At 37.0% G+C, this 71,172-nt stretch overlaps 6 protein-coding genes and 1 pseudogene across 6 annotated transcripts in view; 3 read left to right on the forward strand and 4 right to left on the reverse strand.

Annotated features, from left to right (window-relative positions):
* Window positions 1-18,283: 18,283 nt before the first annotated feature.
* LOC137740783 (uncharacterized) lies at window positions 18,284-18,841 on the reverse strand. Its single transcript, XM_068480586.1, has 2 exons — window positions 18,704-18,841; window positions 18,284-18,601 (listed from the first exon to the last, which is right to left on the reverse strand). The coding sequence occupies exons 1-2, from the start codon at window positions 18,839-18,841 to the stop codon at window positions 18,284-18,286; spliced, it is 456 nt and encodes a 151-aa protein (XP_068336687.1).
* An 11,448-nt stretch (window positions 18,842-30,289) lies between these two features.
* LOC137740784 (uncharacterized) lies at window positions 30,290-30,825 on the forward strand. Its single transcript, XM_068480587.1, has 2 exons — window positions 30,290-30,493; window positions 30,661-30,825. The coding sequence occupies exons 1-2, from the start codon at window positions 30,290-30,292 to the stop codon at window positions 30,823-30,825; spliced, it is 369 nt and encodes a 122-aa protein (XP_068336688.1).
* Window positions 30,826-36,229: 5,404 nt separating this feature from the next.
* On the reverse strand, window positions 36,230-37,870 carry LOC137741166 (transcription factor MYB108-like). Its single transcript, XM_068480975.1, has 3 exons — window positions 37,584-37,870; window positions 37,164-37,293; window positions 36,230-37,084 (listed from the first exon to the last, which is right to left on the reverse strand). The coding sequence occupies exons 1-3, from the start codon at window positions 37,780-37,782 to the stop codon at window positions 36,538-36,540; spliced, it is 876 nt and encodes a 291-aa protein (XP_068337076.1). The 5' UTR covers window positions 37,783-37,870; the 3' UTR covers window positions 36,230-36,537.
* Window positions 37,871-49,343: 11,473 nt separating this feature from the next.
* On the forward strand, window positions 49,344-52,425 carry LOC137739976 (uncharacterized). The gene is made up of 7 exons (XM_068479746.1): window positions 49,344-49,689; window positions 50,173-50,272; window positions 50,599-50,694; window positions 50,822-50,874; window positions 51,512-51,560; window positions 51,896-51,943; window positions 52,113-52,425. Exons 1-7 carry the CDS (start codon window positions 49,460-49,462, stop codon window positions 52,203-52,205), a joined length of 669 nt encoding a protein of 222 aa, XP_068335847.1. The 5' UTR covers window positions 49,344-49,459; the 3' UTR covers window positions 52,206-52,425.
* A 150-nt stretch (window positions 52,426-52,575) lies between these two features.
* On the reverse strand, window positions 52,576-55,948 carry LOC137739975 (probable protein phosphatase 2C 49). Its single transcript, XM_068479745.1, has 4 exons — window positions 55,558-55,948; window positions 54,294-54,491; window positions 53,967-54,202; window positions 52,576-53,648 (listed from the first exon to the last, which is right to left on the reverse strand). Exons 1-4 carry the CDS (start codon window positions 55,747-55,749, stop codon window positions 53,078-53,080), a joined length of 1,197 nt encoding a protein of 398 aa, XP_068335846.1. The 5' UTR covers window positions 55,750-55,948; the 3' UTR covers window positions 52,576-53,077.
* A 6,869-nt stretch (window positions 55,949-62,817) lies between these two features.
* Window positions 62,818-64,624, reverse strand: LOC137738757 (cytochrome P450 CYP82D47-like; annotated as a pseudogene).
* Window positions 64,625-68,919: 4,295 nt separating this feature from the next.
* LOC137739084 (glycogen synthase kinase-3 homolog MsK-3) overlaps window positions 68,920-71,172 on the forward strand; it is a 3,886-nt gene continuing 1,633 nt past the window's right edge. The window contains exons 1-7 of the mRNA XM_068478568.1: window positions 68,920-69,341; window positions 69,784-69,975; window positions 70,082-70,174; window positions 70,277-70,336; window positions 70,475-70,747; window positions 70,942-71,016; window positions 71,099-71,155. Coding sequence (XP_068334669.1) covers window positions 69,862-69,975; window positions 70,082-70,174; window positions 70,277-70,336; window positions 70,475-70,747; window positions 70,942-71,016; window positions 71,099-71,155 — 672 coding nt within the window. The 5' untranslated portion in view covers window positions 68,920-69,341; window positions 69,784-69,861. The remainder of the gene's footprint in view (window positions 69,342-69,783; window positions 69,976-70,081; window positions 70,175-70,276; window positions 70,337-70,474; window positions 70,748-70,941; window positions 71,017-71,098; window positions 71,156-71,172) is intronic.

Raw genomic sequence — 71,172 nt, forward strand, 5'->3', positions numbered from 1 at the left:
CTGGTTGCGTTGAGGCAAATAGTAAAATAGCACTTAGAGCCTTCACGGTAGGCATACATGAATGCTTCTTCAAGTTCATGATAAATGTTAACACTTGGAAGACTTACTCTGAGGTGATGATACAAGCTTACAATCATGCCTTTGCCGATTGAAGGACACACCAAGGGAACCCTCCTATGATTTAACCCCTATCAACAAGTAAGGAATGGAAGTCAAGTTCAACCAAGTGAGAAGGTTTTGGCTATCCAGACACTCATTGCATCCTCTTCTGCCTCATTTAGCTACCCGCCAAGTCACCAAACGTATTTGTCTTTTGGCAAGAAAGAGGATTTTTACTCTCAATAAACTCATTAAACAAGAGGTCAAGCCTCATTCTTTCAAAATAGGGGACTAGGTGTCGAAGGAAATGCTTTTACAAGAAGGCATACTCATTACAAATGTTTTAACCTTCAACCATTTGAGATCCTTTGTAACATAAGCCATTAATCAAATATTTAATGAAGAGGGAATTCAGACAACTTCTTTTGAGTCTTTTACATTCTTAGCATTGGAACACTTGGTCTATGCTACCTACCTTTATACTTCAACTCAGAGCTTCAACATGCATATTTGACATAAAGTAAGTGAAACTAAGTGTTACAACCAACATGGTTCACATATCCAAACAATGGATTCCTTCATGCATAGCAAAACATTCATAAGCATCATTCATGTCAATCAACATAAACATCATACATTTCAACACATTCATACATAAGCCAATTGAGCTTCGAAGGGGTGTCAACATTTATTTTGCCATTCAGCACTTGCTACAATGTGCCTCAGCAACTTGCCCTTATTCTCACCAACCAAGTGATAAAGGAACTCACCTTCGTATCACCAACCAAGTGATGAAGAGTACAACCTATACTCTAATATCCTTCAACAACTTGCCACTCTTTCCACCAACTAGGTGATGAAGGCACTTATCTTTGTATCACCAACTAGGTGATGAAGAGTACAACCAGTACTCTAATAAAGAATTTTGAGTTTTGGCAACTTTCTACTTTTCTTATCAACCAGGTTATGAAGGAATTCACCTTTGTATCACCAACCAGGTGATGAAGAGCACAATTAGTACTCTAATAAATAATGTTGAGATTCGACAACTTGTCACTCTTCTTACTAGCTAGGTGATGAAGGAGCTCACATTCGTATTAGCAACCAGGTGGTGAAAGATACAACTAGTACTTTAATAAACATTTTTGCCTCGGCAACTCATCACTCTTCTTACCAACTAGGTGATGACGGAACTCACATTCGTATCACCAACTAGGTGGTGGAAGATACAACTAGTATTTTAATAAACATTTTTGCCTCGATAACTCACCACTCTTCTCACTAAACAGATGATGAAAGAACTTACCTTATTTTCACCAACTAAGGAAGAACAGTACATCCTGCACCTATGGATTCTTACATTCATAAGCAATCAAAAATTTTCAAGTCGAAAATTTTTAAGCCTTTCAACTTGGAAAAGGCATATACAAACTCAACAAAGCTTTCCACACTCTTGCTCAAGAGTGTCGAAGCAAAATCGTATTATATGGTTTAACAAACCTCCAACAACTACAACATGTAGAATGCCTTTTACACTCTTGCTCAAAAGTGTGGAAGCATAATGGTATTATATGGTTCAACAAACCTTTAACAGCTACAACAAGTAAATTGCCTTCCACATTCTTGCTCAAGAGTGTGGAAACAAAATCGTATTATATGGTTTGACAAACCTCCAACAACTACAACATATAGAATGTTTTCCACACTCTTGCTCAAGAGTGGGGAAACAAAATCTATTTATATGGTTCCTCCGAACTTTCAACTACTACGACATGTAATATCCTTCCGCACTCTTGCTCGAGAGTGTGGAAGCAAAATCTATCTATGTGGTCTCTCCCACATTTTCTTGTCTCTAGTTCATATAAATAAATAAATAACAAAACAAAACAAAACAAAGCAAAACAAAACAAAACAAAACAAAAAATCTGCCAAAAAAAAATCTGATTAATTAATTATTAATTATGACATGTGGAGAAGGCCAACAAAGCTTCAACACATAAGAGATAACTACAACATGTAGATTGCTTTCCACACTCTTGCTCAAGAGTGTCGATTTTATACTATATATTATTCCCTATTCTTGGTATATTTTGGTTATTATTTTGGTGAGATTTTGATGCTTTGCTATATATTTTTAATGTAGGACATGCGAACTTTTTTTGAGCATAAAGTATTCAAACGGTAGAATTTTTGAGTGATTCCATTGAAGCAGGTTCATGAGTCTGTCAAGAAGATTGTGTCAAAATTTCATAATTTTATCTTGAAGCATCTGATCGTGGTGATTTAATTTATGCCCAGCGCACAGTGCTGGCAGATTGGGCTGCAGAGCTTATTTGCTATTTTTGGGCTAGAAGATGATGGACTTTGGACTTGGGCTCTTCTTGGAACTTGAAGAAGAGGTCCTAATCTTTAATTTGAGTATTGTAGGCCTGTTTTGGAGCCCTGAAGAACCAGAAACATGGCTATTTTTGTGCTGGGCGGATTTCCTAGTCAAAATATGAATGTAATTCCTAGTTATCTTTTTATTATTTTATTTCCTAGTTTTTAGAAAACCTTTTAACAAGGGTTTTAATTTGGAGTAGTATAAAAAAGGTTTTTTTAGCCATTAGTGTTTTGGGGAAGGAGGGGAGGAAACACACAAGCCTTTGACAATTCAAGTTTATTTTCTAGGTGTTTTCTATCCTTGTTCTTAATAATATTTTATTATGATTGTTAGTAACTAGTTCTTTTGCTATGGTGAAGCCCTGACCCTTAGCATGAATACGTGATTTTATTAATTTGCTTATGAATTGATGCATGCATGACTTGAATTATTAATCATCGCGATTAAACTATCTAACTGTCTTAATGATTCGTGACCATTAGGATTTTTAGATAAGTAATTTGATGCAATTTCTGTTTGATAAGCTCATATTTATATATGTTTTACATCAAATTCACTTGTCTTTTCTTAGCTAGTTCCTTATATTTTTTAGCTATTTACTTTGCTTTTGTGTTTTGTAGGATTTGTCAAGCAAAGAAAACAAAAATAGCACAAGTGAGATTTTAAGTAACAAATTCATCTAAACTTCCTGTGTAGGTCAGCTGACTTTGGAAGCAAGTTACAAACAGCTCAGAATGAATTAGAGAATGAGCCTTATATGCTTCGAAAGTTACGGATGTCTATTTTCTGGAGCATTTCGCATATTGTTAATATCATTTTTCTAGAAGAAGTTGTGGTCGTTTTAACACTAAAAGATTCCTAAAAGGCTAAGCAGTTTGTAACTAAAAAGACTGCAATGAAAGCAAAAAACCTAATAAATCTAGTAGCCAAAGCTGATGCAGCCAAGAACAAGCTAGCTGACACCTATTCAAATATCAGAAGAAATGGAATTAAAGATGAGGATTAAGTGGGAGTAATTGGCATAAAGGCTACATAAAGAGTTACAATTGTTTTACCATTTCTTCTCACTTATTGTCATCACTAAATGGCTGTTAGTGGGGTGAGTTATGGAGAAGAAACTGGGGTAGAAAGCAAGAACAAAAGGCTGCAGGTTGCAGCGGCAAAGTGAAAAAAAAAAAAAAAAAAGGAAAAAAAAAAAGAAGAAGGCTGCAGGTTGTAGCAGAAAGGAAGGAAGAAAGGCAAGGTAGCAACGTTGGGGAAGGAAGGAAGGGAAGGAGGAAATTTTGGCATTCTCTTCTTTCGGTTTTACCTTCTCAAACTCATGTTTTTCTTTTGGTTTAATTTGAGAATTATGTGTAACTAAATTTGTAGTCAGGGGCTGTTTTGAAGCCCCGAATATGATTGCAAGTTTGTTATGACATTTCGTTTGAATTAATTTTATGAATGGATGAAAATTGGTTCATTATTTGTCTAATTGATGAATTCTTTATGTGTTTTCTACGAATGCATACTTAGTAAGCATATTTGGGATTCTAATGCTATGAATACTTAGTTAGCTGACTTTGGAAGCAAGTCATGAACATCTCATAATGAATTAGAGAATGAGTCTGATATGATTGGAAAGCTGCGGATGTCTATTTTCTGGAGCATTTCGCGGATTGTTAATATCATTTTTCTAGAATAAGTTATGATCGTTTTAACACTAAAAGATTCCCAAGAGGCTAAGCAGTTTGTAACTAAAAAGACTACGATGAAAGCAATAAACCCAATAAATTTAGCAGCCAAAACTGATGCAGCCAAGAATAAGCTAGCTGACACCTATTCAAATATCAGAAGAAATGGAATTAAAGATGAGGATTAAGTGGGAGTAATTGGCATAAAGGCTACCTAAAGAGTTACAATTGTTTTACCATTTCTTCTCACTTATTGTCATCACTAAATGGCTGTTAGTGGGGTGAGTTATGGAGAAGAAACTGGGGCAGAAAGCAAGAACAAAAAGGTTGCAGGTTGTAGTGGCAAAGTGAAAAAAAAAATAGAAAAGAAAGAAAAAAGAAGGCTGTAGGTTGCGGCGGAAATGAAGGAAAAAAGGCAAGGTAACAACGTTGGGGAAGGGAGGAAGGGAAGGAGGAAATCTTGGCATTCTCTTCTTTCGATTTTATCTTCTCAAACTCATGTCTTTCTTTTGGTTTAATTTGAGAATTATGTGTAACTAAATTTTTAGTAGTTAGGGGCTGTTTTGAAGCCCCGAATATAATTGCAAGTTTGTTATGACATTTTGTTTTAATTACTTTTATGAATGGATGAAAATTGGTTCACTACTTGTCTAATTGATGAATTCTTTATGTGTTTTCTACGGATGCATACTTAGTAAGCATGTCTGGGATTCTAATGCTATGAATATGTGTGTGCATGCCCTTGTCGAATGAGGACCTACATATGTTCTAGAGTAGTACTTGTTAATTATGATTAACATGTGAATCAATTTCTAGGATAACGCTAGTACTTATAATGCCTTGTGATGACTCGAACTCTTTTCATTCTTAATGATTTCTACTTGTTAAATCTATGAACATGCCATTCTAGATTGCATACTAGAGACTAAATTAAGTTGAAAACGCCATTCTCTTAACATACTATATAAGAAAGAGTAATAGGTTGAGTTCTAACATAGAGCCAACTTGAGCATCTTCATCTAGAAATAAGAGGCATTTGAATGAAACATAACATCTTTGTGTGATTATTTGGTGGTGGATAGCCATCCCCCTAACTCGTTTTTCTTAATTTGTGAACTACTTAAAATTTGTTTCTGTCCTGTTTTTGTTCAATTTAATTTAAATAGAAAATCAACTCCAAAAATCCCAAAAATTTGTATGAGTGTAGCTCTATGTGTCTAGTGTCTTCTTATAAAATTTTGTAGATTTTAGATAAGTTCAAGTCCGTCTAATAATTATTTTTCGGTGGCTGGTCAGTAAGGACAGCAACCCAATTTTTGTGACATTTTAAGTAATTAGATAAAACAATCTTCTGCAGGAAATACCCTTATTTTCATATGCTACAATTGACAAATCTTAATGTTAATAAGGAAAATTAATAGGACATTTCTGTGCAACATTGTGGTGTGCTTTCAATCCTATCAAAATTTTGGCATCATGTCGTCGGGGATTGTTATTTCTAATTACTTATTTCTCTATTGTTTCCTTTTATTGTCTAATTAGTGTTTTTGGTTTTATTTTTATTTCAGGTGCTCTTCATAGTATGTGCATACTTGAAGGTCCAAAAGCATTGATCTAGTTTCCTACGATCCTGAGCTTGAACGAACACTTCGAAAGCTTCAGAGAAAAATCAAGCAGAAGATTGCATCAGTGTCTTTACCACCATCTTCTCCACCACACTTGAGTTCGGAAGAGGATGATGAACTAAAAGAAGGCATGGCTAATAACCGTACTTTGAGGGAGTTGGCAACGCCAAATACGGATCAACAACCATTGTGCATCATATATCCAAATGCAGAAGGAAGATTTGAGCTTAAGTCCGACATGATTCACTACTTGCCTAAGTTCCATGGCTTTTCAATAGAGGATGCCAACAAGCATCTCATGGAGTTTCACATGGTATGCTTGAGAATAAGACCATCAAATGTGGATGAGGAAGTCAAGTTGAGGGCATTCCCATTTACATTAGGAGCTAAGGCAAATGAGTGGCTTTACAATTTACCTCCAGGATCAATGAACACATGGAACCAGGTGAAGCAAGCATTCTTGGAGCAATATTTTCCGGCCACTAAAGCTGTAAGCATAAGGAAAGACATATGTGCAATCCGACAACAACATGGAGAGCCCTTTGGAGATTACTATAAGCGATTCACACATTTGGTTGCATTTTGTCCTAATCATCAGATTTCAGAGCATCTTTTAATACAGTATTTTATGAGGGATTGTGTGGTACTGATTGTGTAATGCTTGATGCAGCAAATGGATGAGCATTCATGGACAAGACACCAACTAATGCTAAGGCATTGCTAAAGAACATTGCTGGCAACACACGACAATTTGGAGGGAGAGATAAGCTACCTCTTAAGAAAGTTAACGAGGTAAATGCTAATTCTAGTATTGAATTACAATTATCTAACTTGACTAATCCTGTGCAACAGGTTATGGTGGCTCCAAAACAGGTGTGTAGTGTATGTTCAATGATGGGACATGCCACGGACATGTACCCTTCGTTGATGGGTCAAGGTGGTCTTAAGCAAGTTAATGCGTTAGGAGGGTTTCAAGGGCAACAAAGGCAAAAGTATGATCCATACTCCAACAACTATAACATAGGGTGGCACGATCATCCATACTTAAAGTGGAAAAATCAAGACAATGGACAACAATCTGTTCCTAACAATTATAACCGTCCACCTGGCTTCTTTCAAGCAAGATCGCATGCACCATTTCAGCCTCAATAACAACAAGCTCCAAGTAAGTCTCTTGAGGATTTAATTGCTTCTTTAGCTAACTTTACTCAATCTCATCAATAAAAAATAGACAAAGCAATCGAAAACCTTAAGCACCAAATGAGTCAGTTAGCAAGTTTGATTGGGTAACAACACCAATTAGGAAGGTTGCCTAGCCAAACTGTGGTGAATCCAAATGCAAAGAAGATGAATGTTGTGACTTTAAGGAGTAGAAAAGAAGTTTTTGAGCAACCGAGGATGCAAATGAGGACTAGAAAAGATACAAATGAGCAAAGGGAGCTACAAACCAAAAATCTTAAGTAAGATGAGGCTTCAACGGAAACTGAAAAGTCTCATAAAGCTATAAAACAAGTGCCTAAGTATGCAAAGTTCCTTAAAGAGCTTTGTACAAACAAGAGGAGATTCAATGATCAAGAAACTGTGGCATTAAGTGAGGAAGTATCAGTTGTTTTGCAAAGAAAGCTGCCACTGAAGTTGAAAAATGTTGGTAGCTTTACAATTCCATGTGTAATGGAAGGGAAAGAGTTTGGGAGAGCATTGTATGATTTGGGGGCATCCATCAATCTGATGCCATATTCAATGTATGAATCATTGAACCTTGGAGAGTTTAAGGAAACAAAGGTAGTAATCCAGTTGGCAGATCGTTCAAATAGATATCCCAAAGGCTTATTGGAGGATGTACTTGTGCAAGTGAATGAACTCATTTTTCCCGCTGACTTTTTTGTTCTAGAGATGGAACATGACCCTATGCTTACTGCACTTCCTCTTATATTAGGAAGACCATTCTTTAGAACGGCGCGTATGAAGATTGATGTCTACAATAGTACCTTAAGCATGAAAATTGATGGAAAAAGCGTCAAGTTCATAATCTTCAATGCTATGAGGTACACTAGTGATTTTGAATCTTGTTTTTCTATTGATGTGTTTGACTATTTTGTGCAGGATTGTTTTAATAAAGGTGTGGGACAAGATAATTTAGAGAAGGCATTAGTGCATAGCATTACACGTGGAAAACTTAATTATTCCGAGCACATTGAAGAAGAATTAATCCGGACAATGGCATCCTTTGAGTCTCTTTCACCAATTTGTGGTAAGTTTTCTTCCTATTTTATTTCTCTTTCTACTTCTGACGAAAAACCTCTTCCTTCTGTGATTCAGGCACCCAAATTGGAGCTTAAACTGATTCCTGAACATTTGAAGTATGCATTTTTGGGAAAGGATGAAACATTACTGGTCATCATATCGTCACAACTCACAGCATAATAGGGGAAAAACTGATCTGGGTATTGAAGAATCACAAGACTGCCATAGCTTGGAGCATTGCAGATATCAAGGGTATAAATCCAGCTACATGTATACATAGGATTATGTTGGAGGAAGGTGCAAAACCAACAAGGGAAGCTCAATGCCGTTTGAACCCACTCATGATGGAAGTCGTCAAGAAAGAGATTATTAAACTTTTTGATGTTAGCATCATATATCCTATCTCAGACAGCAAATAGGTGATCTCTATTCAAGTAGTTCTGAAGCGATCCGGAGTCACAGTTGTTAAGAATGAAGCTAGTGACCTAGTGCCTACACGTGTGCAAAATAGTTGGAGAGTCTGTACAGACTATTGGAAGATAAACAGCACCACATGTAAGGATCACTTTCCAGTCCCATTCATTAATCAAATGTTAGAAAGGTTAGCTGGTCATTCTCATTATTGCTTTCTTGATGGCTATTCTAGATATAATCAGATTGTAGTAGCTCAAGAGGATTAAGAAAAGACGACTTTCATATGTCCATTTGACACATTTGCATATCAGAGGATGCCGTTTGGACTTTGCAATGCCCCCACCACATTTGAAATTGTATGGTAAGTATCTTTTCTGATATGATTGAGAAAATAATTGAAGTGTTAATGGATGATTTTTCTGTTTATGGTGATTCTTTTGATACATGTCTACATAATCTGTCCCTAGTTTTAAAGCGTTGCCAAGAAACTAATCTGTCTTAAATTGGGAAAAATGTCATTTCATGGTTTTGCATGGATTAGTTCTAGGGCATGTCATATCTGAAAATGGAATTGAAGTTGAAAATCTAAAGTAAAACTTGTTAGTTCTTTACCCATCCCTACTACTGTCAGGGAGGTTCATTCTTTTCTTGGACATGTAGGTTTTTACCATAGGTTTATGAAGGACTTTTCAATGATTTCTAGACCCTTGTGCCGTTTGCTTCAAAAAGATGTAACATTTGATATGAATGAAAAGTGTGTGGTAACATTCAATAACCTTAAGGAGTGTTATCCACGACTCCTGTGATCATGCCATTAGATTAAAGTTTACCTTTTGAGTTAATGTGTGATGTTTCAGACTATGTCGTCGGTGCAGTTCTAGGGTAACGTGTCAACAAAGTGTCAAAAGTCATCTATTATGCATCTCGAACACTTAATGATGCACAGTTGAATTATTCAACAACAAAGAATGAGCTTTTAGTTGTTGTATTTGCTTTAGAAAAAATTAGATCTTATTTGATTAGGACTAAAGTTATTGTGTTTTTTGACCATGCAACTTTGAAGTATCTACTCACAAAAAAAATGCAAACCTACGACTCATTCGATGGATACTTCTACTTCAAGAGTTTGATTTGGAGATCAAGGATAAGAAAGGGAGTGAGAATATTGTAGCAAATCATCTTAGCAAACTTGTGCATTCAAACACGAAGGAAGATCTCATCCCTTTCCGTGAAAGTTTTCCGGATGGGAAATTGTTTTCATTAAAGGCTACTGACCCTTGGAATGTAGATATTATCAATTACAAGGTCACCAAAAAGATTCCGGATGATTTTACACATGCTCAGAAAGATAAGCTTGCAAAAACCGCCAAATATTACAAGTGGCATGATCCTTATTTGTGAAAATATTGCCCTGATCAATTGATTAAAAGGTGTGTCCCTGAATCTGAGTTTAAATCTATTCTAACTTTTTGTCATTTTTGTGCATATGGTGGCCATTTTGGAGCAAAGAGGACAGCTCTTAAGGTGTTAGAGAGTGGTTTTTATTGGCCTAGTTTGTTTAAGGATGCGTATGAGTTTTGTGCAACCTGTGATCGTTGTTAACGAACAGGTAACTTGGGCCCAAGAGATCAAATGCCACAAACCCCTATTTTGATTGTTGAGATCTTTGATGTGTGGGGCATTGATTTTATGGGACCTTTTCCATCTTCTAATGGTTTTCCTTACATTTTATTGTTGTGGATTATGTTTCTAAATGGGTGGAAGTGAAAGCCACCAAAACTAATGATTCAAAAGTTGTTTCAGATTTTATTAAGACTAATATCTTTGCAAGATTTGGAACACCTAGAGCAATCATCAGTGATAGAGGGAGTCACTTTCGCAATAGAACATTTGAAGCATTGCTTAGGAAGTACAATGTCACACATAAGGTGTCTACACCTTATCATCCGCAAACTATTGGTCAAGTAGAAGTATCAAACCGTGAGGTGAAGCAAATTTTGGAAAAAACTGTGAGTCCTAGTAGGAAGGATTGGAGCATGCACTTGAACAAAGCATTTTGGGCTTGTATGACTGCTTATAAGACTTCTATTGGAATGTCCCCATTTCAGTTTGTTTATGGGAAACCATGCTGTCTTCCAGTAGAGTTAGAACACAAAGCTTATTGGGTGATCAAAGCCTACAACATGGACATGAGTGTTGCTGGACAGCAGAGAAAGCTTCAATTGAATGAGTTAGATGAAATCCAGAATGATGCATATGAGTCTAGTAGAATATACAAGGAGAAATCAAAGGCATTTCATGACAAAATGATATCAAGGAAGGGCTTTGACATTGGACAAAAAGTTCTTCTATTCAATTCTCACCTTCGGTTATTTCCAAGTAAGCTTCGTTCTCAATAGGTTGGTCCATTTGTTATAACTAATATTTTTCCTCGTGGTGCAGTGGAAATCCAAAGTGCAAAGACCGAAAACGTGTTCAAAGTGAATGGACTTAGACTCAAGCCATATTATGAGTCTTTTGCAGAGCATGATGTGGAGGTTGTACCCCTCCAAGAACCATCTCCCCTTGAATGATTATTCTTGGTACCGCTCGGCTGTCGGACGTAAAAGCAAGCACTTATTGGGAGGCAACCCAATATTTCTATTCACTGCCTTTTTCTGTCATTTTCAATTTTCCGTTTGTTTGTTTTTTCTAAATTTTTTTGCATGCTAAACTGAATTATTTCATTTCTTTGTAGGAACATTTGGTTATGTCCATCCTTGGAGTTGATTGCAGAATTGAAGTTTAGGGGTCATCGCTTGATTTTACTGCAAATTGGGGAAGTTTTCAATCCAAATGCTTTATTTTGTTTCTTACTATTTTATTTTATTTTATTTTTATGCATTATTGTGTTTTATTTTTTTTTATTTTATTTTTTATTTTTTGGGACATTGGGGACAATGTCCAGTTTTGGGGGTAAGGATTGAAAAAAAAAAAAGACCAATTTGAAAATTTGAACTGGTTTGATTTGTTTTCATGTTGTTTCTTTTTGTTTTCTTAATTAGTTTTGTTTACTCTAAAAAAAAAAAAAAAGAAACAAAAATCTGGAAGATTTGAAAATCCAAAAATATTGTCTTGTTTATTTATTGTTTTGAAGTAGAATTTTGTTAGTTTTCCCGACCCAATGATATAATTGGATTGAATTTGAACCACGGTGATCAAGAACTTAGTAAGCATATATTGTGTGAAATTCCTTATTCTCTTGTTAGCTTTGTACATGTTTAATCATCTTTGAAAAACCAAATGCACATAGCCTTATTGATGTGAAACTAAGACATGACTTAAACCTTCATATGTGAACATATTGACCATACACAGCCTATGTGAGTTTTTGAGCCTATTCAAAGTGTGTGCATTTTTCATACACTCATATTCTTTCATGTGTGATGAACTTATGTGGCTTACATCTCTAGAACTTGCATAACGATCTTTCGAAATGTTTGTCATTGATTGCATGAACTTGAAAAGGATAGAGGCATTAGGTTTACCACCATGGCCCAAATAAGCATGTTTCCTAAAGAAAAATAATATCATTAGATTGTCAATTTGAGCTGTATATGTTGAGCCTTTTATTTCTTATCACCAGATATGTCTACCTTTATACCTTAAACATTTTTCCTTACCCTTTCCAAGTTAGCTAGTGAGCAATGTGAGATTGTCTTATGAGAAATCCTTGCGAAGTACTTTGAAGGAGTTTGGCAAAAGAATAAGTGTGGGGGTATTTGATAAGCTCAGGTTTATATATATTTTACATCAAATTCACTTGTCTTTTGTTAGTTAGTTCTTTATATTTTTGAGCTATTTACTTTGCTTTTGTGTTTTGTAGGATTTGTCAACCAAAGAAAAGAAAAATACCGCAAGTGGGATTTTAAGTAACAAATTCATCTAAACTGCCTATGCAAGTTAGTAGATTTTGGAAGCAAGTTTCGAACAGCTCTGAATGAATTAGAGAATGAGCCTTATATTCTTGGAAAGCTACGGATGTCTATTTTCTGGAGCATTTCGTAGATTGTTAATATCATTTTTCTAGAAGAAGTTATGGTCGTTTTCACACTGAAATGTTCCCAAGAGGTTGAGCAGTTTGTAATTGACAAGACTGCAATGAAAGCAATAAACCCAATAAATCTAGCAACCAAAACTGATGCAACGAAGAACAAGCCAGCTGACACCTATTCAAATATCAGAAGAAATGGAATTAAAGATGAGGATTAAGTGGGAGTAATTGGCATAAAGGCTACCTAAAGAGTTACAATTGTTTTGTCATTTCCTCTCACTTATTGTCATCACTAAATGGTTGTTAATGGGGTGAGTTATGTAGAAGAAACTGGGGCAGCAAGCAAGAACAAAAAGATTGCAGGTTGCAGCGGAAAGGAAGGAAAAAAGGCAAGGCAGTAGTGTTGGGGAAGGAAGGAAAAGAAAGAGGAAATCTTGGCATTCTCTTCTTTCGGTTTTATGTTCTCAAACCCATGTCTTTCTTTTGGTTTAATTTGAGAATTATGTGTAACTAAATTTTTAGTAGTTAGGGGCTGTTTTGAAGCCTCGAATATGATTGCAATTTTGTTATGACATTTTGTTTGAATTACTTTTATGAATGGATGAAAATTGTTTCACTACTTGTCTCACTGATGAATTCTTTATGTGTTTTCTATGGATGCATACTTAGTAAGCATATCTATGATTCTAATGCTATGAATATTTATATGTCTACCCTTGTCGAATCAGGTCCTACATATTATTTATTCAAATTATTTATTCTAAATAATTAGCTAAGGATTAGTATAAATACAAATTATTTATTCAATCCCTATGGAAAACGACTTTGCTTAAGCTGTTATACTACAACAACTTTGTACTCTTGCAAGTATTTTTAAGTGTTTTTATCCCTACTTTTGTAGGTGGTAAAAATCCTATCAACCTACAAAGTTCAACCAAAAAGCTTCACCTACAAAGCTTCAACCACTCAAGCTATGTGCCAAAATGAAAAATCTTCACCTACAAAGGTTCAACCAAAAAGCTTCAACCACTCAAACTATGTGCCCAATAGAAAAAGTTTCAACTATTCAAGGTATGTACACAAAAGAAAAGGTTTCAACCATATTTTCTTTTCTAACCAAAAAGAAAGAAGGAATTGGACTTAGGAAAATATATATATACTTGGGCTACATTAAAAATTAAAAATAACTAAATAAATAAAAAAAGGAGGAGAGAATTTTTGAAGTCTTTTTTCAAATGACTCAAGAATATCAAGCCACCTCCTTCGGCTATCCTCTTCGCTTCAAAACTTGGGGGACTTCCACTATATGCTACTACACTTCAGTACTTAGAAGTTTTGTGATTACTTAGTGACCTGGATTTTTCAAGTCCTCAACCGAGAAGCTTTCCTCACTCGGGAACTTAGGGAAGCACTGTTTGTACCATACTTGACCAATCCCGAAACTACCAAGCACCATCCAACTTCATGCCTTCAAGGATCCACTAAGGGGTTCGTACTGAGGCATCCCTGCCGAAGCACATGAGTTTCCCTCCAACCAGGAGGCTAATCACAGCACAACACATGTCAACTTCAGAATAAAGAAGACCATTCTCCTACAATGGATCCCTAATGTCATTATTGTACTTAAACTAGTCATTATAACTCACTAATGATGATTATGCATGAACCTATGTATTAATGTAAACCCTTCAATATTAATGAGAACTCCTCTACTCCATGGACGTAGCCAAACTTAGGGTAAACCACGTACATCTTGTGTTTGCTTCCCTATCTCTATCTCTTTACATATTTATCCTCACTAGTGACCGGAGCAACTAAGCAAAAGTCACAAACTTGACACTTTACGTTGTTCCAAAGTCATCACTGATTTTGTGCATCAACAAAACAAAAAACTAGCTATTATAAATTTTTAGCTTTGTAATCAAGTGTCAAGTGTACAACCGTTATATAAACAAAACAAAACTCAAAATAAGTCTGCATGCAGCTCACTTTGCCTATGAACATGTGCCTTCTCCTTTTTTCACAAAAACTTTATATCTAAGAATCTCTGGCCGTCGGCCTTTTGGCTCCGGCTTAGGGTCAGCGGCAACCCAGTATCTAACCCACGTTAGCCCTCATCCCCCTTCTCTTTTCTTTCCCACCCTCTGATCTTCTTTCTCGCCCAGCACCCCCAACTTTTCCCTTCCTTGTTTTTGGTCTCCACCCCTCTCTCCGACCCTTACCCTTCTATTTTTTCTTTCTCCTTCATTCCCCATCTTTCCTGGGATTTGCTTCCTAGCTCCATCCTTCTTCTCTCTTTTGCCAAAGTCCTCCTCTTCTTTCCTTATTTTTTTTTCCCTTTTCACTTCTGCTTACCCTTTATTTCCCTACATTTCTTTCCTTGGGTTCTTTCCTTACTTTATTTTCTAGCTTCCTTGAGCCTTGTCTCAACCTCCTCGAGCTTGTCTCAGATTTGGGTTTTATGCCCTTTTACCCCCGATGTTTCTCCCAGTCGCCAATCTTTTACCGCCGACCTCCGCTACTCATCGCATCGTGTGTCTCCCTTCGACAGCGCACTTTGGTGTTGCGTGGTTGTTAAAGTGCATTTAGCACTATTTGGTAGGTTTATGAGAGCGTTTTTTGCGCAGGTGGCTTACTTACCCCCATTTTCTGTTCATCCAGTTTGTTCATGGGCTCTTTCTCATGGTGGTAGTGACAGATCGGCGATGGCGTAGCTGGAGTGGTGGAGTTTGCACTCTTTTAGATCTAGGGTTTTTGTTGTTGTAAGCTTGCTCTTTATGGGCTTTTCGGTTGTATTTACTTTTAGCTTATGCTTGTATTTGGATTATCTTTGGACCTTCTATTTCTTATATTAGTTTTTATTAATGAAAGTTATTCGTTTGACCAAAAAAAAAAAAAAAAAAACACTAGCCGTTATGCCTTAAAGGCAATTCTTCTTCCCGAGCCTGCAACTTCATTTGCTTCCACTTCAAACCTTCTTCCTGAGCTTTAAATTTTAAAAACCAGAATCAATTTAGATTCGAACAAATTATAGAAGGTTTTGTAATATTAGTATATGTGTAGCTTAGTGTATGAAAGCTTACTTGCACGTTTGTACGTTTATATTTTCTGCCTTTTCTTGTAAAAGTATATATACCACTGTATTTTTTGCAAGTATTCTTTGGTTAATTAAGTTGGCTGCCTGCTGGATAAAAATTAAGTTGATCAATTTAACTGGCTGGACAGAATAATTTGGCCAATTTTTGTTGTTGCAGCACGTTGGTTCATGGACATTGATTTAGTTGGGTGTACCTAGGAAAATTACATGGTACCAACGTCCGAGCTCAGGTGCATTAAAAATATCGCTGTCACGATTTGTCCATTTTTTGCTCATATTTTAGGTCCACTAGATGCAGACGTTTTGGCCGGGACATATGATTGCCTACGGCTAGCCATGATGAAACATGCAGCTTTACGGTACGGTCACATGTACACTTCTCATTCAACTATTTTATTTGTCCACAGCATATCTATAAAAATAATTAATTTAGAGAGACTATGATTCCCATAAACTTTACAATGATGAGACAAGGGATTCTTGATTTGAAGTTTGAACTTGAGAGAGGATGAAAAAGAAACACTTGTGAGTGTGATTTCTTCTTGACTATTTTTAGACTCACCAACTTTGACAAAAATAAAGTGATCGATCAGAGTTCTATCATCCACCCTGATTGGCACTTGCGAGGTAGCTTTTGGAATAGTAGGTATTGTTAGGTACTACGGGATTATGAAGATACTCAAAACAAGCGTTTGAAGTTCTAATCACAGGGACAACGCACCATTTACGATAATATTTGATTTAATTACTTAAAGTCTGTCATGGTAGGTTTAGGACATAAATCCATCAAAGTGCGGAATTTTATTTTGAAAAATCTTGGTGCAAAATAAATGCTCTTAATAAAGTAAATTGTGCAAGCCTTTAGTATGGACAATCGTTTTTTCGATGTGCAACAATAATATATTAGTGAATCACATTAGTACTCGTCCTATGTATGGTTGTCGATTATGTTGAGAATACATTCTACATTCATAAGGATGATGGATCTTACATGGACTTATAAATAAGTTGAGTTACTCTCTATATTGTCAATTAGTTTTGTGTTAGAACCTCAACTTCCTTCATGGTATCAAATTAGGTTGTCTCACGTGTGAAGCTCAAAGGTCACACGTTCTCCACATCATCCGTTTGTGTCATCCAAGTGTTAGGCTTAAAAATTTGCTACATATAGGCTTATAAGTAAGTTGACCTACTCCCGTATTGACAATTCATGTATGGTGAACCTCAACTTCCTTCATATTATACTTTGAAAATGTTGCCTCTCTAATATTATTGTAATTGACTACAATTTTACCCCATGAACACATTGTTGATGCCCACGCCATCTCTGTCTCTCTCTCTGTCTCTCTCTCTCTCTCTCTCTCTCTCTCTCTCTCTCTCTCTCTCTCTCACACACACACACACACAAATACACATAATACAAATAGCGCTAAGATTGTCCAACGCTTAGGCCATCTCTAATCGAAGGGTCCAGAGGGTCAGAGGGCCGAAAATAGCCCGAAAACCGTCTCCAACCGAGGGTTAGGCCAGAGGGCTCTGGAATCTGAGAGGGCCCCACAGAATCGGAGAGGGCTAGAGGGTTGGAGGGCTGGCTGCAAGCAGCCAGCCCGTGGCTGGCCAGAAAATTCAGTTTTCCTGTCAGTTATAACCGACAGGAATACGTTTATATTATTTAATATAAATGTATTCCTGTTGGTTATAACCGACAGGAATACATAAGAAAAAATTTCAAATGCAACGGCTAGCTGACGTCAGCTAGCCGTTGCATTTGAATTTTTTTTTTAATAATTATTTTATTTTTTTATTTACAAAATTTTTCCTATAGCTTCTATTTTTAATATTTTTTTAAATTCTATTTTTTCCTATAACTTTTATTTTACAAATTTTGTTTCATTTTTTTTTAAATTCCATTTTTTCCTATAACTTCTATTTCACATAGTGCTTTATTTTATTTTAAATTCTATTTTTATCCTATAACTTCTATTTCATTAAATTTATTTCATTTTTTTTTTAAATTATATTTTTTTTCCTATAACTTCCTAAGTCATTATACAACATTAAATTAAATTAAGTAACATGAAACAACATTAAACAATATGAAATAACATTAAATAACATTAACCAACATACAAATTATACTACCAGTTCTTGGATTGAAAGGCAAATTAGGCCCATCATTTATTTTTGCACGAGCCCTTCTTGACCTATTTGGATCTTCTTGGTCGTCATCAGACTCTCCATCAATATACTCATCTCGCTCATCTTCCACTATCATATTGTGTAATATGATGGAAGACATCATGATGGAGTCCAAATTTTCTCGACTCCACCCTCTTGCCGGTTCGCTAATAATCTTCCACCATGCTTGTAGAATACCGAAAGCTCTCTCAACATCTTTCCAGTATGCCTCTTGGTGTAAGGTAAACAAATTTTCTGCGTCATTCCTAGGGTTTGTAATTGCTTACATAAGTGTCGCCCACTTTGAGTAGATGCCATCTGCCAAGTAATACTCCATTTATATTGACGGTTGTTGATGTAGTAGTGAAGTTGAGGTGCTTTACCTTCCGTTAAGTTATTGAAGAGGGGTGAACGCCCAAGAACTGTAATGTCATTTTGGGATACAGGGACTCCAAAGAAAGCATGCCAAATCTATGTGTCATATGAGGCAATCGACTCTAACACAACAGTTGGCTTTCTTGACCTTTCGCTAAAGCCTCATTGCCATCTGGTGGGACAGTTCTTCCGATCCCAATGCATGCAGTCTAATGACCCTATCATGCCCGGAAACCCACGGTCTTCAGCTTTGTAAAGGAGTCGATTCAGATCTTCTTGATTTGGCTCACAGAGGTACTCGTCTTTGTGAACCTGAACGATTATGTCACAAAATTGTTGAAGAGTATCAAGGCATGTAGACTCAGACATACCATGGGTTTCATCCATCGAATCAGCTAGGGAGCCATAGGCCATCATTCGAAGTGCAACAATAACCTTCTGATGAGGTGAGAAACCAGGGCGGCCTGCTCTGTCCAGCTTCTGTCGAAAGTATGGATTGACTTGCTAGACATCACGAAGTAAACGCTCGAAGACATGACGCCTTATCCGGAAGTGACATCTAAAACCCTCTTTTGTGTACACCGAGTTGGGGTTGAAGTAGTTGTTCATCAGATTAGCATGCGACATCGCTCTGTTTCGTGGTTTGTAAAAGCGACCAGCAATAGAGCCAACCCATTGATGTTGTTCCTCAGTTGGCTGACACACCATGGCCGCAGCCATGGCTGCTGCTATGTTTTATTTGTTGCGCCTTACTTGAACTTCTTCATCACACTCCTCATCTTCTCGTCTCATTTGCGCCCATTTTGCTTCCAATTTGGAATTCGATGAGGACCTCGAGTTGGAATTCGAAAAGGATCCAAAGTTGGAATTCATTGCAAACTTGAATTGAAAGAGATTGAATTCAAAGTTGTGTGAATTATAGCCCAATATCCACCCTATTTATAGCAAAAGAAAAATTCAAATCCAACGGCTAGCTGATGTCAGCTACCAACGGCTAGCTGACGTCACTTAGCCGTTGGATTTAAATTTAAGTTGTAGTTTTTAAATAATAAATTATGTTTGGCTCTATAACCCTTTGGCCCTCGGTTGGAGACGGTTTTTTGTGACAGGGCTAAAACAAGCCCTCTGGCCCTCGGTTGGAGACGGAGGCAAATATGGTCATGTACTGTTTATTAAAATATTAATATCCTGGAAAATCTTAGAAGGCCAGAGAATTAAAACGAGCCATCTGGCCAGCCCTCAGTTGGAGATGGCCTTATTAACCTTAATAAGTAGCAGGGCTTTAGATGGCCAACTCCCTCACAAACTCCGCACGGCGAGAAATGCATGAAGGAATTTTGCGTTAAATATGTTTTTTGCGACAAAAGTTAATGTTGCATGAAGTATCTTCTGCATGTTGGATGACACGCTTCTTTCTCAAATTAATTGTAAAAAACAGTGGAGGGGAAATGTTGAATGTTATTAGTTCAATGAATCAAACTAAATAAAAGATTTATATAAGCTGATGATCGATCATGTAGCTATTGAGCCTTCAAACCCTATATGCATATTGCTTCTTTACTATTGTTAGTGGGATCGATAATGCAGCCCCACCATAATGATCGAAAACGAAATCAGAATGTGCCATGAAGATCAAGTTTTTCAAACCAGCTGGAGGTTAGCTCAGTATGGCATTTGGCCGTAATTACGAAATTGTATCTACTGCTTATTTTACTCCCCATACGCATGTAAAGCAAGGAAATATGCTCTGGGTCTGGGGTTGCCTCATTTTCAATAAGAACAATATTTGGCTACTCATAAATGAGTAGGAACTCTTACTTAAAATTCTTAGTGTTTTAATCATAATGTTTTGTGCTTATGATCAAAATCATTCATACTATGAATCACACTGTAAAGATATCTTTGCAAAAAATAATTTAAAACTAAGGTCTTTTAGTCAATCTATTATAGAAAATACATAGACGGTTCATAATGCTTTTACCAATTCTCTTCATTTGTATTTAAACAGTTTGACGACTAAACGGCCTTAGTTTTAATTTATTTTTTTGCAGATGCGATCTTTATAGGATGATTTATAATATGAACGATTCTGATTATAAATATGAAGTTCTATAAATTGACAATGAACAATTTTGAGAAATTTGAAGTAGAAGTTCTTACTCATCTTTAAGTAATCAAGTATTATTCTTTCGATAATCTAGTAAAAATAAAGTTGCCTACGCTTTAAGATTTGGAAAGGAATCCTTTCATTTTTCAATGGGTGGAATTTCTCCGTTTGGGACCTGCTGACATAAAGTTCAAGCTGAGCAGTGAGCACTTTGTTGCTCTTTTCAGTTGGGCCTTTTCAAATTACTGACGCATTGGTACATTCTTCGCCTCTCAATCGTACATCCATGCATTTCGATACTTGATTGGAAAATTTCACTTACACCCAATTTGTATCTCTGAACACCCTTCAATTATTTTAAGAAAATAACATTTATACGCATCTATATAAAATTATTATAAAGGACTTGTTTTAACATAATTTTCTTGAGCATTCATTAATCATACGACTACATCAATCATCAATCTCACTACCTATTAAATCTCCTCTAATGAATAGTAACTACTTTTACTGAACAATAATTGTCTCTTGCATCAGCGCACCCTCAGGCGCTTGGGCCTTGGATTCGTGCCTCCCCTCTCACATGGGCTCTCCCTTAGCCAAATTGCCCGCATGGGCTGGAGTAAGGAAAGGAGAGAATTGGGTTGAATTGGTCCCCTATCCACAGGGCTATCAGCTCTGGTGGAGCTGCTCTTATCTTCTTTGAAAAACCTTTTTTTCTTTTGAATTATTATTAGCATTCCAAAAATCTTATTCTACACTCCAAACTTTCTATATTAGGAAAAAAAATATACTTGTGAGGAGTGTAGAATGAGATTTTTAGAGTGTCAATAACACTTCTCTTTTTTTTTTTTTCCAATTTTATATTTATATATCAACATGCTGCTGAAATATTTAATATTTTCATAGGAATCTACCCTACTTATTTAATGCTAATAAGGAAGAATTACCTCGACGTACGAAATTATGAAAACCCAATTGCTAATTTTAACAATTTCTCTCATAAGCCTTTACATTGACAAGTTGTAAAGGAAAATCTGAAATAACATCAAGTTGATAATTTCAACAAAATCAGTTCCTACAATATAAAAAGCTTCAATGCCTCTTTAAACAGAGGATATGGTTTATTCATCAATCAAAATAAATAAAAAGAATTATTCAGAGATTATAGAGAGATAAGAACAAGACTAGCAAAAATATAAAAATGGAGATATAAATCCCTAACTTGAGAAAATGGATATCAAAATGGGAGGCGATGGCTTGTCGAGAAGGCACATTGTTATGTGTGGAGAAGAACAGGTTCAAAAATGGGTACATTTGGAACTTTCATAAATTTTTTTTTTTTTTTTTTGAAGAACCTTTCATAATTAATTTGGGTGTCCAAAGTATGTTGAAAAACTAACATGGGTGTGCGGAGTCGTAAGGATGTCCAAAGACAAAAGTTGGATGTGAACAAAATTTTCCTACTTAATTTCATTTAGTAACTAATTGGCCTTTCATCCTTTGGGCATGTAATCTTCTTTCTTCAATATCTAATTGGTCATTTATATATATATACATGCCATTTGCACATTTCTTTCTTAATCGTAAGATCAATCATAACAAATGGAGTTACAACACACCCTTAAGCTACAATCGGGTAAAAATAATAATAAATTAATTAATTTAAAAAAAAAAAACCATTAGTTCATAGAAAATCGTAAAATAAACGGGGCTTTTCAATGGTTGTTGGAAAGAGACATCCAATGCAAAAAGGCTTATTTTTAGCTGCCTCATGTCCTCTGCACAAAATTTTTCCTCTACCTCCAGCACTCCATTTTGTATTAATTTACTACTTGTACTCAACATCCACGTCTCATATTCTATCATTTCATCAACCGTGTTGAGAGAAACATTACTTTCATTGAAGTGGAAAATGTTATTGGTATTTTCAGCAGTGAATATCAAGATAAGTTAAAAAAAATAATAATAATAAAATTGAGCTTTAATGACAATCTTGAGAAATTGAGCCATTTAGCGATGCTAAGGAGGGTTATTCTGAGGGCGGTTTTAGATTTTTGTTCATTCAAATCATGCACCCCAACTTTCATTTTAGATTCAACTAAAATGAAGGTAAATCCATCCTACCAACCCGTAGTGAAGAGTTAAAATGTATGCATGCATGCTTTGGTGAGTAGCATTGACAAGGGTAAGGACCATTGCCACCATAACTTCCCCAACTGCCCCAATACCACCACCACCACAAAACATGATATTCATAAGTCTATAACATCCTCGAATTGAAAAGTAATTAGCTTAAAAATTTCCTTGTTTTGTCACTTAGTACTACGGTCTAGTGGTATTTCTCTTCACTTGTATGTGAGAAATCTTAGGTTCGATCATCGCCAATGACGAATTTGAACCATATTATTGCTAACTCATAGTAAGGCTAAGCCCACCCCCTTCCCTTAATGTAAATAATATCGTTTGTTAAAAAAAAAATTTCCTTATTTTTGTTGAACCATAGGCACCAACAAATATAATAGAAAAACAAAGTTCCTGTCTTGAAAGATAATTTTAAGCAACCTCAAGTAGATCACCAAAAGATTCAAATTGGAAGCCTTTAAATAAACTTGTAAAACCAGTCTTCTTCCACATTTTTTGTGTCCCGGGACAGCTCCAAACTGCATGTAAAAGGGCTTCAGAATATTTCTTACAAATTGGGCGGCAAGCATCATTAGTAATTTTTTTCTTAAAAAAGAGTTCTGATGGACAGATAATTTTGAATAGCACTCCACATAAAAAAAAATTCAGTTTCTCTTCTATGTCGATCTAGCGACCAATTACTCCTCCAAAAAAAAGTAATTGGTCCCTCTGGCTGCTACCATTTTGAAGGTTCGTGTTCGTGATATCATTTCCCTTAAATATGCCCCCTCTGGCTGCTACCATTTTGAAAATCATCTCTAAATTGTATTCCAATTTTCTTCTACTAACATTGTCATCCCACAGGCTAATGGTTGCTCATCGAATGTCGAATATAAATGAACAAAAAGCATTCTTCTGGAAGAAAATATAAAGTTGACTGATGTACGTCGGTGTTAAATTTGGTGGCACATGGACATTTGCCCAAAAACATTGTATCTAATTAAGAGTAATACTCGATTATTACTTTGAAGCAAGAACATGAGTGATAATGACATATTAATATTATACTCTTTTGGCCTCACAGTAGTTATTCTGCTTTGTCAAAGAGTAGTCTCTGATCATAATTGGCTTGTTTTTTTCGGCATTGATTGTTTTACGGGAAGGCCTCCGGCCTTTGCGGTTTCAATCCATGTCGTTGCACTCTGGTTTTATGAATGTGGTTGCTAGGTGCTAGCAGTCCACTATTGCATGTTGTTGTCCCATGTTTGTTATGTTGCAGAAACTCAAGGCCATTAACCGTTGTCTTCGGAATTGGAATTCTCATATTTTTGGTACTGTTCATCTGAATGTCACTATTGCAAAGGAGAATCTTAGGACCATTCAAAATATCATTGCTTTCAATGGGATTACTCAAGAGAGGTTTGATGAGAAAGTTGTAGCTAAGACAACTGTTCTTGATGCTTTACGTATGCAAGAAACTTTATCGCTAGACTGAGTCCGAGTTAAATGGCTTACTGAGGGTGATTGTAATATTGCTTTTTTCCATGCTTATGCCTATGGTAGGTCTTGATCTTCGAGAATTGCTACTCATTTGGATGGTGATATTATGCTCTCTTCTCTGACTGGTATTGCTAATCATGTGGTAAATTTTATCAGTCTTTATATAATTTGATGAGTCGATTTTATACTATATATTTAACCATATTCTTAGTATATTTTGGTTAATATTTTGGAAGAATTTTGATACTTTGAATTGCATTTCAAATATAGGACTTTCGACTTCATCTGGAGAAAAACGTGATCAAATGGATGAATTTTGGAGTAATTCTAGTTGGAAGACATTTGTGAGTCACTTGGCTTAATTGTAGCAAAATTTGGACTTTTTCTACCTAGCAGTGATTTTCTGGCAATAAAATAAAGAGCAGTGCGCGGTGCTGGAATAGTAACGTTTTGGGATTGAATTACGTTTTTTGAGCCCAAGATGACCTCGGATGGGTTCTTGGCCTTCTGGACATGTGTTCATAACGTCCTGATCTTCAAAACAAGCTATTATGGGCCGGCTTTGAAGGATATCTGAGGCTAAAACGTAGTTGGACAGTTACTTGGCAGATTCTCCTAGCTTAATTACGATTTTATTTTCTAAGATATTTTATTATTATTTAGTTTCCTAGTTGGACTAAAAGATTGGGCTTTAGGGATTGTGCGATGGCATAGCAGGATATATTGCTTTGCCATTCTCAGTTTTAGGGTACGTTCCTTTTTATGCGACTTGGAGAACAGAAAATTGCTAGGGTTTTCAAAGACTTTCAGATTTTGACTTTAAGGTGTTTTCAATCATTTTCTTTATAATAATATTTTCTTTGATTTTAATTATGAATATGCGTAACGACTTCATTTTACTAGGGCGAAGCCTTGAGCCTTAGCATGAATATGTAATTTTTATTTAATTGCTTATGATTGATTGCATGCATGCTTTGAATTATTAATCACCGTTTTAAACTATCTAATTGTCTTGATGATTGGCCACCATTAGGATCTTTAGACAAGTAATTTGATGCAATTTATGTTGGAACATCACCCTGAAATTGAAGAGGGTTTCTTGTGATTTATAATTGTAATTTCACTTAAGGTAAACATCACGCTCTTAAGGGTTGCATGGTTTTCAAAGGGTTTCACAGAACTTAATGAATCTGCATGTTCATATTTGATCTGAACATCACAGACGGATTGCATGTTAGATATACGTTTTCGTTTGAACATCACAAGGAAAATATATATTAGGAATACCTAACCTTCAAAGTGCGTGGCATGTGTAGATCATAAGTAATTGGTAAAAATTCATATGATTGCTAGGTGATGGTGAAACTCTAGTGCTTTTCTAAATTGGTATTTAAAACTCTTTTCTTTTATCATATTTATTTTTAATTAAAATTCGTTTTTAATATTATCCAATTCGAAAATCTCTTTTCTCAATTTTCAATTCTAAGTAGTTAATTAGGAATTGTTTTACATAAATTGTTAAAATAGTTATTGAGGAGAATGACCTTGCATGAGTATCTATACTACAACATCCTTGTATTCTTGCAAGTATTTCATGTGATTTTGACCTTATTTGCATAGATGGTAAAAATCCTATCAAGAAATTGGCGTGGGACTGTTCACTGCAGGACACTTTTCTGCAGAATTTGTATGCTGATTTTGTGGACAGCAAGGTTTAAATGGCGTTAGCATTACCTACAGCAGGTAGACCACTCAAAGAGTCATTGGTTGCCCGTTCAAACGATGTTACTAATTGTATTGTGTATCCTGCCCAGGAAGATGGTGATGCTTTTGAGATCAAGCACCACATGCTTGAAATTTTACCAACCTTTCATGGGCTGCCAAATGAGGATGCAAACATACATATTGCAAAATTCATAGTGGGTTGCAAAAATACTTTGATTAGGGGTTTTTCCACCTAAGCTATTAAGTTACGTCTTTTTCCTTTTACTTTGAAGGATAAGGTGGAAACTTGGTTATTCATTTTATCAGCTAATAGCATTACTACTTGGCAACAATTACGTACAAAGTTCCTAAACAAGTATTATCCAGCATCCAAAGACATTGAATTACAAGCACGAGATTCTAACATTCACTCAAAAGCCAAACGAAGAGTTTCACGAAGAGATTCTAACATCCGTGTATTCTTGCAAGTATTTCATGTGATTTTGACCCTATTTGCATAGATGGTAAAAATCTTGTCATAATTCATTCCTTCACTCCTTATAGAATTGATGATGTTTTTACTGTAATTATGTTGTGGTTAGTGAGGCAGAAAATTCAGTTTTTGTTCTTCACCTTCTGCTGACAAAATTAAAAAGTTAGTGTTTTCTATGGACGCTTTGAGTGCATCGAGAATAAATGGTTTTCCTGATTCTTTTTACCAGTCTTGTTGGGATATTATTTGTTTTGATATTATCACTTTTATGCAAGACTTTTTTAAGCAAGATTAGTTATATCCCAATGCTACTTGTAACTTCATGTTTCTTATTACGAAAGTTGAAGGGGCTGCTACTATTACTCGGTATCGTCCCATTTTACTTGCAAAAAATTTTGTTTAAAATAATTCCTAAGATTTTTGCTGATCGACTTAGACCTATTGCACATAGTATTATTTCTCCTCAGCAAGTGACTTTTCTAAAGGTACTCGTATTTTTTATTGCATTGGGTTAGATTTTGAAGTGTTCAATTTTATGGACAAAAAGGCTTTTTGCGGTAATGTGGTATAAAGTGGATATTGCCAAGGCTTTTGAAACTTTAACATGGGATTTCTTCTTCGTGTGCTTTCCATTTTTGGATTTTCTAGTGTTTTGTGGATTAGGTTCATATCTTTTTACGATGGTCTCATCCTTCAATTTTGTAAACTTAAATTTTGTGATTAAGCAAAGGTAATTTGGCAGCATTTCATACTCTTATGGTTATCTTCTTTGACTTGGCGGGTTTGTCATGATAAAAATCTCACTAAAGTCGCGCTTTAGTGACAAGGTTTTTCTTTAGCATCCATTTGTCGTTTATGTCGTGCTTCTGAGGAATTTGTTGCAAATCTTTTCTTCCAGTGTTCGGTACCTAAGCAAATTTGGATGTAGTTGGCTTGTCAATTTGGTACTTCTTTGTCTCTTATGATACCTTACCGATGTTATAGGCCACTTTTATGTGCAAACCTTTTTCTCGTCAATTGATTAATCTTTGGATTTTTGCAGGTCTATTTACTTTATACTATTTGGAAGGTACGCAATAAATCTATCTTTGAAGATTGGTCACTCTCTTTTCATCGCATTTGCATGTCTATTGGTTCTGGGATGGTTTATGATGGCAAGGTTATCCCTAGATACCCACATGGTTTGGATCTTCGCATTTTCTCTTCTTTGGGTATCCAACCTATCCTTTAGAAGGCTCTAATTATTCATCATGTGCTTTGGTATCCTCCTCGGTTTCCTTGGATTAAGCTTAATACTGATAGTTTGGCTAAAGGAAAACATGGTTATGTTGCCTGTAAAGGAATTTTCAGAGATTGTCATGGTCAATACCTTGGAGGTTTCTGTCAAGGCATTGGTCACCACAATTATTTTTTTATGGTATTATTGGAGTAGAATTGGCTTTTGAACAAGGTTGGTGCAGTCTTTAGTTGGAAAGTGATTCTACTAGTGCTGTTGTTTGTCTTCATTCAAAGGATTTTGTTCCTCCTTTGGCCTCTTCGCTCTCAATGGTCCTCCTTTGTCCTCCTTCATGATGTGTGTGTGCGTGTTTTTTTTCTTTTTTCCTAACCTATTATTTTTGGTTCTTTACAACTTGTTTTGTAAGTTTAGACCATCTAAGTTATTCTTTAGAAGGGTTCAGGCTTTACGTCCCCCTCTCTGCCCATCCTTTCCCCTTCTTTTTTTTTTTTTTTTTTTTTTTTAAAGACAAGTCAGTTTTATGTCCCCATCTCCCCTTCTCTTCTTGTATTTTTCTCTTTATTATTTATTCTTGTATTGTAACGGTAAAGTTTATGTCTCCTAATAACTAAATGTAACTTCTTTTTTCTAATTCAATAAAATTTTCATCTTGCCGTCAAAGTTTTTAAATATAAAAATATAAATAAATATGAAAAATAAACTAAATAAATATTATATTTGAGAAGAAATTTGCAAAAATATCCAATAAATTACGACTAACTAATTAGTTGACCCACCTTATTTATGTTTGATGCATAGGACTAAAATAAGGTTAAAACGTGCTTCAACTTCAATGGTTGCGGCCGTTAGTGCTTCATTCCGAATGTAGCTAATGTGGCTGCCGAGTGTCAAAGCATTGTCACGTTTACTTTCTGTGAAATCTGCACTTATCAATTGCACAAGCACAGCAGTCCCCACCCCTCTTGTTAGAGCACTGCAAGTTACAAATTAGACACAAAAATAATGTTAAATATCAAAATCATAGATCCCCTTTCCTCTTAAGTAATCCACTTCTTTCATGGCATCCATACCTTTTAACTTCCATACCTTTTAAATCTAGGCTATGATCAATCAAGACCGCAACGTAATGATAAAGTTAGAGAGATACTAAATAATGTAGTATATGTCGTAAACATTCCTAGTTTAAGTGTGATTGTGTAAATCCTAGATTAGATATGATTATAGTTATCCTTTCCTATTGTATCTTGTATTCCTTGGGGATGAAGGAATATATTCTCTCCCTTTACTTCTATAAATAAAGGCATAATGTAGGAGGGATAACACCACATATTCCCCTACAATTCTACAAACACATCTCTCTCTCTCTCTTCTCCTTGCCGCCGGCCCTCTTTAACGTCGTCAGATAAAATAGACCACAACACGTTATCAGCACGCTCCTACCGCTGCGCTTAGGAATCTGACGTTAGAGAATTTTCTGCATCAAACCAGTTGATCCATATCATCACGCAATTAGGTTCTTTCAAAACAACGATTTTTATCTTGATATTTTTGTAACCCTGATAGCATAAACATTCACCATGATTCATGACCCAACTTATGCCTTATAATCATAATTGTTGAATTATGTGAATTTGATATTTGCCATGAATTGCATCAAATATATGTACATACATTGAAATTATTGAATTGCATATGGATCAAATTGAATTCAATTAACATATTATTGTTTTGCATATGCATATAATTGAATTGAATTATATATGAATTTAAAAATATAAAAAAATTGCAATTGAGAACCTAGGGTTCTTCGAACCCTCGACATCACCCAGGCCTACAGCCTGAGGATTGATGTTGTGCCAAGCCGAGAACCACGGAGCCAGAAGCTCCGAGCCTCACAACCCAGACGGCGTCCCCACCATCGCAGGTTGGCCTGCAGCCTATCCTCACACCTCGGGTCACCATGTTTGACAGCCTTAAGCTCATCCCTGACATTAATTGACCGAGATTCGATTGAATCTAATCAGATTTTTTTTTCGAAAACCTGATTCGAAGTTCTAGGGTTTTACAAAGAATGTCGAGATTTTTTTCAAATCTCCATTCATATTTGACGTCTTTGTAGACCCACGGGCTTCCCTCGACCTTTGGAAACGTCATCTGACATGGCGCCATCCACTAATTCCTGTGTTCTTCCCTAGCAAAACACACCCAGCACACACTAGACTACTCTTTTAGGTCAACAACGTAGCTCTGTGGACTTTGATTGGTCTCAAACCAATCTAAAACCCTTTGGCCCAGCTCTTGTTTTGGGCTCCATCTTTCAGCCTATTTTTTTGGCTCACCTACAGTGACCTAAAAACCCTTTAGGTTCCCTGTTTTGGGCCAATGCATGTTTCCCCCAACCGGTGAGAAAAAAAAAACGAAAATTTGTTGGGCTCGCCTGCAGCGGGCCGAGTGGCATTTTTTTTAGAGGTCAGCTTTTAAGCGGCTCGTGTTTTTTTTAGGGCGTGCCTTCTGCACCCCCTACCAGGTTTCTCCTCTTCTTGTGGCCCTGCAGCCCCACCTTCGCTTAATTATTTTAGGCCCAATGGGTTTTATATTTTTTCACCCACACTTTAAATTGGCCCGAAGTCCAAATAATTAAAATCAATTATAATTGTAGACCTAAAAAGATTCCTTTTTTTTTTTTTTTTTTTTGTATATATTTGTGTTTGCCTGTAGGAATATATGAACTTGAAGTTCATAATTATTTTGAAACTTGAAGTTTCTTATAAACATGCCTTGTTTGAAAACCTAAAGTTTTCACTTAAAAACATAACCCATGAAAACCCGAAGTTTTTCATGCAAAATGAACCAATACATGTCTATTAGAACCTGTATGTTCTACTCCTATGTAAGTGGATTGATTTTTCTCCATTACAGTAACCACATCTTGTCCATCTATTTTGTGATAAGAACATGTCGAATTTGAACAAACTCGACTTTATCGCTTTGGAGGTCTCTGGAATGAACTACCTCAAGTGGGTCCAAGATGTGAAGCTCCACCTCACTGCTAAGAACTTACGTCCCGCTACTGAAGAAGAGACAGACAACCTTGTTGGCAAAGCTGAAAAAGCCACTGCTATGATCTTCATCCGAAGACATATCTATGACGCTCTGCAAACTAAGTATCTTGCTGAAGAGGATCCAGGTGCACTATGGGTCGCTTTGGTTGATCGTTTTGATCACCAAAAGGACATATTCTTGCCTGAAGCAAGACACGACTGGCAGTTTGACCAATCCGAACATTTCTCAAGTTTTGCAATGAAACTTTAACCGAAGAGGATCTTCTAGAGAATACCTATTCGACCTTTTCTGCCTCTAATATTGTCTTGCAGCAACAATATAGAGCTCAGAAGTTCACTAAGTTCTCGGATTTGATCTCTGTTTTACTTCTTGCTGAAAAGCAGAACCAACTGTTGATAAAGAATCATCAAGCTCCACTTACTAGGGCAACTGCTGTGCCTGAAGCACATTATAGCACAAACCAATGCCCAAAATGACAAAAGAGGCATGGTAGGGGAGGCCAGAAGCCAACCCACCAAGGTTAATAGAGTCAATGCCCATCTAAGGGAGGAAACAAAGCCCCGAAGTGCCTAAACCTTGCTCCAAAGGCCCAAAACTTCAAGAATAAGGGCAAAGCACCTGAAACCATGGACACGGATATGTGTTATTGCTATGGTTCAAAGGACCATTGGTCCCGTGTTTTCCAAGCTCCCAAGAAGGTTGTAGATGAATATCATTTTCATCGTAAGAAGTTTAAATCAAACTTTATGCAAGTAGATGAACCGGAGACTGCAAAGACGGAGGTTTCTAACTTTCAAGAGGATACCACCCCTATGGAAGATTAGAATCTTAGACATAGACTTATTTTTTAGTTGAAATCAAACAATGGCGCCGAATTCCACCTAGTGGCTGAACCCTTCCTTTGTTTTGGTTGATTTTTTGAATAATCTTCCTTTATGTTTGGATTATTTGTTGGTGATTTGTTTTTTGGATATTAAGTTTTAATTAATTACCATCCTTGAATAAATGAAATTATTTTGAATTGATATTTGTTTTTATGAACTTTTATGCATGTGACGGATTCAAATTAATTTTTCATTCGAGGTATGACTACTAGAAAAGTTAGTTGTCTGGCAGATAGTGCAAGCACGTATACAGTTTTGCGTGAACGCATCTATTTCACTAACTTCATACCTAAGAATGCACCTCTGACAACCCTCTCAGTCCCATCCAACTTGATAGAAGGATACGGTAAGGCATGTATAATGTTGTCAAATGGTACAATTTTGACCATTTCTGAGGCACTCTATTCTCCACGTTCCAGAAGAATGTTGTTGAGTTTCAAGGACATTAGAGATTGCCATGCTAAAACCCACGTAGAAAACGGAGTTGAATTTTTGTGCATAACTTTCTATGAATATGGCCAGAAGCGTATTCTAGATAAGATGGAGCGTACCCTGAGTGGTCTGTATACAACGACCATACGCCCCACAGAATGCCATTATGTGGCTGGCCCTACTATTGAAACTGCACACGAAATTACATTTTGGCATGATCGTTTGGGATATCCTAGACGAATAGCGATGCGCTGTATCCTCAAATCATCACACAGGCATTCACTAACCCGAAACTTAGGCTCGTTCCAAGGAATCGCATGTCAAACATGTTCAATGGGAAAGCTTATTACTAAGCCTTCTTATGACAAGACTCGTTCGAATCTTCCCATTTTTCTACAATGGATTCAGGGGGACATTTATGGACCGATTCACCCTCCCTGCGGACCATTTAGATACTTTATGGTTTTGGTTGATGCTTCCACACGTTAATCATACGTGTGCTTGTTGTCCACAAGGAACGCTGCATTCTCTGACAATCTTTGCCTTCTCTGCCTTGAACTTTTTGACGTATGTGCAAAGTGACTCTTTCGGGTCCTTCTTCATGTCGAAGAAGTGGTCAAACTTCTTCTTGATTGAGCGGTAGGGTGTGGAACTAGTCTTGTTCCTCACCTTGGAGCATTGTGGCAAAGATTTTGCACATGAGAGCGTCATTGCTGCAGTAGAGGGTTATGACACTTCGGTAGTGCATCAAGCACTTGTTTGAATCTTCATCTCCTTTACAAGGTGAAATGCAACGAGCTGAACTTCCATTGTGGCTCTGTCTGCTCGATCTTGTCTATAAACGACAACCTACTCATGTTGGCCATGTTTCTACTAAGTGCATCGTCAATAGTATCAATACGTTGGAATTCGCACAGCTTCTCTGCTACGAGCCTTTGTACTTCCTCCTGGATTTGCGCCTGGTGAGGCAACTGAGCCTCCAACTGCCCCCTATGTTGGCCTACTGGTCCATGTTGCTCTTCAGCATGTCTTGCTCGTCTGTGCCGCAGTTTTGGTACATGTGGTTTGCTCTGTGCTACTCGTCATCGCGTTTGGCGAGGGCTGCCAATGGAACTTGAGCTAGACTGCTCTCACACTTTCTTCGGTCCGTTATGTGGCTATCTACTCCAATGCCTCGCATGAGAATCTTCTTGTGGGCCTAGCATCATGTAGACGGTTCGCATGGAATGTCCTGAGTGCTCATCGGAGTGTGGATTCAACCTCAAATGCACACTGACTTGTGAGCCGAGTCAGGAATGAACACTTCTTTGCATATCTAGGGGGAGAAGATGTTTTCCTGAGGGCCCAAACGAGAGTGCACACTACCCGAACGCACGATTCATGGCAGATTGAGTGGTTTTTTGCCAGGATATCGCTAAAATAAGTCACATTTTTTTACCCTCGTCCTGCTTCGGGACACCTAGTTGGGGGTTTGCTATGTCTCCATACGCTCAAGGAACTGGTTCACCAAGGTGGTCTAATGTGTGAGGGCGCTTATCAAATTGGCGACCTACTGAGGTAGGTAGTGCTCGTCATTTGGATTGTAAGAGTCAAGATAATGGGCGTTTCTATATGTGGTGGAAATGTAGTGGACTACAGGTATAAAGCTTGAGCCTAGAACGGGCATTCCTGCAAAAAAGTGGAGTGAAAATAACTTTGAGACGATAATTGGACCGATGGTTGGAATTAGAATCGCCGAATGTGGCCTCATATTGGATTAGGCCGTGGGCCGAGTTGTCAAAGCAGCTCGGTCGTGGGGCGAGCCAACCCCGCGGAGTGGCTAGGCCGTGCAGGTGGGCTCGTTGGGCTCGCATATGTGGCCTTGGGCCTATGTTGCGTGATAGGCCAGTGCTTGCTCCTCACGTTGGGCTTGCACGGGATTAGGCCCTCCTGACCGTTAGGTTGTCTCGCCACGGCATGCTAGCTGGGTGGCCTGAGCTTGGGCCCGTTGACCTGCCTAGCTAGCAGTAGCTAGGCTTACTACTGCAATGGGCTAATCCTCCTGCCCTGGGCCTGCTGTGGCAAGGTTTAGGGCACTGTAAGGGCAGCGATGGTTGCATCTGGGTCGTGGCTTGGTGGCCCCGCCGAGGCTGTTGGGTCGCGGTGGCAACGGTAGCTTAGCTCCACGGCGGAGGAGCTCCTCTTGTCGTCGCGTTGAGCCTTGGGGATTGCCATCGTGGGGCTATGTCCTCGTCTCCACTTTCCAGTCCAAATCCTTGTACGTATAGGTTTCTGTTCGTCGTGGTTTCTGAATTTCCTACCATTGTATCCTTTCTTCAGAGATTGATCAATACACTTTTCTAGGAAAAATTAATTGATACAACGTGTGAGAAATTCAATGTAATAGAAAATTCAAGAAACAAATGCAAAAAGCTTCTTCGAGTATTTGAATCAGCTCTCAATGAAAGCACCAATTTGTCGATGCAAATTTCCGCTGTCTTCAGTCTTGACAAAAATGCACCTGCAAAACAATCAATTCATTTGATCAAAGACCTAAGCCTGGGGGTTAGGCCAATGGATCTCTGATGCCTAAATTAATTTCTCTGAGGAGAGTAAAGTGTTTAGGGCTTTTTAGGGGTAGCAAAATCTTCTGAAATTTGATAGAATATGGGGTATATATAGGAGGAGAGGGTCGGCCATAGTGTTAGGGTTTTACCCTGCACACGGCGGAATCCTATTGGCCAGTGTTTATGAAGAAATATTCTTAAAATATTAAATAGGAAATAATATCTTGAGATAATGGAGTAATTATCTCTAATTGATTTAAATTGAGATTACTTACTTGATTGAAGTCAACCTTCAATTAGGAATGTATTAAAGATATGATTTTGGGTAATTAATCATCATCTTTAATGCTACCTTTAATCCTTTGACTTTTCTTTGTCAATGGCAGGTGAGCTGTGGGTAATTGTATTCAGCTGCTGAGACCTTCAGGGGTGTGAACTATGCGTGGGAGTTTCTGAGGATCCGGTGCATTTATTGAGAGCAATCTTATTTTTCTTGAGCAAAAGTCCACATATCGCCTCTAGAATTTTTGGGATTATTTTAGACTCCACAGTATCCATCTTAAGCAATAAACATAGAATAAAATTTTGATTTTGGTAGATATGTCGCAATAGCCCAAATGAAGAGATATGTCGAAATCAATGAAAATATCAGTAAAATAAAATATAAGAAAAATTAGCTATAAAACATATAGTGCAGCCATGTGAACCTCTACAAACTTTAAAACAGACCAATAATGCTTCCATTTAACATATAAAATGATGGTTACAAACATACAGGTGTACAAGCTACAAAGTGGCCTCGTTTTTACCATGCCATGAAAAACCTCCTAATCAGAAAACCAAAAGACTTTCAAGCCGGCGGTGGTATGGGAGATATAATTTGTGGCTCCAATTTGATGGCGGAAGCAGAAGCAATGAGAACGGTATTGATGGCTTGTGTGGAGTTGGGATTCAAGTTGGTTCAGCTAGAGACGGACTCGAAGGTTTTGGTGGAAATGCTTATTGGGGTTTTGGCCCCGGAGACAGCTCTGGAAGGTATCGCATGGGATATGAACTATATTCGACAACAATTGAGTTCAGTAGAGTTTCTATTTACTCCTTGTGCTTGTAATTGGATTGCACATCAAGTGACTTCATATGCCAAGCGTGTGGAGGGTTGTCATATGTTGGTTCGTTTTGAAGCAGAGCGGCTGTTTAACACTCTGGCTTCTGATATAAACATTTCAGTTCATCTTTAATATTATTGAATTTCGACAAAAAATTTAAAAATTAAAAATTAAAAAAATACTAAAAGACTAGGACGATTTGTATAATCTCAGCTCAATGAATTCACGAGCAAGTGAGTTAGTTGTCCAAATCGCAACACCAACACAAACCACCTAGTATCGCTACTGAGACAAAATGGTCCATCAAAATAATGTTATTCATACCATATTTTTGTACCACATTTTTATATCACCTGAGGTGGCATTTGATGTGGACAACCACATTATTTGAATTAATCAGATTTTTAAATTTAGTTCATTATTTAATAAACTAATAATTAGAAAAAACTAGTTAATTAAATGATGATTGTGGTATACGATGAGTCTTTCTTCTTTCTTTCCTTGGGTTTTGCAAATTTGACAAATGATGTGGTTATCTACATCAGATGTCATCTAAGATGGTATAGAAATATGATATAAAAACATGGTATGAATAGCATCACTCATATCTGTTTGGGTTCGGTCAATGACGGTGAGAGATCTTGGATGATATGGAGCAAGAAGAGAGGCGACCGTCGATGCAAAAGCTATCATAAAATCAAAAATGTGATCTCAACCGTGATGGAAAGAGAGTTGCGACGGACGGCACGTGAGGGAGTATATGACACGAGAGAGAAATATTCCATCATCTCTGATCTCATTTCTTATTAGAGGAAGGTCATGGTCGTAAGAGATTTCAGAGTGGCCATCCAATATTTTGGTAGCAGATGCTAAAGTATTCATTCGTATTTAATTAATAAAAAAAAATTCCGAGAAAAATGAACATAAACATGGCCATAATCTGACAACACAAGATTAATTCCTTTATATATAGTTACTAAAACTGGGCAGCCACGTCTACATAAAATTTACCTCAACTCAAATCAAAAAGGAAAAGGAAAAAAAAAAAATCTCATGGTCTTCCTATGCTTTAAGAATACGTATCTTTTTGTGTCCGTGCAACAAAAGTTTGTCCAATTTGGAAGAGTCTATTTTACTGCTTTATAATGTCATGGCATCACCCATGCGTTACGTAAGCAAACTAGTCCTCGTGGCTGCTCGGTCCTTCCATCAATTTAATATTAGTCATCACTAAGCTGCTGTTGCAAGAACCATATATTCTCTTCATTCCACAAATTCTCCACTGAAGTGTCCCCACCGGTTGAACAATAATCGCTTTGCTTAAAGCCATGAATATCTGAATTTATACCATTTTGACTATAACCCGACCCGTTTTCTGAACCATATTGACCGCTGCATGGATAAGTCATGAATTCATCACCACTGCTAGTACGGTCGGTGGGAATTGAACAAGCTTGAACCTGATCATATGAGTCTGATGAAGTATTGCCAGAGGTTTTGGGCACGAAATTAGTGTCAACCCAGTATTGACACTCAAACTCGGATGTCGTAGTGGTACAAGTCCTGGGTTGATCTGCTAGAGATTCAGGCAAGGCCCCGATCCGTTCAATTAGACGGGGAATCCATACGTAACGCATGGCGTCTTGAAATTGTTTGCTGTTAACATCACACTTTAGCTGTTTTGCTTGCTTTTGCACTCTTGTTCTCCAATAGTTCTTTATCTCATTGTCTGTTCTACCGGGCAAGTATTCGGCTATCTTGGACCACCTAATTATATGATTGTGCCATTAAAGACAAAACACACAGAAGATTAGGAACAACGACATACATGTATATGTATATGTACCTGTTGCCCCAGCTTGAATGAAGTTGAAGAATTATAAGCTGTTCCTGGAGAGTTATGTTTCCACGTCGAACGCTTGGTCGCAAGTAGTTTAACCACCTTAATCTGCAGCTTTTGCCAGTTCGTTTCAGACCTGACTAAGTATTATCATATTAGTACTTTGTCCAAAATCATAGTGATCAGAATTGGCCAAGGCATAAGTCTTCCCAAGAATTTCAAAAATTAAGGATTGGAAACTATATATTAGTTTAAGCTATGACGCATGTAACTTACTTTCCAAAATAATTAATATTGAATTCTATTCAAAGGCTTAGAAGGAAGAAATGGTAGATAATACATACAACTACATGACTAAGTAAACTAGTTATTGGTATATTGGTATTTTTCTTCAGTCTTGAAAGAGTCTGGAAGAGAATTACGTACCTGCATGACGAGCCAAGGAATTCCAGCGGCCTTCACCGTGAAGGTTGACGTAATCGATGAGAATGGAGTCCTCCTCAGCTGTCCATGGACCTGTTCTTAAGCCCAGTCCTTCTTCAATTGGTTGATCAGGAGCTGCTGCTGCTTCTAATGAGCCATAACCTGCTGATTTCATCTGATCATGTACGTTACTAATATCCATTTCCTTTTGTCTGGTTTGAGTTGGAAGACAAAGAATACGGATTAGTTTGGGATTTAGTTTGCAGGCTACAGAAATTAATTAGTTGACCTTGTTAGGATTTCCTTGGGGATTACAATTCATGAGAAGGGTTTATATATAGATGAGAGAGAGGACTGAAAAATAGGATTGGACCGAATAAATTACCAAATCAGAAAAAAGTGAGCATCGCTCAAGACTCAAGACTCAAGACTCAAGACTGAAAGTTACAAAAAAATTAGTATTATTAATTCTAGTGAGAGAGAGAGAGAGAGAGACATCTTCCATGGCACAAACCTACAAATCCTTCATTCTTTTTTATATACATTTAATCTGAAGTTGACCCATTGACCTTTGCACCCATCTAATTCTCACGCGTTTGAACTTTTAAATTTCTGAAACTAGCTTGGGTTTTTTTCCTTTTTCTCTATGGTTCTAACTAGTGGTAGTTTTCTATTGTGCATTTCTATACATTATTTTATGTATGCTATTTGAAGGCCTTGTTATATATGATTTGTACATGTGAAGAGAACGTGATGGACAAATTTTCAGGAGAACTAAATGTTAAATAAAAAAAATGAAAGCATTGGGATGACCTACCAATTCACTTCTTCCTCTAGAAATTATCATGCATGTATACTGTTTGTAGTATGCACCATAAATCCCATGTCATTCGTCCGTACTCCATAGTTGGCCAACATTTTTAATGTATATGGATTTCGGTTGACCAGAAAATACGATAGGGTATATGTGTGTGGATTTAAAGCATCTCTAAATCTTATGTGGAATGCTGACTAGTCACTTTTGACTGCAAATATTGCTCCACCCAAATAGTCTTTTAGGTGATCTGAATTCGTAGTAATGTTTGAAGTTGTTGCTTCTACCTTCAATTGCAAATTTTTTTTTTTTTTTTTAATTTTAACTCATAGGTCTCATCATCCACTAGAAGTTGTTGCTTCTACCTTCAATTGCAATTTTTTTTTTTTTTAATTTTAACTCATAGGTCTCATCATCCACTAGAATATTAAATTTTTTAATTTGGTTTTACTGTTCATTTATTTTAATGTGGGTCCTATATGATATAAAATAATAACTAACGTATTGATTAGAATATACTGAATTTGACAAAAAAATTCGACATGCCCGTTGAAGATGTTAAACAAACTTAATGCATAAGGTTGAAAGAATCGCTGGGTGTTTAATTTAGCATTCATTATGAACTCTGTGTTATATACCTTCATCATGACTCCATAAGCCTTAGAGATATTACTAAAGTTCATTATGCTTAGGGTTATTGATAAATATGTTGGAAAACTTAACTAGTTAGCAATTGGTTTGCACTTATGTTAGGGTGTTGGTATGTTGTCTATTCAGGATAGATTGTACTATATTTACTACTATTGTTAGATTGTTTTTCAAGTCTATTTTTACTCACCCCTAACCTTGGTTGACTCTTATGTTAGGGGTGTTGGTATGTTGTCTATTCAAGTTAGATTGTACTATATTTTCTACAAGGGTTAGATTGTTTTTCGAGTCTATTTTTACTCACCCGTAACCTTGTTATAGCATTACCCTTTCTAGAATTGGGTCGGATCTATTAAACTAACCATGGCTAGTCTATGCTTTTAATTAAATTTTTATCAAAAAGAAAAGAAAAAAATTTGCTTTCTGTTGTAGCCTACTTTGTCTAACAGGGTTAAGAGGGTTGGCGGCAAGGAGAAGAGAGAGTGAGAGAGATGTGTTTGTAGAATTGTAAGGGAATGTGTGTGTTATCCCTCCTACATAGTGCCTTTATTTATAGTAGTAAAAGAAGTGACGATATTCCTTCATCCCCAAGGAATACAAGATGTAATAGCAAAGGATAACTAGAATCCAATCTAATCTAGGATTTACACAGTCACACTTAAACTAGGAAAGTTTACAACACTCCCCCTTAAGTGTGTAAATACTCAAGATAGATTTAGCATCATGCAGAAGTTGAGGAAGTCGACTTATCAGCACTGATTCTCTAAGGAACAACGCTTATTCTCAATAAGGTAGGAACTTGCATAAGTAAATGAGTCTCACTAAAAAAACCCTAAGGCTATGGCAAAAACCCGAGGAGGGACAAAATCCATAGTCTAAGGAACAATGCGTGAGAAATGCAAAGTCAAAATAAACGTCTATGGGACGTCATTAGAGATATGACCAGCCCAATGTGGGTGCCTCATTGAAACCTAGTTAGGTAGCAAAAATCCAGTAGGAAAAATGCTCCTAATCATAGGGAAAGAGTACATTAAGATCAAGCAAGTATCTTCAGGATACTCCCCCTAAGTTTGACACAATTCCAAAGAGAAATAGCAATGTTACAACTCAAAAAGTTTACGCATACCAATTCCATGAACAAGCTTCTGAAACATCGTCTTCAGTAGTGATTTGGTGAAGAGGTAGGCCAGATTGTCTTGTGAACGGATTTGCGTGACTTCAATGTTCTACTGCTCTTGCTGTTGATGTGAAAAGAAGAACTTTGGCGCAATGTGCTTGGTGTTGTCTCCTTTGATGTAACTCTTCTTAAGCTATTCAATGCATGTTGCGTTGTCTTCAAAGATCGTCGTTGGGACATCAATGACAGATAGAGATCACAAGAGCTTCGAATATGGCCCACTACTGCTCTCAACCAAAAGCATTCCCTAGTTGCTTCATGTAAGGTGAGAATTTCAGCATGGTTAAACGAAATGGCAACTAAGGTTTGTCTAGTTGACCTCCAAAAGATTGCAGTGCCTCCAATGGTAAAGACATAACCCATTTGAGAACACGCCTTGTGTGGATCAGATAAGTATCATGCGTCGGCATAACCAATAAGGCGAGAATCAACTCGAGAAGCAGGGGGTGCGGCATCACTCAAGGATTCATAGGGATAGAACAAGCCTAAATCTGTAATACCCTTAAGGTAACAGAAGATGTCTTTTACACCAGTCCAGTATCTGCATATTGATGCATTACTGTATCTTGCCAAAAGATTAACAACGAAAGAGATGTCAGGTCTAGTGCATTAAGCTAAGTACAATAAAGCGTTTATCGCACTTAGATAAGGAACTTCAGGCTCCAAAATCTCTTCATCATCCTCCTTCGGACAGAAGAGATCCCGTTTTGCATCTAACGATCGAACGACCATAGGAGTACTCGAAGGCTTCGCTTTATCCTCATTAAAGCGGCACAACACCTTCTGGTTGTAGTTCAATTGATGTACTAGAATTTCATCCGAACAATGCTCTATCTTGAGACCGAGACAGTATCGAGTCTTACCTAGATCTTTCATCTCAAATTCTGACTTCAGGTACACAACAGTTCTCGCGAGCTCTTTAGGAGTTCCGATAAGGTTCATGTCATCGACATATACTGCAACAATCGCAAATTCGGAATGTGACTTCTTAATGAACACACAAGGGCATAGTTCGTTGTTCACATATCATTGACTAGTCAAATACTCACTCAAACGGTTATACCACATACTTCCGGATTATTTCAATACAAGATGTAATAGGAAAGGATAACTAGAATCCAATCTAATCTAGGATTTACACAATCACACTTACACTAGAAAAGTTTACAACACTTTCTTGTTTGTTTCAGAATTATTTATTTATAAATACACTTCTTGTAACTCAATAGAATTAAGTTCGACAAGATAGTAGTATTTTCAAGCAATGTAGCCATCTGACAATTTTTTAGTGTTCTTTAAGAGCAACTCCATCCCTAAAGACTTTGCACCAGCACCCAGCACCAGCACCAACTCCACCCCTACAAAATGCGTTGGCACCCAGTCCATTTAAAATATTAAATAAATTTCTTATAAAATAATAAATTAAAAAAATAGTTTTAATTTCGGATAGGATTTTTAACCAATCTCGTCACGTCACGTGTCATTATCCGAACATACTATTTTGTGAATAGATTTCCGCTAAGATTTTCAACCAATCCCGACAAGCCACATGTCACTTCCTGTTTGATAAGATTTTCAACCAATCTTGTCATGCCACGTGTCATTATCCAAACGTATTATTTTGTAGATAGATTTCTGATAAGATTTTCAACCAATCCTGACACGCCACATGTCACTTCCTGTTTACAATAATTTAGCCAAGATTTCGATAAGATTTTCAACCAATCACGTAGTGCCACGTGGCATTGTCCAGAACCTCATCTTCTCTTTTTTTGTCCATATAAACCCTACATCCCTACATCCATCCTCACACTAAACTCAATCCTTTTTTTTCAGCTCAGAATTCTTCCATATAGTTTTCAAATCTTGAGTTCTTACAATATCTTCTTCAAGGAGAGTGTATAAACAGTTGCAAGAGCAGCAGAAAAGGTTGTTGGCACAACAGGAAGAATTGGTCAATCTTGACGAAGGTGGAGATGAAGATGAAGCCTTCGCAATGGAGGAGGATGAGGATGATCACCATAGAAGACAGAGGGCCTCACATTCCCACCGTATCATGGAAGCTATGGGTAAAATAGCCAAACCCAGACGTGCGGCAAACATCGATAGAATAAGGGAAAGACAAGGTAAAGATCTCTTGGAAGATTATTTTATTCCCAACAGCGTTTTCCCTTATCATGTTTTTAGACGTCGTTTTAGAATGCAACGAAGTTTGTTCGATAAAATCATGAGTGCTGTTTGCAACCATGATCCATATTTTGTGCAAAAAGATGATGTTTTTCATGTTCTAGGTCTTCTTCCTGAGCAAAAAATTACAGCTGCCTTACAAATGCTTGCATATGGAGCATCTTCAGATCAAGTGGATGAGATTGCAAGGATGAGAAAAACAACTGTTCTGGAGTCCCTAATGCAGTTTTGCTTTGCAATTGAAGCCTTCTACACCAATGAGTACCTTCGAAAACCCATGCCAAGGGACATGCGAAGGCTTCTGAGGAAGGGTGAGATGCGAGGCTTCCCTAGCATGATTGGAAGCATCGACTGCATGCACTGGACTTGGAAAAACTGTCCAAGTGCATGGCAATGAGCTTATGGCGACAGAAAATGAGCCAAAAACATCATTTTGGAAGCGGTGGCTTCTTTTGATACATGGATTTGGCATGCTTTTTTTGGTGTTCCAGGAGCTCAGAATGACCCAAATATCCTTGCCCAATCTCCAGTGTTTGACGAACTGCTATAAGGAAATGAGCCGAGATGCACATATTGGGTTAATGGTAATAAATACGAGCGACCATACTACCTTGTAGATGGTATTTACCCAAGGTGGTCAACATTTGTCAAAACAGTGCCACATCCACAGAGTGAAAAAGACAAACACTTCGCAAAGTGTCAAGAAGGGTGTAGGAAGGATGTCGAGCGTTGTTTTGGTATCCTGCAAGCTCGTTGGGCAATTATCAGGGCTGCAGCTAGAATGTTTGATGTCGAGGCTCTTCGATCCATCATGATGACGTGTATTATTCTCCACAACATGATTGTTGAAGACGAGTACGATTATGATGTCGTCGATGAATACGAGCCGAATCCGATGAACAACTCAAGAATACAAATCTACTATGCTCATGACCGGACCAAAGATCCCGCGCAACACGAGCCATTGGAACGGGATGGACGTTACAATGAATTGATCGTTCAGTGGTACACTTCATTGCAAAAGTCATACTGGCACATAACCTGCCAGTATGACTTGATTGACCACCAGTGGGGATTGCACGAAGGCAAAGATAATTAAAATAAGGCTTGTGGTTGAAGAATAAAGTGTGTTGTTTTTTAAGTAATCTTATTTAGTGTGTTTTTTTTTTTATTTAAGTTTATATAGTGAGGTTATGTAATTTTATTTGGTGTTTTTTTTTTAATATTTATTTGGTGAGTTTATGTAATCTTATTCAAATATTTAAATAAAGTACAAAAATTACATAAGAAATTAAATAAAGTTCTAAAAATAAATAAGAAATTAAATAAAGTTCTAAAAATGTTAAGAAATTACATAAACAATTAAATAAAGTAGTACAAATAAATACGAAATTATACAAAGTCTGTGGAGTTAGGATATGTGGTGCTAGGATCTTCGTTGCTAGGATTTCTGTAGCTAGAACCCCCTTGACTTGTTTTGGCATCTCTTGCACGCCTCCTTCACACGACATCTCTTTTTTCTGATGTCCAAAAATATTTTGAATTCGAAGACAGTCCTACTAGAGACTTGTTCATAGTGTCACGATCTGCTTGAGCCATCCTTTCTTCTCTAAGCATCTCATTCTCTCGATGAAGTGCTTCTCTAATCATCTCGTTCTCTCGATTAACTATTTCTCTTTGTCTCTCAGCCGCCGCATCACGAGCCTCAGTAGCTGCTATTATTGCTACCATAGCAGTAGCTTTTTCCTCATCTCAAGCTTTTTCCCATGCCATGTTCAGTTCATCTTGGTGAGCAAGTTCCTCCATATATTTAGTGTAGTCATTTTTGGAAGAACTACCTTTTTTCTTTGATGCCTTTTTACCTTGAGGCTTGAGGGACTGACGACCCGATTGGGTCTGCGGCACTTCTTCAAGCGTCCCTTCCGTGTCTTCAAATGTGTTGGCTTCTTGTTCGGCCATATCTGCTTCTGGCGAACTGTGTAGACCCATACCGTGCATGACAACTTCTGGACCAGTTGCCACAAATTTGTATCTAGGGCAATCTTTGACAATTTGCCACCATTCCCATTTGTTGAATGATTTGTTACGGTTCTTTGCATTGTAGAATGCTTGTGCTTGTAGTGTCTATAAAAATGTGGGATAAGATAGTATTAAAAAATACGGGTGTAACACAAATAAATAAATTAAAATATTGATGGGCGTGGAATGCATATAAATTACATAAAAATTACACAAGAAATTACATAAAAATTGCATAAGAAATTACATAAAAACTACATAAGAAATTAAATAAATTAAAATATTGATGTGGGTGGAATGCATATAAATAAATAAAAATATTGTTACCTGATCCGCTAAACTTGTCCCACTACGCAGATTACCGGAAGCATGAGAGATGACATTTTTCCAACAAGTAAAGGATGCGTTGAGTTTTTTCCAACGACTTTGAAGACCTTGACTAGATCTAGCATCTTTTCCATGTACATCACAAAACGATTTCGTAATTTTACTCCACATTTCTCGCTTATCCATCTCATTACCCGTAATTAGGTCATGAGTAGTGTGAACCCAACATTCACACAACGTAACATCTTCAATGAGCTTCCACAAAGTCATTTTTTTCTCTCAAAGTGTACAAAATATTCAAATGTAGAAAGTGTAGAAAGTGTAGAAAATATTGAAATGTGGTGTAAGGTAGAAGATGAGGGTTAGGTATTTATAGAAAAAATTAATTAATTTTTTTAAATTTTTCTGTATTTTTTTAAAAAATTTCACAATTTTTAATTAATTTTTAATAAATTTTAATGTTGTAATTAATCTCGACCGTTGGATTTGAAAAATAATCAAATCCAACAGCCAACGAGCTGCCACGTGGCCAACGGTCAAAATTCTAACCGTTGGGCCTTTTTTTTTTTTGTTTTTTTTTTTTGGTGAAAAAAACGTGGACCATTGATCTGTGATCGGACGGTCCATTTTAAAAGTCAAATTAAAATTTTTTTTTTACCGTTGGAAATCCAACGACTCTGAGGAAGGCCACGTAGCCCTCATCCGGGTAAACACAAGTGGGCTGACAAGTGGGCCCCACTGCCTGTACCCTTGTCTCCTACTCTCTGTTGCCTGGCTTGGGCTGGGTGCCAGGCTGTTTTGCGGGCTGGAGCACTTGGACAGGGTGCTGGGCAATTCCACCTCTGATGGAACTGCTCTAATTTTTTTTAGTTGGGGACCGCACTTTATAGAAAGCATTTTTTATTATGTGAGAAGTGTTTTTGTTTGAAAATGCATTTGAAAGTGTTTATTAATGAATCAAATAAAGTGTTTTCACATAAAGTAATAAGAAGTGTTTCCATACCCCAGAAACATTTCTTCCAACCATGCTAGAAACAATTTTGAATCCTTGCAAACTGACTCTTAATGCAGGCCAAGTTTTATAACTCATATAGCATCATTACAGGCATTTTAAATTATATACGCGTCTATAGTGAGATTTATCGATTTTCATGTACATACAGTATATATTTATTTGGCATTTCACTTAGATCCAAAAAATTTATTATGCGCTCTAAACTTTATAAATTAAAATAGAAACTTTGTATTAATAAAAATAATGCATAATGACACATTTTAAGTGTCAATAACAACTTCCTTCTCGTATATATGTTACAAGTGACATAGCCTGATTAGTTTTAATCCAGCAGTTTAACCAGTCCGGGCACTTTAATATGAGAAAAGTGCATTTCCATGTTTCTTCTTATGAGAAGAGGGCATAACAGAGGATTATTATTCCCTATAATGGAAAAAAGAGCTAGCTATTAGGTTGTGAAAATATAATTTAAAAAAGACTACTATTGTTCTCTGTTGCCAACGGATCCCTCAATATAGACTAGAAGGAAGAAAGGCCAACAAGAACCAGCACAGATTCTTAAGTACCTCAAAAACCACTACCTGAGAAGCTGAGACAAACAAAGATGACGGAATTATTCTACATAATGAAAATCAATAACAGAAATAAAAAACGCAGTCAAAAGTTTGATTAGAAAAAGACTGTGTAATGGATTAAGTGGAATTTTACCAAAGAAAAGCATGCAAGTATCTAATTAAGAATCAAGAGAACGTGGAGTAAATCCACAAAAGATACGTTACTTTGTTGGAACTTTTGGTCAAAACTAAGAGCAGTGTCTGTGTCTCAGAGGTTCATGGAAATTTCCATGAAATATGATTTGCACGTATAAATGTCCAAGGTTCCCTCCAACAATGCTACAACCCTACTTTGTAATTGATACATTACCCAAAATATAATAATTTAAAGAAAAAAAAATGCTACAACTCAAAGCCATCCATGACATACAAGGTAATCTCCATCTTAGTGCATAAAAAAAATAGTCATCTCAGATATTTCTCTTGAAGGGATTAGATGCTTCAAATCACTTGAAGCACCATCGTAGTCAACCGTACAGCTGCATTTTATTCTTCTAGTGGAAAGGGGTAATATAATATTTTTATAAAAATGTTACGACTCAAAGCCATCCATGACATAATCATCACTGGGTGACCCAGTGTTTGGGGATAAATTTTATGTCTGTATTCCATATGGCACGTCCAGAGTTCGATTCCTAGCACTGGTAAATTGTACGATGATGGCTAGGAGAAGGTTGAAATGTCTCTATAAGTCTTCCTAACCCTATAAAGGGTGAACTACAATGGCGATGCCACCATCTGATCCCCTTTTTTTGGGAAGAGAGAAGAAAGGGGGGGGGGGGGGGGGGGGTGTGGAACCATCCATGACATACAAGGTAATCTCCATCTCAGTGCAGATAAAAAAAATAGTCATCTCAGTTAATTCTCTTGAAGGGATTATATGCTTCAAATCACTTAAAAGCGTTAAGGTAGTTGAGCATATAACCTTACAACTACATTTTATTCTTCTAGTGGACTCTGGAAAGGAGTAAAATAATTAAATTCGCTAATATTTAAACTTAAGACCTATCACACTAAATGATACGATTCATATTTAAATATACATAAAAATTTATTATTGGTTGATGTGCCCAAGAATCGAATTAACATACGGTGTAGTAAAGCTGACCTTCGCAGGAGTGCTTCAGTCAAGGGTAGAATGACTAAGTGATTTGCAAGCTAAAGAGAGCACGTACGAAGGACACATGTGTGGTACTGGCTAAGAGCCTCGATGCTTAAGTTAGTAATGTATTTTTTGGACGCCACATGGGCATGTTTATATATAATATCATAAAGATTAGTAATTAATGGTTACTTTTAGAAGGGAGTAGAAGTTTCCTCTTTTTAGAGGTGAAGTTGGAGAAACTTTGATGAGCTAGTCAATGTAGGATTGACTAGGGTTAATATTATGTTGTCACTTGTCGTGTCGTGATTGATTTTCAAGTTGGAGGGAAATCTCCTATTGGTTAAGGGATAACTAGTAAGTGACTACCACATGTCGTGGCCTCCCACCTGTTTGGGGTTAGTTTTGGTGTGATTTTGGTAAGGGTGCCCCAGCGAAAATGCTTCAACAGGTTCATGGTGCTTTACAGGTGGCCGATACTCGGTAACTTTGAGGTTGATCATATATGATACAAACATTTATTCATCTATCATCATAAAGTTTACCTTAAGCTTAAAGTTCAAAATTTTAAGCTCATTTTAAATTAAATAATTCAAAACAAGATTTACAAGAATACACTATTGTCATTCACTCCTTATAAACTTCACTTTAAAATTTTCATTTTGCGCTCCTTATAAGAGTTTTTTTTTTTTTTTTTTTAAATAAAAATAGTTTGAAGTACAAAATAAGAATTTTTTAATGCTAATAACAATTTTCTGTACATAAATATGAAATGACTATATAGTCTCCATAAGATTTTTAAAAGAAACTTATTTTCTAAAACCCACATAAAGATTGAATAGAAGATGGAGCAAATTTTCGTTTAGTAGATATTCCGACAACAATTAACAATTGTATGATTGGCCACACTGTCATTGTCGTTTATCGTTGAGAAGCCCTTGATCAGTTTTATTGTCAAACACAATACATCCTTGGGGGTCTTAAATAAATGGCATATCCTTTGGGAAATGATATATGCCACTGTGAGAGAGGTTGTCTTTGTATGGAAAAATGAGGAATTATGTAGGCTATTGATTTGAAAATTGAATAGAAAATGGGAGGAATTTTTTTTTATTTGACTTTCCTCGGCTTCTTTTGAGCGATGTGTCTTCCTCTACTTCTTATTTTTTAAGGATGAACATGGAATACGCGAGGTTGATGTAAATATGCGGGTTGCAAATAAACAACCCATATGAATCCATATACAACTCTAATTGAATTATATGATGTCGAGTAAAGTCAAAACACCACAGCTAAAAGTAAAAAAAACCAAAGTATTTAGTCAAAAAAATGTTGTAGAAGAAATCATAGGGATATTGAAAGTAGAAAAAGAAACCGAGAATTCGTTGAATCAGAGGCAATTAAGCTCAATCAATATTGTTAATCGTAGATTTACTTGAAACAACCAAGATCAGCATTTGAATACAAAAGAAGAAAACATTCACTTATTAGGGGTTCGTTTGATAACAATTTTAATGAATAATAAAGTAGTTATCATCAAAGTTTCAGTTTATAGTTATAAAAATAAAAATATATATATAAAAGGTGAAAAGAAATTTTAAAATTAAAAACGAAATAGTTATGGAACTGCTCGAAAGTGAATAATTTGTTTAATTTGTACCATCAACTTATCAACGCAAAAATTACCACTGGCTAAGGGGCCTTAGATGCTGTTGGGTTGCAGCAAAGTGTTCGACCCGGGCCTTTCGCTGGATTGAATCAGGCCCACATCTAATTGGAGTCCCGTGGCAACAACCACCTGAGAGAAGAGAGGTGGACAACTCGGACAGGTGAGGTGGCTCTGTCATCATGATTTTGTGGTCTTCAGTCTTCTGAGTTGACTCGAGTAACTCGTTAGTTGGTTTTCGGTTTCGCCGTGTTTTCTGCCTTTATAATTTTTCTACCAAAAAAACGTTAATTCTTTTGTTTGTTTGACCATGTCTTGTGCTTCTGCAACTGCTGTAGCATCAGTCTACATTTCCGGCCCGAACTGTCCCGGCAGTCTCACCCACATACCCATTTGGAGAAGCTCTTCTCTCAGACCACCGCCGCCGTCTTCTCTCGGCGACTTCTCCTCCAAGATCCCATGTGGGTCTTTCAGGCGGAGCTCCGTCCTCACTGGATTCAGAAGTACATCCCCCGTCGTTATGCAATGGCAGGACTGCACGTAACTTCCCAAATTTTTCATTTATTTATTTATTTTCTTGCTGGCCAATTTGAGTATTATGGCTATCAGAAAGTAGTTCGATTGGTAACATGGATTACTATGTGGAATTATGTTTTGGTTACTTAGGCAGATTATACATTAGCAAATTGTTATTTGTTTTTTTATTTGTACAAGCAATAGTGGGGAGGGGCGAATCGAACCTAGGATCGTGGATCGGGGCTCGGGTTAAGTGCTCTTAACCAACTGAGTTACAAGCCGTTGCTCCATTAGCAAATAGTTATTGATTCAATATGTAATGAAACAGTGAAACTGTTTCTTATGTTTGGGAATTCCTACGATGCTTAATATTTTTTTCAGAATAGTTTTATAGTACAATGCAAAACCATAAAGAATGTGAACTAGTTCTTGGAGTGAGGTGTAGCATGCTTGTGATCAAAGCCTTATTTACTGCTACTGATTACTAGACAATGTGATCAAATGCAGAGTAAAGATGGAAATTGATGTGCCTATTTCCGTTGCATATGATTGTTACTCTGATCGTGAGGCGATTCCCCGTTGGATGCCTTTTATTTCAACCGTGAAGGTGCTAAACTACTCTCCTACTACTCTTTAGATAATATTCAAAGCAAATTTGATTTTTCTTGTCAGTGCCTACTCGAGAATTGAGATATAATCACTTGTATCAATACTTTCCCAGCCTACATTTTGTTGTTAAAGTTCGCTAATTGTGAGGGAATAATTGATTTGCTCTGATCTGATTCCTCAAGAGTCGAGAGTAAAATGTTGCAGCGGATATGATTTCAAGTTGGCCGATTACAGATTCAGTTTTTTCATTTTTCAAAGATTGATACTTGATTTGTTTTCGTCACATTTTGAAAGATTGATATTTGATATGGTATATAAAAACAGATATTGGAAGACCAGCCTGACCTATCACGATGGTCACTGAAGTATAAGGCTTTTGGCCGTAATATTGAATTCTCATGGCTTGCTCGGAATATGCAGGTAAGATTTACGTTTTACTTAAAATCTGTTTTTCCTTCCATAATTCCTTCATCTACTGTAAGAGCTGAGTTCAATGATGTGTCCTTACAATAACCCCTTTCTCACTCTCTGCAAAAACTTCATGCAGCCTACACCAAATCAGAAAATCCACTGGAGATCTCTAGAAGGTCTTCCTAACAGGTCAGAAGACGAGATATTTTAGCAGAAGCTGTGTACTTTAGTAGCGTTTTTGCCCAAACTATAAGTGTGGTTCTTGTCGTCTTTACTTTAAATGAAGCATTTGACAAGAGTGTATTTCAAGCACTTACTTACAGTTACCGGGATTTGTCTAACAGCGGTACTTGTACACTGTCATCCTAGAGCTTATATGTTAGTCATTGTTTAAGATTTACCATGGAAAATATGATAACTCGACAAATAAAAACAAGTACCCATAAAATTTTAGTCATATATGCAGTTTCTGCATTGGTACATAGAAAACTAGAAGCTTAGCGGTTCAATCCCCAGCACAACTAAAGGACGGGATCTTAGTCTTTCGTCATCTTAAGTGGAAGCTGCATTTCATAGGATGCAAATGAGTAATTGAGAAAACAGTGAAAAATGTTCAATATATCTTGTTTTGAATTGTCTGGAAGCCACTCTGTAGTGTATCACAAACAAAATGATGCTCATGCCATTGAGGTTACAAACCTACAACATGCACAAATATAATGTTTAACTAGTGATTGTATGTTGTATGCAAATCAAGCAGACGCTTTCCTTTGCTTTATATTGATACTGTAATCTTGATAAACTGTTTTACTTTTTGTATCTGCAGAGGTGCAGTTAGGTTCTATCCAAAAGGTCCTTCATCATGCTTCGTAGAAGTGAGGTTCCTGTCATATATTGAACTTCAATTTTTAGCAATTCTTATTTCGTAGTGTTATACATCTTTATTCACTTGGTATGATCAAGACATCCAATTGGTGCCTCGCGAGGGGTGATCAGTCGTCGTCAATTTGATTATTTTACAACTTTTCGTCATTCCTTGGCCATCAATTGAACAGCATAAACGCATCTTGATTGGATTGGTAAAATGCAAAATAATTCCTGTTGACAGGATTTCCTGTTCCAGGTTTCCCATATCTAGGCAACAGCCATTTTTGCTTGTCATTTTTCACATTGTATTGCTCATATTGCTCTTATCAATTTTCAATTGCAGCTAACGGTGTCATATGAAGTTCCACCAATTCTGTCTCCAGTGGCATCAGTAAGTATTCTAACTCTGTGCTTTATTATACATTCTCCAGTCCGGAGACCCTATCCAGATCCAAGTCAGTCAAAAAATGTAGAGATGTTTTTCAATTGCAATGTTGTTTACTTTACGGTGGGGGTGTAGTAATCCATCATTACTTTGATTTCTGATGTGAATCCTCCAGGCGCTTCAACCATTTCTTGAAAATTTACTTGGACGTGGCTTGGAAAGGTTTGCGACATTTGCAAGAACCTACAAAACAGACTCACCCGTTTGATATTTTAAACGAGTAACCACTTCATCTTACCGCGTGATTTTTCCACTGAAGCATTGTTTGATATTTATACCATTTGGGTCCAACGACCAGCTTCTCTGAGGCTGGCTTTTCCCTCTTGTAAGTTACTTCTTCCCAAAGGCAAAGAATGAAGAAATTATTCATATAACCTCAACTTTTTGCTTGAATTGTTAACCAATGAAATACTCCTGCTCTCTCTCTCTCTCTCTCACACACACACACACACACACACACGCGCACACACAGTGTTCTTGCGCCACTCCTAATATTAAGAATGTTTTGTGATCTCAATCAATTTACACAGCATCGTCAGGGATTCGTCGCATTTTCTCAATTCAATCAGGGATTCTTCGCATTTTCTAAATTCAACCAGGGATTCGTCGCATTTCCCAATTCAATCATGACTGTCAATTTCCAATACTACTGACTGGTCCAGACAAGCGTCTGTCAAATGCTGTGAATAACTTATGCATTATATGTTGATAGCCAAGTGCCAAAAGGAAAAAGCACACTCGAGAAAGAAAGAAAGAAAAATGAAAATGAAGATCCCACTAATATACATAAATACACATGACCGGATTAGAAAAGGGCTACAGCGGATGGACAATACAATCACACTGGACTAACTAAAAGAAAGAATGTATCAACAACATGCATCTTTTTACAACACTACGCCATCCGATCCACACCCCCTTTCTTATGTATGTACATCAATCCTGAATTCACCGAGGTATACACGAGTAATCCAAACACCTACAAAACTGCTAGCTGCTTTTTTATCTCGCGACTGAAGCAGCCGAAACAATGTATGGTCGCTTACGAGGAAGACCCTTACTGAAAAACTGCATGTACAATCAGCTACTGGCACTACTGTCCAACAAGGCCCTCAAGCTACAAAGGGCCTCAGCAGAGAGGCTGCAGCACTTTAATCTCCGTTCTCGCTGTGGCGATAGATCCCGGTGCTCAAGGGGGGAGAAGCATACAACGATCACCGTGAGGTTATCAAACGTGTTGAGGCGAAGAGCCTCCATGACAAGGTCCCTGGCACACTGCTCGGGGTCGTCATGACGCCTCAGCCCGCGGCGAACAAGGCTAACAGCATGCTGACTAGACATCACATCCCAAATCCCATCACACCCTATAATTAGAAACTCGTCATCCTCTGTTAAAACCACCTGCCGGAACTCGGGCTCGGCGATTAGGGGTGAAGAAGATCCACGAGGAAACTTCATGTCCCAGTCGCCTAATGCTCGGGTAACTGATAAGACACCGTTCAGATACCCATCATCAACATATCCACCTAATTCTTCTATCCGCCTCCTTTCTGAGGGATATATTGGCCTGTGGTCTTGAGACATATCAATGGCTTCTCCTTTCCGACAGAGTACTGCTCGGCAGTCCCCAGCATTGGCCACCATTAAAAGCCTGGAGAAGGTCAATTACAATGAGAGACTAAAAAATATAGCATGGACAGAGACAGAGAGAGACAAATGCCAACACTAACAAGGTCTATAACAACTAAGATAAATCTCTCACTCGGGATAGCTTAAATCAATGCAACAGGTTGACCAATCATACAAGACCTACTAGTTTCGAAAGGGTCAAACATTGCCACATAATTTTGTGGATAGAAGAAAATACTAGTCAATGGTAAATTTTGGAAGTGAAGTCTAGTTACGACAAGGAAACCAGGTCCTTTTTTTCAGTGGAAAGAGTAGAAAAAGATTTTAAGCAGAAGTATACCTTCCAAATATCATAGCAGTTAATGCTGTTGTCCCCGAAGAACTGCTTACACTGCAGTCATCAGCCAAAGCAAGGTCAACCACATGAAATGCCTTGCGGAGGGAGTTCTCAAGCTTCTCTGAGAAAATTTCATCAACGTCAGAAGTTCGGGGAAAATTGGCATCTTCAAAAAAGAGTCTGAGCACATTTTTCCGGACATAAGCAGCTGCTTCAGGTCCTCCATGTCCATCAAATACCTATATGACATTTTCAACCACAGTAAGCTCCAAACAAAGAATCAACCAAATTCAACGCCATTGCAATTACAAGTCCAAAGCGATATATTACCCCATAAAATGCATTTGGCTTAGGAAAACTAAAGAGTGGTCCCAAGTGTGAAGATAGATCATCTATTAGAATATGTTCATCTTCCATGTATCTACGGGGTCCAATGTCAGCAAAGCTACCAGAACGCAGCTTGGGGAAGAATTGCTGGTCGGCCGAGGCAGGAACCAAATCTGGAATTTTGTCCACAGGCTTAGCATCCTGAAAAGGAGTAATGACAGAGAAATTAAACGCCAATATTTCAATTGAAACAAAAAAACTACTAATCCTGCTTGCAAGCATAGTTGTTAATGAGCAACAATTTACCCTGCTGAAGTTCCAAGGCATACGACATATATGAAGAGAACGTACTAAACCACAACAACCTCCCGAGCTTTTGCAAACTTAATTTTATACAGGTCATATTTTCAATTTACTAGGCAATTCATAACGGATAAGTTTGACAACGATCTGATAGTTCTATGCTCACAAATATACTTAAAGCAGTGATAATATCATCACATCAAGGTTACCAAAAGTCCCGCCTTATTAGACTAGAAATTGACTACAATTTCATCTACATCAAAACTCAACCAATGTTTTGATGAAAGATTCTAAAACACGTTAGGCACTAATCAGGCAACGGGCTGGAGCCTAACGCCTAAGCGGCTAGGTAGATTTAAGTAAATCTATTATATTTTGTGTAAATAAGTATCATTTATACTTAAAATATATATAATTTCATCATAAACTACCAAATAGAATGACATATATACTATAATGTATTGGAACACAATAAAAACATGGGAAATAAGCTTATAATGTGTGTTCATTTAAGCATTCAACAAGTTTCTTACAATTTATTAAGAAAAATAAAATACAAAATAAAAGTTATCTATTTTTCGTCTAATTGACGGATGCCTAGCGTGTCTAGACGGGTGCCCAGCGGGTTCCTAACATGTCTGGATGGGTCCCTAGGCGATCTAGGGGTCTAGGTCAAAGCGTTCTTCTTTAATTTTCAAAAACCTAAGCATTAATCGGGACGGTAGTTCTAGTTGGGATTTTTAGAACAGTTGAACACAATACAATCCTAATTTCTCATATGTGATAGCAGAATTTCTCAGTAAGCAAAAAACCCAATTTCGAAAAGTCAGATCCCAAATCATCAAATTTCAAAACCCAGATGCATGATCACCTAAAAAGTAAAAACAAACAAACCCACATGGAGTTTAACAACCAAAAGATTAAATAGTCCAAAAGCAGGGAACTTGAGGTTCAGAAAACTCACGACGGCTTGCGAGCTAAAGAGAGCGGCGGCGGAGACCGGTTCCGAAGAAAGATTCCGGCCAAAACTCTTGGGCGACGAAATCGATTGGGTAACTGCAACTACATCTTCAACTTCGTGAACATTTTTGGTAAAGTACTGAACATCCAGCACCGGCACGCTCTGCTGACACACAACCTTAGCTTCTGCCACCATTTTCTATCAAATCATGCCACGCAAACAAACACCCCCAGAAAATATCACGATCCCACAACGTTGTTAAACTCGAACAAAACTTCGACAACCAACGACGGAGACGACGGAGACGAGGAGGAAGAGAATCCGATGACTTTTTTTTTTTTTTCCCGCGGTTTCTGGAAAATTTTTTCGCACTTTCGGTTCGTTTTTCCTTTTCTTTCGCTGAATCAGCAAAAATCGGGGGAGTTGTGGCTGAACCGGTATATATATGGTCGGGTGATTTGGCGAAACCGGTTACCGCGTGACCTTTGGGATGTTTCCTCGATATTACTCAAATGCCCTTCATTCCCTCTCTGGACTCCAGCACGAATAAGCTGTTGCTTGCCGAGTTGACTTTTCAGTTTTCCCAATGCTATGCAGATAATAAGCAGTTTTTTTTTTTTTTTAACACGAAAGAAGGAAAAAAAAAAAAACTAAACAACTAATTTAGCTCTAACGATTCAGATCAGTCTTCGAAAAGAGTTCAAACTAAAAAAAAAAAAAAAAAATTGCAATCCTTTCAATATCCATCTCATTATTTGAACTCAATTTAATTAACCCGTTAGTTATAAAATTACATCCAATTTTTTATTTAGTGTAACGTTTTGATCCACTAATACTTGTTACATGGGGAGACAATACATCTTTAAATTAAAACAGTGAGCGACGATAATGTTCCATGCAATTTATACTTGAGAAGAGGGTAATTTAGGAAATAAGTTGCTATTGCCGTGTTGGAACTTTGAACAAGCAAATGTCAGCGTGCACACATTACAATACTATGTGTGCTGACGTTGCGGGTGCTTGATGGGACGGAAATGTTAGAGTTAACGGCATACATTTAGCAGGCTGTCGTCGAATGTTTTCATCTAACTCGTCAAACGCGTTCGAACGATGGGTAGGTTCCGCGTCGAGATGCTTGGACGGTGTGATGCAAAACACGCCCATTGTATCGTCTCAACAAAACTTTCTTCCATACAAAATACTAAAAAGATTATTTCGAAATGTGATTTTTATATAAATCCTTTATTATTTTACTGTTTAATATTAATTTTCGTATTAATATTATAGGATATTTATTTTTATAGAATCACTTTAGTATTCTCTTCTTCCATACAACCTCCAACACCAACGTGTTTACTGTTCTTGTTGTTTCGGTCGATCCTTGTACACAATTATTGACCCGGCAAAGTAAAAATGAATTATTATTAATATTTTAAATATCTTATTATATACTTTCAATTTTTTATATTTAAAAAATACAAATGTAAAATAAAAATTTTAAAATACGAGTCACTCTTCCCAAATAAAATCGTTGGCAGTTAAAGATCTTTGCATGCATGATTGCCAGGTGGCATAGCAATCACCAGAATTTATTGTTTCTGGATTCTGGCATTCAGTGGCTGTAATTATTGTACCTCGTTATTCTTATCCTGGTTAGGATCACGCCCCGTACTAGGTGTCCAATTATTGGGGTTGCGAAGAGCAAAGAAGTTTTTAGTTGTGACGGAAACACAGGTGATACATCATGTGTTTTTATGTAAATAGTGGAAAATTTTATTTTTAAGTTATTAACTTTTTAACATATATATCTCACTATTTATATAACGATACGTAATGTATCATCTTGTGTGACGGTCATACTAAAAATTTTCTCAGAAGAACATCAGTTAGACGTTTTACAAGTGGCTCCGCCCAAATGCCAATGATCTTCCTTTATTAGTACTAGATGTGTGTATCTTAACTTATGCCATAAAATTAATTATTAAATCTTAGCTAAAATGCTAAAGTGGAAGTGGGTTCGGTAATCCGACTGGTCAAGCCACACTAATCACATATGAAAGATGATGATTGACTTTTTAATGTCTCAAGCGCAAATTAATGCTCCTCCTATGTTAGGGTTATTGGTTCTAGATACAACCAGTAACTTCATGGTGTGTGGACCACCAAGAACCTAAAACTTTCACTACAATTATGTCTTTATTTTTATGGTTTATGGCTGGTTTGCCTCAATTACAAACAATCACTTGATTAATGTAAGCATTAAGCAACACATTCATAGTTTGTTAGTGTCTCTAATATGGGTTGAACACAATTTAAGATATGTTTGATAACTATTTCAATTTTAGTTGACAATTTATTTTTTTCTTGGCTTAAGATATGAGAGAAGTATACAAGAGAAATAAGGGATGAATAAGGAGAATTGGAAAGAGGAGAATAAATAAGCACAAATTAATGAAAATAATATCTTAAAAGTGAAAAACAACTTAAATTATGAGTTGTTTGATAACCATTTCGTTTTTAATTTTTAGCTTTTAGTTTTCACTCTTTTTAAAAACTGAAAAATTAAAAAGTGAAAAATCAAAGAAAACTGAAACTAGTTATCAAACAAGATTTCAATTTAAAAAATAAAAAAAATTAAAAAATAAAAAAAAACTAAAACCGAAATAGTTATCTAACGTAACATTTCTTCTCTATCCACTATGTTCATCCCTCTTAACTTCCATGTATTTCTCTTCTATCAACCACACAATAAGTAAAAACCAAAAATTAATTCCGAAAAAATCAAACGGGCTATTGACCATTCATTAGTTCAATGTGCAATTGAAGAAAAACGTCTTTAAACTCATTACGTTTTTCCAAACATATTTTATGTATAATATTGAAATTTTATGGGATCATTTGATAACTATGAATTTACTTTTTAGTTCTAGTTTTTTTTTTTTTTTTTTTTTTTTTTTGTTCCCTCCATAGAGAGAAGGGAGGAATATGAAGGAATGGGAAGGTGGATCGTGGATAAAGAGCGGAGGGTAGGAAGAAATGAACGAGAATGTAGGGGGAGATTAAAAAAAGCCCTCTTGTTTAGGTCCTTACGACGACACTAACCTTATTAACTTAATAATTGAAGTAAGAGTAAATTGTAGCACTGACCTCTTAACTTTAACTCAATTGGAATAATAATTCATCAACTAAAAATACATTATCATTAGTCCCTTGACTCATCAAAACGTGCATTTATGGTCTCTCAACTAAAAAATCTATTACCACGGTTTTGTTTTTAGGAACTCACGCGAGTAGAACTTACTAATGGGTCATCCATCATAGGAATGCTCTGGCCCCTTTCTTACTTAACTTCGGAGTTCTGATGGAACCCGAAACCAGTGAGGTCCCAAAAGACTTCGTGCTAGGTAGATATGGAAATATACATATAAGGCTTATAGGATCCACTCCCCTGAATAATGTGGGATGTTACATAGACTTGCTCATGTGATAGGTTGAACTATTTTGCCGAATCAATATACGTTTCCCAATGGCAGGCATATTTCAGATTGTATTTTGTTGCCCCTTCAGAGTGTTAATTTATTAGACAATAAGTGTTTGGGGGTAATATCATTATTAAGTTTGATGTTGTTAAAACTTTTGATACTCTCAACTAGAAATTTCTTGATCTAGTGCTTACAGCTTTTGGTTTTCATGTCACGTTTGTTTAGTGGATTCGTGCAATCCTTACTCCTGCTCTATTGTCTATTTTATTCAATGGTTCTCCGGTTATTTTTTTTAATGTAGTGTGGGTGTTCGCCAAGGGGACCCTCTATCCCCTTTTATTTTTTGCCTTCCTGAAGAGGTTCTTAGTCGAGGCCTTGTGGATCTGTAAATTTTAGGAAGCTCAAACTGATTTCTTCCCCTCATGGAGTAACTGCTCTTTCTCATATTCTCTATGTAGATGACGTTATGGTTTTTCTGCAGAGGTGACATGCGCATACCTCTTATGCATTTTACTGAAGAATATGGTGTAAATTATGGCCAACTTATTAGTAAGGCTAAGTTCCGTTTTTATGTTGGGAATCTGCATCCATGCGTCGTGCTCTTATACCGATGAGCTTTCTTTTATTTATTCGAGGGTTCCTATACTTAAAGTCAAACCTAAGAGGGAATATTTTCAAGCTTTAGTAAATAAAATATGTTCTCGAATGTCTCAATGGCAAGGTCATTTTTTCTCAATGGTTGGTTGTGTTACTTTGATTAAGTCTGTTGTTGTGAGCATGCTTTCTCATACCTTTTCAACTTATTTCCTACGATATTAAACCAGGTTTGTAGTTGGGCTCGAAATTTTATCTAGACGAAATGTGCATGGTAAAATTGTTTTGCTCCTTTAAATGAAGGACTCTTTGCATTTGGAAAATTTCGACTTTAAATAAGGCTTTTTTTTTTTTTTTTTTTTTTTTAACATAAGGAGGTGGATCATCCCAAAAACCAGCTCAAAGTTATCGCAAATAGTTCAAGTTTAGGAAGTCCCATCATATCATCAAATAATTGAGTTCAAATCCAATCCAATCAGAAGGATTCTTAAAATAATGGTACTCAAGATCCATATTATAGCTTCACTTGGCAACGCCATCTGCCACCATATTATTCTCTCAGAAGTCATGTACTAGCTCACATTCAGCTATGCATGTTATAAGTAGTCTACATTAATCAATGATGGTTGCAAGAGAATGCAAGCTGATATCAGTCATATTATCAATTAAATTAACCATTAGACCAGTATCCATCTCCACACATAATCTTGCTTGTGAACTACAAGTTTCAATCCGAAATATAGTCCCAAATTTCAGCATCAACCACCTGCCCTTTGCTCAAGTTGACAGAGAACCTGCCAAGCCATTCATCGATGTTATCTCTAAGAACTCCTCATGCACCTATATTTCCAGTAGCATTAATCCGAGAGTTGTTCACATTGAACCAAAAGTAATTCGATTTAGTTCGGTTTTCAAATTGTTTGACTTTTTTTCTTAGTCGAAACCAATCAAACGAGTCAATATGGTTTGAATTGGGAATGAAATTCTGTTATTTGGACTTCTTTTGGTTGGTTTGATGCCCATACCTAAACTTAGGTTAATGTATTGCTTGAATATGTTTTATTTGGGTAATTTTTTTTTATTGAATATGTTTTGATGTCAAGGATGGGAATCAAATGTGGGCCAAAATGACTAGGCTAGTTCATTTTATCGAGGCAGGCAAGCGAGGATAAGAATTGGGCCTAAGAAAGAGATAAAGAAAGGGACAAGGATGGTGTGCCTTTCCACTTTCGATATCTTTTCGTGCTTTTTTGTTTGTGTGGTCACAGTTAAGTTACGATAATATTTTATATTATTATTCATTTTTAACTTATTATCTTTATAAAAAAATATAAAATATTAACATTGTTTAATCGTGATCACATAAAACAGAAAAGCAGAAAATCCTTGTCCTAAAGAAAGTCATATGGGGAAGAAGAGCAGCCAAGTCTCTAACTGCCATCATAATTGTGAATGAAGAGAAAATTTTCATAGGTGAAGGGGACAGTGGGGCCCCACGAGGGGTTTGAACGGTCAAAAAAGGGGGAGAAAGAGACTGTTGAAAGTTGAAAACAAAGAGAGGATTGAGGAACGAACGAGGCAAAGAGAGAGAGATTATTAGTTGATTACTGATAATTAATTGGTTGATTATTAATCTATATATATAAAGTAAGCACTCAATAAAGATGGAACATTCAAAATATCATAGATTGTCTTTTAAGAATTTCAAAAATTACAATTGAACCAAAAAAAGTTTAATTAATTCATCGCTTTTTAATTTTCAATGAATATAAATTTAAAACTTCACAAAAGAAAAAAAAATCTCCCACGTTAGTAGGTGGTTAAGTTTCATGTTTTTGCTTTTTTTTTTTTTTTTTTTTTTTTTTTGAATGATTTTTAATAAAAATATAAATTAGCGAATTAAATAAAAAAAAATTTAAATGAAACATAGCCTAACCAATTGCCAGAGGCTTGTATTAATATTAAGAAAGCACACATAATAAATGTTTGAGCTCTCCTCTTCTCTTCTCCTGCGCTTTGATTTTTGATCCCCTTCCCCCACCCCACCAAAACCACGCAATCTCCTCTCTCTCTCCTCTCCTCTCCTTGACCAAACCAAATCAGACCAAATCCACTTCATTCATCTTGTATTTTCTCCAAATTCCAAATCTTCAATTACTGTACTATTGTATAAAACTATTACGCACGTTAGTAGGTGGAAAAACAGCCACCTATTTTAAATTTTGCTCACACTTTTATTTCAACTTATATTCTGGTTGAGCTGCTGTGATATCTTCTTAGAGTGTTGTTTTGTTTTTAATAAATTCTGAAAAATTTGTAATTACGGTTTAAGATTAATATTTCAACTAGGTTGTGTTTTCTAGGGAAGGACGATTTACGCAGGGTGATGTACTTGTTATTCCTTACAGGGTACCATGCCAAGACTTTACATATCCATCATGTAAGTGTGACCCTGTTTATAACATGGTGGAATGAATATTGCATGCCTAGGTACGACTTCATATTAACAAGGAGTCATTAAATTAATAGTGATTGATGACCGTGTTTAACTTCTAAATTCTCCAATGTATATTCAAATACAATAAAATGCAGATATATATAGTAAATCAGTTCCCACTTTTTTTACCTTTGAGCTTTATTTAATATTCATTTTGGTAAGATTTTTTTTTTTTTTAACCTTTTGACCATATTCTTAGACCAACAATGGTAATAATGCAGAATCCTAAGTTCTTTATGATCAGAATCAACGGTTCAAATGCAGCAATCAGACCAGTTGATAAGAGCAGAGGTTAAAATACATAGAGACATGTGTTTCAGTCAATTCTCTAAATCAGGTTCAACTTTGTCTCAATTATGCATAAAGTTATTGTTGATACCTATAGTAAATTTTGAGTTGGATTTTGATACAAGTTACTTTATCACTGACACATTGTGTTGTACCACCTCCTTTTCTACTTATGCTACAAGGAATCATGACTGAATATTTAGTCTCTCATTTTAACCACATCACCACCAAATACTATTGTACCTTAGATACCAAGTAAACAGCCATCACTCTCAAATTCATATGAATAACTCATCATATGAAATGTACATAGTTGATACATAGACTGATAGACATACATTTACATAATAATTAAGATAATGACTAAAAGTGGAACCTATATACTACTCGAACTCTATAAGGATTTACGTACTAAACGGGTAACTTATTCAATAAACATTGGGGAGACAAGTGCGGTTTGACGAGGACATCGAAAGGGGTGAGTTTCATGTTCGTAAGTCCGACGCTTCCGGTCATATCAACCGGTGCATTTTGTAGAGTTGAGACATCAAACGCATGTAGAAAACCAGTCAGGGTCAAAAGCGTCACTTGAAGGCCAAAAGTTATACCAGGGCATGCTCTTCTACCACTACCAAAAGGCATGAGCTCAAAATGCTGACCCCTATTATGGGTGGTGGGAAATCTCTCCGGCTTGAACTCCATCGGGTCGGCCCAAACCCGTGGATTGGTTTGGATCTTCCACAGGTTCACCAGCAGCCACGTGCCTTTCGGAACATGGTAGCCTCCGACCGTGCCGTCCTCGGTGAATTCCCTTGGGGCAGAGAGTGGTCCAGCAGGACTTAAACGCATTGCTTCTTTGACAGTTGCTTGCAGGTAGACAAGATTGCTGATATCTGATTCGTTCACTAGCCTTTCTTTACCAACATGCTTGTCTAGTTCTTCATGAACTTTCTTCAAAGGGTGAAGGTTGTTCAAAAGTAGCGAGAGTGTCCATATCAGAGTCACCGTGGTTGAGTCACTCCCTCCAGCAAGCAAACTCTACAAATAATTGAATCATAATTGGCTTGGTTAGTTAAACCGAATTCAACCGAGAAAATTTACTTAATTAGTTTGAACTTTTAAAAAAAGACAATCTTAGAGTTAACTATAAACAAATTTAGTATGTACCAAACATGTTGCTTTGATGACTGTATCAGTATCGAAGCCTGAAACATGTGCTCCATCAAGGACTGAGAGCATCACACCCATGAAATCTTGCTGATCATGGCCCTTAGCTCTTCTCTGCTTGTGCTCCTCCAACCATCCCATAACAATACTGTCCAACGCTTTGGCAGTTTTTTTCATAGCCTTCTGATGACCGCCCATATCCAACCACCAAAGCCAAGGAATAGCATCTCCCATCACAAACATTCCCACCAAATGAAAGAACTCCCTCATGGCCTTTTGCCAAGTTCTTGCCAACATTTAAGCCTCTCTTTCCGGCAATCATCCTTAAAACCACATTTAGAGTCAAATCCCCAAACCACTTTTTCATCTCCACCAAAATATCACACGAAGATCCACCATCTTTTCTTTCGGTCCATCGCTTGTACAGCTCTTTTAAACTCATCTCCACTTCGGATACTCCAACGCTTTTGAGTAACTCGAGCCTTCGGTTTGAGAGTAGCTCGAGGGATGTAAGTTTGCGTATTTCGCGCCAGTACGGACCGTAGGGGCTAAAGCCGAACATAGCAAAGTTATAGCTCAAGTGCTTAGCCCCTAGGGTAGCAGGACAGGAGGAAACAATCGAGTCATTGGTGGTGAAGCAATCCTTGGCAGCCTCCCAAAGTATTTACCACCAGAGCTGCGTGGATGCCAATTTTGATGGTGAAGATTGGTCCATATTTGTCAACCAAGGCTCCCAAGGTTATATGGGGAAGCTGGGATCCTCCGAATAGATCGAGATGACCTAGCAGAGGCAACCCACCTGCCAATTTTGGTGGTTTGGAACCCCTGGCATTGGTAGCGGCCCTAAACTTTTGTATGAAATGGTACGAAAATACAAGTATGGCAAGGAGTCCAGCTATGGCAGTGTTTAGGGATGGGAGAGAGAAATCCATTAATTGTAGCTTGGGTTACTTGGTTATCTATCACTACAATGATTCTTATTTACTGTACACGAATTTAGTATGTACCAAACATGTTGCTTTGATGACTGCATCAGTATCGAGAGAAGACTTACCCTGCAATCAAAGCCAGTTAAAGAATTTTATTCGAATCAGGAGAATGGGAGCTGTCGTGCTGGTTCAATCCGCCTTCGATGATCTTGCCGAGCTGGAAGGGGGCGGCAGAGGCAGCATCTCCTCCCAGCTCCTGGCCCGCTGATGGTGGTTGTTGGACGGCATAGTTAACATAGTGAAGAAGGTAGCCAAAGAGAGGCTTGTGTATGCCACAATCGTCTCTTTCAGTGTTGAGATTTTTGAGAGAGAGAGAGAGTGGAATGAAGGAGACTTGCCAACTTGTCTAGTCTCCCTCCCACCCCAGCTGAATCAACACGCGTATATTCTACCTCTTTCCTTTCCTAGATGACCCACACATGTACATCTAGATCCTTCTCTTCTCAGATAGACAAAAACGAAGCAGAAGACTCGAGAAGAGCCAAAAGAAAAAATTTCACAGAATTAAGTTAACAAATTCACCTTTTATCGTCTAAATCATTGACCAAGTTCGGAATTTGGAACGAAATGAGCACCTTTGACACTTACCCGCTTCAAGGTCAAGTATTTGCATGACCATAAACATGATATTGACACCAGCAACAACGAAAGGATATTCCCAAGCAGCTTGCTTTGCTCTCTGCTTTTTCAATAGATACAACATAAATAAACATATTTAGACAGCCTAACATGGTTGGAACATTAAGTATATATCAGTCGAGCAGATTAGCCATAATAACACATGTATTTCAAGCTTCGTAGTTTCTTGTGTTGGGAGTATGCGAAACCTATGTCTTGTTGTTTCAAACTTTCTAGTTACATATCAATGTTGGAATCTTACCGAAAATGTCTTCGCAAAGAACAGCAAGTTCTCCAAAGAAATGAATCCATCTTTTGTGCCAGGTAATCCAAACTAAGCAAATAAGGGAATGGACAACACAAACTAAGCAATAAGATAATGCTGTCAAACTGTAATAATTAGAGAACTGTACTTCTGTTTGAATGGATGAACAGAACCGTTGTAATCATTTAGTTTACCGCCATCATTATGTCTATGTCTATTAGACCAAATTTCAGTAAGGGATATATAATTGAACGGATCAAAAATTCCAGCACAAATTGGAAGATCAATTATTCACCATACATTGCACAATGTGTATGGAGCAAGTACAAATTATAACAGCAGAATATTCTTGTTGACAGAGTGATAAAATTCAACAGTAAACCAAAATCAAAAGGACTACAAAGTAAAATTTTATTCTTTCTGGCATAATTGAGAAAGAATAAAATGTTCAAATCTAAAAATGTATCCAAGCAGCAAATTTTAGTTGTTAGTTTACTCATGCATCATAATTTATAACATCCCAAAGAGATGTAAGAACAAATTACCTTGATATGAGGGTGGAGGCTAGAGGGAGATACATATTTTTAGTCGGGAGCGGGTATTTTTGGATTTTGGCAGTTTTCCTCTATGAGATGGTTCAAACATTCATCTTAGCTGACTTTTGTTACTACTACATAAAGAGGTAAGTCACGAAGAAGAAAAATCTCGTTTTCAACCCCTCGCTCATGTTAGCAGAAGTTTGTATACAATGCGTTACACTCTAATTATGAATCCAAACTCCCATGTTCTTGTGACCCTTTAAACACTTATTATGAGTTGTTTGATAACTATTTCATTTTTAGTTTTCACTTTTTTAAAAAATTGAAAAATTAAAAAGTGAAAAATCAAAGAAAATTGAAACTAGTTACCAAATAAAATTTAAGTTTTCAAACAATACAAAAAAAAAAAAAAAAAAAAAACAACTGAAAACGAAATGATTATTTAATGAAACATTTCTTCTTTTTCCACTATGTGTGTCACATCCCGGCCCAGGGCGGATCACTTCCCTGGCCCGCTCCACTACCGTAGCACGATATTGTCCGCTTTGGGCTTACCATTCCCTCACGGTTTTGCTTTTGGGAACTCACGAGCAACTTCCCAGTGGGTCACCCATCATGGGATTGCTCTAGCCCCCGTCTCGCTTAACTTCGGAGTTCCTACGGAACCCGAAGCCAGTGAGCTCCCAAAAGGCCTCGTGCTAGGTAGGGATGAGAATATACATTTAAGGATCACTCCCCTGGGTGATGTGGGATGTCACAATCCATCCCCCTTAGGGGCCCGACGTCCTCGTCGGCACACTCGCGACCAGGGTTAGGCTCTGATACCAAATTGTCACATCCCGACCCGGGGCAGACCACTTCCCGGGCCCGACCCCACCACCGTAGCACGATATTGTCCGCTTTGGGCTTACCATTCCCTCACGGTTTTGTTTTTGGGAACTCACGAGCAACTTCCCAGTGGGTCACCCATCATGGGATTGCTCTAGCCCCCTTCTCACATCCCGGCCCGGGCGGGACTACTTCCCAGGCCCGACTCCACTACCGTAGCACGATATTGTCCGCTTTGGGCTTACCATTCCCTCACGGTTTTGTTTTTGGGAACTCACGAGCAACTTCCCAGTGGGTCACCCATCATGGGATTGCTCTCGCGCGCTACTCGCTTAACTTCAGAGTTCGAATAGAACCCGAAGCCAGTGAGCTCTCCAAAGGCCTCGTGCTAGGTAGGGATGAGAATATACATTTAAGGATCACTCCCCTGGGCGATGTGGGATGTCACAATGTGCATCCATCTTAACTTCCAAGTATTTCTCTTCTATCATCCGCACAAAAAGTTAAAACCAAAAATTAATTACAAAAAAATCAAACCGGCTATTGACCATTAATTAGTTCAAGGTGCAATTAAAGAAAAACGTCTTAAACTCATTACGTTTTTTCCCACATATTTTATGTATAATATTGAAAATTTATGGGATCATTTGGTAACTATGAATTTACTTTTTAGTTCTAGTTTTTTTTTTTTTTCCTTCGTAGGGAGAAGGGAGGAATATGAAGGAATGGGAAAGATGAAGGTGGATAGTGGATAAAGAGAGGAGTGTAGGAAGAAATGAACGAGAATGTACGGAGAGATAAAAAAAAAAGCCAACTTGTTTAGGCCCTTGCGGATACACTAACCCTGTTATTTAACCATTAATTGACGTAAAAGTAAATTGTAGAAATGGTTCTTTAATTTTAACTTAATTGGAGTAATGGTCACTCAATTAAAAAATCATTACCCCTGGTTCCTTAACTCATCAAAACGTGCAACTATGGTCCCTTAACTAAAAATTAATTACCATTGGCCCCTCAATTTTAATCCAACTAAAGAAATGGTTCAACAACTTTAATCCAATTGTAGCAATAATCCTTCCAACATAATTCATTTTGACAAAATTCTGACGAAGTTGACGAAAAATATCATAGCTACAAGTTTTGATGAGTTGAGGGACCCCAATTATAGCAATGATCCTTCTAACATAACTCATTTTGACAAAATTTTGATAAAGTTGACGAAAATGATCATAGCTACACATTTTGATGAGTTGAAGTACCAATGGTAATGAATTTTTAGTTGAGGGATCATTGCTTCAATTTGATTAAAGTTGAGGGACCATTGCTTCAATTTGATACCAAAAAAAAAACACAATGTGTTAGAAATAATGTGGTACTAAGTGACCATAGTACTACTATACCGTATTATTAAGTGACCACAAAAAATAGTTAATAGATAAACATATTTAGACATCAAGTTGAACTTCCTAGTATTTCGATAAGGCAGAATGTTAATATGCATTATACTCGGAAAAATAAAACAAAAAAGTCATTTAAGCACTACTGAAAACAAGATTCTATCCAATGTTTCTTTGGGCATGTAATATTCTCTCTAAAATGAATTCAAGTTTTGTGGCTCTAATTCGTAAGGTTCAAAAGGCAGATTCTAGTTTCTAATTTTGCCCCGTAGCTATGGCTAATTTTATTTTTAAAGTCATTACAAAGATTGTCGCAGATAGACTTGCTCATGTGACAGCTTGAACTATTTTGCCGAATCAATATACTTTTCCCAAGGGCAGGCATATTTCAGATTGTATTTTGTTGCCCTTTGAGAGTGTTAATTTGTTAGACAACAAGTGTTTGGGGGTAATGCCATCATTAAGTTTGATGTTGTTAAAGCTTTTGCTACTCTCAACTGGAACTTTCTTGATCTAATGTGGGCCAATATAATTGGGCTAGTTCGTTGTATTGAGGCAGGCAAGCGAGGATAAGAATTGGGCCTAAGAAAGAGATGAAGAAAGTCATATGGGGGAAGAACTCCAACTGCCACCATAATTGTGAATAAAGAGAAAATTTTCAAAGGGAAGGGGGCAATGGGGCCCCGGAGGGGTTTGAACGGTCAAAAAAGGAGGAGAAAGAGACTGTTGAAGGTTGAAAACAAAGAGAGGATTGAGGAACGAAGAACGAGGCAAAGAGAGAGAAATTATTAGTTGATTACTGATAACTAATTGGTTGAATACTATTAATATTAAGAAAGCACGCATTCTCTTCTCTTGTGCTTCTGAGTTTTGACGTGCCCCCCGAACCAAACCAAACCAGACTAAATCCATTTCTTCATCTTGTATTTTCTCCAAATTCCAAATCTCAAAATCTCACCTTTGCTTTTCTTAATTATTTTTCTCAGCCTGTACAAAATTATCAATAATTGGATCGAGTGATTGATTGACATCAAAGTTTCAGAATTTCACATCGCCATCAAATCGCCGGCTCATGTCTCCGTCGCGGCGATTCCCTCACCTCCGCCAGCTTCCCAGCCGATCGGTAAATCTCTCCTTTTTTTCAATTTTTTTTTTTTTGTTTTTGAATTTTCGATCTTGTGATGAATTTGTATGAATTATAATTTGATTTCATTGACTTGCTTAATCCAATGTTGAATTATTAACTATTTTGAAGTGTGGATTTGTTTGGAAACAAATTCGGATTGGATTCTTTGGCTTCCGAGTTCCGACTCTTGTTTAATTATTTAATATCCTTCAAACTACAGTTGATAGATTCACCAATTAAGGAATGTAGTTAATACAAGGACCTGCTTCTTTATTTTAATTTACTTTAATTAACGGCACTAGTGCGTGCGATAGAGGATTAGGCGAGCAGAACCACACACCGGGCTGTATATTGAATAATGAAAATGTTATATTCCGCGTAATACTTAACATAAACTGCATTTTGGGCAAATGCATGATACGCGTTTGTATTTTCGCAGGGAAGTTATTGATTTGTTTGATTGAGCTGAGAAGAGGAATCTAGAAGGCGGTTTGCTCAGTTCCTTTTGTTTGAGCTCATGGCTTCTGTAAGCGTGGTTCCTGCTTCTGGTCTAAGAGAGCCCAGCGGAAATGCAGTTGGTGTTGATAATTTGCCTAATGAGATGAATGACATGAAAATTAGGGATGACAAGGTGAACCATGTGACGTCTTCTTATGGCTTGTACTCAAACTTTATCATTTTACGCAAGCTCCTTTTGGTTCTGAAATCTGGAATATATTTTCGTTTCCTATTTACAGGAAATGGAGGCAACTGTTGTTAATGGTAATGGAACGGAGGCAGGTCATATTATTGTGACAACTATTGGTGGAAAGAATGGCCAGCCAAAACAGGTAAGCTTTTGAAATGCTTTCTCTTCCTTTCCTGCAGCTGCATTTTGTAGTTTCAGGCGTTTCAGATAGATGGTGATATGCTTTTGCTTTCAATGACTGTAGACAATAAGCTATATGGCTGAGCGTGTTGTTGGCCATGGGTCTTTTGGATTGGTTTTCCAGGTAATTTCTTATTTTACTTTTTTCTTATGTGTTTATTCTCAATAAACTGTTTGCAGCTGTGTTACTTCAAATTTTGTTCGAATTGTTTTGTTTCTTTTTATGTCAATGAATTGATATTTTGATTTTTTATTTCTCCAGGCCAAGTGCTTAGAAACTGGTGAAACTGTTGCTATTAAAAAGGTTCTTCAAGACAAGAGGTACAAGAACCGGGAGTTGCAAACTATGCGTCTACTAGACCACCCAAACATTGTGTCTCTTAGACATTGTTTCTTTTCAACAACTGAGAAAGATGAGCTATATCTTAATCTTGTACTTGAGTATGTCCCCGAGACTGCCCATAGGGTGATCAAGCACTATAGTAAGATGAATCAGAGGATGCCCCATATATACGTTAAACTTTATTTTTACCAGGTATTTTTTGTCATTTTAATTCTTTACAACATATTCTTTTTCCCTAAACTGTTCACATGAAACACACTACATGTTTCAAGGAAACTCTGCATGTTGCTCTAAATATTTCATAATTCTTATGATTTATCAGAGATTAATACATATGACCCAGTCATTTTTTGCTCTTTCATCTAATACTGTATACGTTTTTACAGATTTGTAGAGCTCTTGCGTACATTCATAATACTATTGGAGTGTGCCACAGGGACATAAAGCCTCAAAATTTGTTGGTATGTTGGTATTTGCTCTGTTCTGTACTTTGGTTCTTACTGTGCATGCATATTAATTGATTGTCTATCCACATTCTCACAGGTCAATCCACATACGCACCAGCTTAAAATCTGCGACTTTGGGAGTGCAAAAGTCTTGGTTTGTTTTCTGCATCC

This window comes from Pyrus communis, chromosome 7 (genome assembly GCF_963583255.1).
Source record: "Pyrus communis chromosome 7, drPyrComm1.1, whole genome shotgun sequence".
Classification (NCBI taxonomy): Eukaryota; Viridiplantae; Streptophyta; class Magnoliopsida; order Rosales; family Rosaceae; genus Pyrus; species Pyrus communis.

Coding starts and splice junctions, on each gene's coding strand:
- LOC137740784 (XM_068480587.1), top strand. CDS start 30,290: ATGAACTACCTCAAGTGGGTCCAAGATGTGAAGCTCCACCTCACTGCT. Junction 30,494..30,660: donor GTGCACTATGGGTCGCTTTG/GTTGATCGTTTT, acceptor ATTGTCTTGCAG/CAACAATATAGAGCTCAGAA.
- LOC137739975 (XM_068479745.1), bottom strand. CDS start 55,749: ATGGTGGCAGAAGCTAAGGTTGTGTGTCAGCAGAGCGTGCCGGTGCTG. Junction 54,492..55,557: donor TCTTTAGCTCGCAAGCCGTC/GTGAGTTTTCTG, acceptor ACTCCTTTTCAG/GATGCTAAGCCTGTGGACAA. Junction 54,203..54,293: donor AGCCAAATGCATTTTATGGG/GTAATATATCGC, acceptor AATGTCATATAG/GTATTTGATGGACATGGAGG.
- LOC137739976 (XM_068479746.1), top strand. CDS start 49,460: ATGTCTTGTGCTTCTGCAACTGCTGTAGCATCAGTCTACATTTCCGGC. Junction 50,273..50,598: donor CTTTTATTTCAACCGTGAAG/GTGCTAAACTAC, acceptor ATATAAAAACAG/ATATTGGAAGACCAGCCTGA. Junction 51,944..52,112: donor TTCTGTCTCCAGTGGCATCA/GTAAGTATTCTA, acceptor TGAATCCTCCAG/GCGCTTCAACCATTTCTTGA.
- LOC137740783 (XM_068480586.1), bottom strand. CDS start 18,841: ATGGCTGCGGCCATGGTGTGTCAGCCAACTGAGGAACAACATCAATGG. Junction 18,602..18,703: donor ACTACTTCAACCCCAACTCG/GTGTACACAAAA, acceptor TACTTTCGACAG/AAGCTGGACAGAGCAGGCCG.
- LOC137741166 (XM_068480975.1), bottom strand. CDS start 37,782: ATGGATATTAGTAACGTACATGATCAGATGAAATCAGCAGGTTATGGC. Junction 37,294..37,583: donor TTCCTTGGCTCGTCATGCAG/GTACGTAATTCT, acceptor ATACTTAGTCAG/GTCTGAAACGAACTGGCAAA. Junction 37,085..37,163: donor CATTCAAGCTGGGGCAACAG/GTACATATACAT, acceptor TCATATAATTAG/GTGGTCCAAGATAGCCGAAT.